The sequence below is a fragment of the Lingula anatina genome, chromosome 1, assembly GCF_051362555.1.
Source record: "Lingula anatina isolate TDL-2025a chromosome 1, LinAna3.0, whole genome shotgun sequence".
Lineage (NCBI taxonomy): Eukaryota > Metazoa > Brachiopoda > Lingulata > Lingulida > Lingulidae > Lingula > Lingula anatina.
In genome coordinates this window covers 54,476,255-54,529,884 of record NC_141767.1, presented here as the reverse complement: position 1 = coordinate 54,529,884, position 53,630 = coordinate 54,476,255, and the positions used below count along the sequence as shown (strand labels likewise).

At 34.4% G+C, this 53,630-nt stretch overlaps 4 protein-coding genes across 6 annotated transcripts; 2 read left to right on the top strand and 2 right to left on the bottom strand.

Moving 5' to 3' along the window:
• Positions 1-1,207: 1,207 nt before the first annotated feature.
• Positions 1,208-9,460, bottom strand: LOC106165161 (ribose-5-phosphate isomerase). Its single transcript, XM_013543299.3, has 8 exons — positions 9,258-9,460; positions 6,709-6,769; positions 5,887-5,942; positions 5,247-5,306; positions 4,876-5,009; positions 4,299-4,440; positions 4,012-4,114; positions 1,208-2,923 (listed from the first exon to the last, which is right to left on the bottom strand). Exons 1-8 carry the CDS (start codon positions 9,405-9,407, stop codon positions 2,790-2,792), a joined length of 840 nt encoding a protein of 279 aa, XP_013398753.2. The 5' UTR covers positions 9,408-9,460; the 3' UTR covers positions 1,208-2,789.
• Positions 9,461-9,688: 228 nt separating this feature from the next.
• On the top strand, positions 9,689-13,911 carry LOC106165323 (uncharacterized). 2 transcript variants are annotated; one of them, XM_013543528.2, is made up of 8 exons: positions 9,689-9,859; positions 10,132-10,308; positions 10,711-10,913; positions 11,231-11,303; positions 11,754-11,935; positions 12,436-12,584; positions 12,786-12,872; positions 13,174-13,911. In XM_013543528.2, exons 1-8 carry the CDS (start codon positions 9,814-9,816, stop codon positions 13,325-13,327), a joined length of 1,071 nt encoding a protein of 356 aa, XP_013398982.2. In that variant the 5' UTR covers positions 9,689-9,813; the 3' UTR covers positions 13,328-13,911. The 2 variants fall into 2 exon arrangements, with proteins under 2 accessions (XP_013398982.2, XP_086856244.1); XM_087000118.1 differs by lacking the exon at positions 9,689-9,859 and adding an exon at positions 9,886-10,043.
• LOC106165242 (huntingtin) lies at positions 13,801-44,872 on the bottom strand. Of its 2 annotated transcripts, XM_087000023.1 has the most exons (56): positions 44,719-44,872; positions 43,395-43,507; positions 42,942-43,152; positions 42,456-42,595; positions 42,050-42,188; positions 41,632-41,773; positions 41,219-41,400; positions 40,659-40,845; positions 39,547-40,221; positions 39,225-39,389; positions 38,470-38,672; positions 37,944-38,045; positions 37,591-37,691; positions 36,984-37,245; positions 36,572-36,732; positions 36,163-36,299; positions 35,768-35,903; positions 35,306-35,505; positions 34,674-34,978; positions 34,194-34,414; positions 33,804-33,879; positions 33,407-33,568; positions 33,046-33,101; positions 32,636-32,784; positions 32,215-32,348; positions 31,576-31,692; positions 30,975-31,097; positions 30,625-30,836; positions 30,284-30,426; positions 29,811-30,039; positions 26,246-26,348; positions 25,970-26,073; positions 25,565-25,611; positions 25,503-25,531; positions 25,119-25,295; positions 24,746-24,822; positions 24,341-24,470; positions 23,742-23,861; positions 23,167-23,574; positions 22,651-22,828; positions 22,289-22,372; positions 21,801-21,935; positions 21,376-21,552; positions 20,886-21,141; positions 20,591-20,659; positions 20,332-20,428; positions 19,757-19,993; positions 19,373-19,528; positions 19,006-19,193; positions 18,615-18,729; positions 18,140-18,285; positions 17,745-17,812; positions 17,235-17,373; positions 16,793-16,955; positions 16,121-16,281; positions 13,801-15,808 (listed from the first exon to the last, which is right to left on the bottom strand). In XM_087000023.1, the coding sequence occupies exons 2-56, from the start codon at positions 43,475-43,477 to the stop codon at positions 15,619-15,621; spliced, it is 8,907 nt and encodes a 2,968-aa protein (XP_086856149.1). In that variant the 5' UTR covers positions 43,478-43,507; positions 44,719-44,872; the 3' UTR covers positions 13,801-15,618. The 2 variants fall into 2 exon arrangements, with proteins under 2 accessions (XP_086856149.1, XP_013398873.2); XM_013543419.2 differs by having other exon boundaries at positions 25,503-25,611.
• Positions 44,873-44,884: 12 nt separating this feature from the next.
• On the top strand, positions 44,885-53,338 carry LOC106166686 (ubiquitin-like domain-containing CTD phosphatase 1). Its single transcript, XM_013545366.3, has 9 exons — positions 44,885-45,202; positions 45,784-45,875; positions 47,385-47,473; positions 47,806-47,921; positions 48,508-48,606; positions 49,581-49,717; positions 50,201-50,314; positions 50,864-50,991; positions 51,243-53,338. The coding sequence occupies exons 1-9, from the start codon at positions 45,046-45,048 to the stop codon at positions 51,268-51,270; spliced, it is 960 nt and encodes a 319-aa protein (XP_013400820.2). The 5' UTR covers positions 44,885-45,045; the 3' UTR covers positions 51,271-53,338.
• Positions 53,339-53,630: the final 292 nt, after the last annotated feature.

The following is a 53,630-nucleotide window of genomic DNA, read 5'->3' as shown; positions in this document are numbered from 1 at the left end:
CTGTAAGTTTGAGAACAGTAAGTGACATGGTTTTCCTTAAATGGTCATCATGGGAGCAGTGTCCAAAATAGGGGTTTCTTCAAATTTTGATGCAATATTACATAATGTTTAACAGCATAATGACCATCAATTTTTAATAATAAAATATTAGTATCATGGATATTCAGAAAATGTGACAAGCAAAGGTCTTCAGGCCCATGGAACTTCAAAGTCACACCTTGAAAATGCCAAAATGTAAACAAGACAGCACTGTCCTGAAATGTGTTTTTTTCCATTTTTAACAATTGTTTAACATATAACAAAATTAACAGTTTACTGCCATTTTTATATGATCAACTAAGAAAATTGATGACATGGGAAAAATATCAATAGAACAGTGTTTAATGTCCAATTTCCTCCATTCCGAGTTTCTGAACATAGTGAATGAATTAATCTGAAAAACTGCAATGATATGAGTTTTTTTCCATTTTTGAAACTATTATACAATACATGATAACAAGTTTACCATCATTTTTACATATTCAACTAACAATGTTGTAAAGTTGCAGGAAATGTCAAACAAACACATTTACATATCTTATTAGTTAAATAATGAGACTGTTAACATGCCTAAGAATTGAATCTGAGGAAATGTGAAAAAACAGCATAACTTATAAAATAATGGCCCCATTAAGCTGATTTTTGAACTTGACCTGCGTTTTAGTAAGATTGATTACTAATGTGAGTTTCATGACAACAGGCCTATCAGTTTTCCTTGAAATGTGTTAACAATGTTGCATATATGCTAAAAAGTGAAAAGACAGCATAACTACTAAAATAGTGGCCCGATCATGCGGATTTCCGAACTTGACCTGCGTTTTAGGAAGATTGATTACTCCTGTGAGTTTAATGACAACAGGCCTATCGGTTTTCCTTAAAATGTGTTAACAGGGTTGCATATATGCTGAAAAGTGAAAAAACAGCATAACTTCTACAATAATGGCCCGATCATGCTGATTTTCGAACTTGACCTGTGTTTTATGAATATTCATCAGCTCTGTAAATATAAAGCCAAAAAGTAAAACTGCCCTCCACTTATCGTGTTAACAAGGAAAGTGCACGGCGCCGGCATCGGCATCGGCATCGGCGACGGCATCGGCGACGACAGACGCAGGTGATGGCAATATGTACAGACACTTCTGTGTCTGTACATAAAAAAAGATAAACGTTTGAGGATAAATAATAACAGCTTTTTGTTCCCTTTTATTTGATTTTATCGTTATAACACGTACAGTTTCATGCATTGCTACTAGTGTATATGTTTTTAAATGTCTGCTCCCATACTTGACAGCACGTGCATGTCCATGTATATAAAGGGTATATTTACACAAATGGCACCATGTATATCACAAAATAATACTGGTGCTTGCCTACAAAACATATCTCCATACAGTCACATTTCCCTTGGATTCTTTGACTATATCTATCTATATACATGCCTCAGTCACAAAAAGAGATCATATATGTACATGTAATTACTCACTTGCAGTTAATAATCAAGAGCTAGGGTCCCATGGGGGAAGGGGTATAGTGATCACAGTTCATGGTGGAAAAAAAAATATGCCTTCCAAAACATACAAAAACAATTTTTTATAAAATATAAAATAAGATGGACTGCCATGCAAATACAAATTGAACAAGTGTTCTGCACAGCTAAAAACTGGCATTATAATAATACAAACAGTCTTTAGAAAAACATTTCTTTTATTTTGTAACAGACAACATGTAAAAGACGTCTATTTGATCAATTTGAACTTAGATTTATTTTTAAAGAAGAAATAATTTTTAGCCTTTTGTAGCAACAGGAAAGACCTCTTAATAAAAACAGGAAGACATATATTTAAAATATCATTGAATAAAAAAATGTCCATTCAAAAATTAGTTAAAGAAAATGAATTTAAAGCAATTGTGTCATGTATGAAAGCTTGATCTAACTTCCAGTATCTGGGAGCATTTCATCTTCAAGGTCCATTTATGACATCAGATTCTACAATAAAAAGACCTAAACCTAAAATTCAGGCAAGCTTTTGCTATGTATGTTTGATGATTAAGTTTTTAAAACATGATTTTAGCTTCTTTTCATAGCACAAATGGTATTACATGCAAAATTAAAGACTACCATTGTGCAAACAATTTGTATTTCGGTAAGTTAATTCTTCAGTTAACTCCTCTTCTCTACTACTTCTACACACACACAATTTTCACATACTCATTTACTTTTGTTGATTAAGTCTGCTGGTTTGAAATAGGTTATTAACATCAATATTGCAAAATACAATACCTCATGCATGATGTCAAACATAACATTATTCATATATTCAAGAAGAATGAGATTGAAGATACACACATTCATTAGAAAAATAGAACACGGGATATCTTCATTTATGTAGTACAACAATACTTCTACTCCTTTCATGAATGATCAATGTCTTCTGTACATTTTAGGATCCATTCCCAGACCCTATCATGCTAACTCTAAATCGATCTATCTCCAAGGGGATTCTTGCTAAATTGTAATCAACATGAGTGGCTTAGGTGTCTGTCATGCCTACTGAAGCTGCTAAGGGGCATTCATTTTCTTTTAGCAGCTTCAGTAGTCGTGCCAGACATCTACATGTAAGTCGCTAAATTAAGCTGAAAGCAATTTAGCGAGAAACCAATTGGAGATGGAGCGATCCTGTTAGATCAATCTAGGCATGGGAACTGAGTCTAAGATATTATTTGATAGTAATTGCAAATCCTCTTTTTTATTACTTTTCACTGTTCGTGATAAATCCATTTCCATTGGTAAGAGCCTCTGGTTCACGCACCTTGATGGTTCCATCTTGCATTCCAAAGTATGCTTTATTTGCCATGTTGATAAATAGCCCAGTTTCCACAATACCTATATATAAAATAGATACAAGATAGCATTATCACCACCAATTTTCAATTATTTTTTTAATGTAAAATGTTTACCGAAAAAAAATTAACTACCATACAGTGTAAATTCCATGGGAGTTTTAGGGCCCACACTGAAACAGCCAATGTGTAAAAAATGATAATTCACCAAAAATGCATTACTTCTAGAAAAAATAACTCAATCAAGCTAGTATTCTGTCTCAAGATGTATTTTAGTCCTATGAATTATTTCTATATAAGTTTGAGAAAAATAAGAAATATGACAGTGCACAAAATTGTTTTTATCAAATTTGATGCAAATATTACATTATGCTTGACAGCATAATCACCACCAATTTATAATTATTTTCTAAATGTGAATAGCATAAGGTTTCAGGCCCATGAGATTTCAAAAGTGAAAATGCCAAAATGTGAAAAATGCAATATTAAAATATGCATAACTTCAAGAAAAATAATCCAAAAAGGCTGGTTTTCCACCTTAAGTTGCACTTCACTCTTTAGCATAATTTTTGTAAGTTTGAAAATAAAGACTAACAATACAGGTGTTAGCAATACCTTAGGGCAGTGGGAAGATAGTGGCCATAGTTTAAATTTGATTATAACTGTTAAAAGTATAGTTTGAAGGCATTTCATAGCCTTCGGCAATTTCCATAAAGCTTCAGCATGTGTGACAGGTATCATATATTGTCAATAACACTATACATCAGATAGCAGGATTTTCTGGCCGCGTAGTAATGCTGCCAAACAGAATAAAGTGGATTCGATTCCCACTCAGTCCGGTTTTTTTCTTCTATTATTTTTTTTAATGATTATTGTTATAAATATATATCATTTACGGTTCAGTGATTGATGTGACGGCTATCAGCTAGTTGTTTATAATTATTCATTAATTTTATTTATGACAAGCAACAAATTATACAGATTCTATTCCAAAAAATATTTGAGAGGTGAAATCTGCCTGTAAGGGTTCAATTACACTTTACTAAGTTAGTCACACAGAATTTTGGTACTGTATCAATAACCATGTTAAAAAGTGCTTTAAAAGTCCATAATATCTGACAATAATATTACCTGGAATCATTAGCAATTCTGTGTTCACTTTTTTCCAGTCATGGTCTCCACTTTCAAATTTCCAGTCTATGATGAAATTGCCATTATCTGTTATCAAGGGCCCCTGAATTTGTATGAAAATAGAAATGTAGTTCTGGATGACTTATACAGTATGCACTTCTGAATTGAATTCATAAATAATGTTTGACTCTCAATATAATGAGAAAAATAACCTAAATATCTTAAAACCTCTTTAACTATGAAGAATTATAAACATTACAATTATAGTCCTTAACCTATGTACTTACAGCTTTAGCCTTGGCCATTCTAAGCTCTAGAGAACCTCCATACAGTGTTTTAATTTTCCTCATAATAGGCTTGTATGCCATAGGGATAACTTCAATAGGGATCCCTCTTGTATAGTGTTCTCCCAAGACTTGAGAATCTTTCCTAAGGGGTGAAAACAAAAGTTACCTTTAACATTTTTTAAAAATATTTTGTTCTATATTCTAGGTAAATAAAAAATGGAGTAAAACTAAAAATAAACCATCTGTTTGCATCTTGTCTAAAACAGAAGAATATATTCAATTACTGACCTCGGGTGAGGTTATCTTAGGGATATGTTTGATCTTTTGAAAAAAAAAAAGCTTTGGAGATTGCTTCATATGCCCAATTTAAAAAAATGCTATGAGCAGTGACTCAGTGTGTAGCTTACGGCTATAAGTACTTTATGTGACTATGTGCTCATCAGTGAGTGCCACAATTTGTAATCATGTAACAACACCCTATATTACATTTTATGTGACATGCAATTAAATACTGGTTATGAATTCACATACACATGTATAGACATGTATCATGAAATGGAAGATACAAGGCATTTACCTGAAGTCTGCAATGACAATAAACTTCTTTGAACATGATGCAATGATTTTTTCTTGTGTAAGGCATCCTCCTCCTCCTTTGATTAGATTAAATCTGGAATCTACTTCATCTGCCCCATCAAGAGCCACATCCAACTGGAAATAACACAAGACCAGTTACTTAATATATAATTCTCAAAAGCCGTCTGGTACAAATGTTTTATGGCACAATTCCATTACACTTATGAAGTAGATAATAGGTCAAATATTTAGTAATAAAATGAACTCAGGAAATAACTCTATTCATAGAAGATAGTTTTGATAATATGTTAGACATTATGAAATAAATTCAAATGAGACCATGCTGTAGAATCATCAAAAGACAAAACAAACCTCTGGATTTCTCTCCAAGTCACTGAGTGTCAGACCATTATCTAAAATTAACTGTCTGGCCTAAATTATAGAAAATACATCACATGAACATGTATTTATAAAACTAGATGTTAAACATGTGGGGAAAATACAACTTAAAACATATCTTTGACAAAAATGTAATGCAAAGTTTGTACGAACAACAAAAAGTTTTTATCATAATTTTCACAAGCCTACAAACCACAAAGGGGGGGGGGGGCAGGGAGAAGGGTATTAAGGCCCTTAAAGCTTTTGAAAAATTAAAAAATTGATGTTCCAATTGTTGCCAATGGTCATCATTGTTAGATTTTCACTTTGTACTCTCTGCATGGAGGCCTGGCAAAGTCTACTATTTATAATAACGATAAAAATGGATGACCCCTCATAATATTTGATAATCAACATTTTATAGCTTCACACCCTTTATTTAATATGCTTAATATGAAAAAAATATTATGAGAATTATCAAAAAAATTTTATAGTTACTATAATGGAAGAAGAGGAAGAAATTATTTGCTTGGTTCAAGAAAAGGTTGGTGTTGGTGGTGAGAGCAGGAGTTACCCTGTGTTGCATTTGGTATAAATTAAATGTAAATGGCCCAAAAAGAATAATAAGTGTTACCTGAAATGAGGTTGGAATGCAAACCAATTTCAGTTTTTCTTCTTTTACTTTCTGAGCTGTAAAAAACATTTGTCACAGTTAATCTTCATCTGTTGAGCACTATAAATAGCTACAAAGTAGTTGATTTAGCTTGTATGAGTCTATAATTTTAATGATTAATGGATGAAAAACAAGCATCTGACAAAGTTACAACTGGAACATTATGGACATACAGACAAGGCTAGAGAACATGTAGTAATATACTCAGCCATGGCTTCACATTAAATTAATGCACCATTATGCCTGTAGATCATGACTTGCAAGGAGGCTGACTAAAAAGGCAATTCATACATAAAAGGACTATTGTTAAAAAGATACAGTACTCTTTCTTTTCATTCTAAAATTCCCACAAAAATACCAAGTTCTACAAGGTTTTCAACTTAACTAAAATATATCAATCGACAAATTTTGTTTGAAACGAAGTTAAATGAAAAGCAGCCCACATGCTTAATCTACATAGCAACTATCAATATACTAGTGCTTGTTGCATTTTCTTATCATGTAGGTCATTCTTCTCAATAAGATAAAAATTCAGTACACTTTGTATATGGGCTTATTCACCTTTGCATTATAATTATTTTGAAGCATAGGATATTAAGCAAAAATTTTGTGAAGATTTCTGCACACTACAGTCAGAATGAATGCTTATTCAGCATAGCATTAGATGGGGTTTTCATTCTGTGATTGCTATGCTTATGGAGCCTTCTATGAAATTGAATTCACAACTTCCCAACTTGTTGTCATTTTTAAACGAAATGTCAATGAGTTTATAAAAAAATTTACCTATTCGTTCTGCTGCATATACTATTGTTGATCCTGAGCCTATTCCTATTATTTGGTTATCCTGAAAAATGGATGTTATCAAATTATAAAATTTAGATATACATATCTATTATAAACAAACCTGCATATCTTCATGTATATTATTCAAAATATTGACATAGAACTCACCCTTACTCTACCTGCTTCTAATTTTGAATAAACATAATTTCATGCAGTCTTCTTCAGTTGTATAAGCTACATGTTTAAAGAAAGGACATCAAATAACAACCATGAATCCAAACAAAAAAAATCTTTTTGTTAGTATTATGTGATTATTCAATTTCCAATATTGTGTACATAAATAACAGGAAGCCACAAAATAAACATAAAATGTCACAGTCATGTTCCTCTGTACAAAAGCAATCCTTTAAGGATTGGCCATGCACTTGATGCCACTATTCAGACCTATCCAAACATGACAATGGCCTTCCAGTCACCCTCATGGTTCTCCTGAAAGAATTGGTACTCCCAGACAGGCAGTTTGCATGTGCCCTAAAATGATTTGTCTTTATTGGATAAAATAGTTTGAAATGTGACAGAAGTATCTAAGACCCGTTCAGATTCAGATATTGTACCAGCTGGGTTAATCCAACTCTGTGGGAGTTTCTTGCTAAAGTGCAATCAATCTAATCGGCTTAATTGACTGTCACACCTCCTTGAGCAGCTAGGGGGTAATTAACTTCTGTGTGCGCTCAGTTGAATTACCCCTAAGCTGCTCGGAGATTGCATTTTTGCAAGAATCCCTGCAGTTGGATCGGCCCAGCTGGTATGATGTCTGAATTTGAATTTCCTAAGATTGCCTTAATACTACTAAAATAGGTAGTTCACAAAAGGTGCTACTGACTGTGATGACAGCTTTGCAAGTATTCCTTATTTAGTAATGCCTCATCACAGTGTAAAAAATGCATTAAATAAATTTTAGAAAAACTGACATTATTTATTTCTCTCAAAAGATACCTTTGCTATCCAATATTTGAGAGAAACACTCATGAGCCTTTAAAAAACCTCTGAACCAGATTTTATCGCAGATCTTGACGAATCTCAGGAACCATTAGAATTGAATTTAAAAAGCGGAATTCCATATTTCCATGGAAAAAGCTCATGTTTGGAGAAATCAGATTATGCCAGAGTATCATGTATACAAAACAGGATCCAGTTGAGAAAGAGGAGGAACTATATGATTCAAACATTTTTTCCACATTAAACACAATATATGTATAACACCCCATTTCCATAGATTAGATCAACCTACTTTAGATCGACCTAACTCCCTGGGGGTTCACGCTAAATAGCTGTCAGCCAGGCGGACACGAAAGTTAATTACCCCCTTACAGCTTGTAGTAGGCGGGACGGACATTTAAGTCGGATTATCTGAAAGTAATCTAGTGAGACTTCCCGCGGGGATAGAGCGATCTAAAATCTATGGGAATAGAGCCTAAGTAACAATACACTTACGAGCAAACATCTGGATTTGTTGTTTTACTATTGTCATAGGAATGAAGCACAACAGCCTGTTCAGTGTGGATAATTTGAATAATATTTTTAGGTCAGTTAGACAGTGAGATATACTTCAAAAGTGCTCCCTGCATGTTAAAGAGTTTCTGACACCACAAAAAGCAAGGTACTGATATGTGGACCAGACAAGCATGTGATGCATTAAACATACTAATATATTATCTGCCAACATGCCATCTTTACAATAATCACACAGTAAGTAATGCTGAATCACAACCTTGAGGAGAATTTTCTTTTTTAGGCTAGCATCCCAGATGCAAATATCTGTAGTATCTCAATGCCAAGTACCCTAAACATTCATAATTTTTCAGGAGTTCTTGATATAGATCACATGTGAAAAAATTGGCAATTGTACATCATGTATGTCCCAAAAGTTATGCTTATATAACTCTTTCTTGAAAATGAATGGCTTATGCTATAGAAAAGATAATAAGGTACATCTGAAGAAAATTTTGATATGTTTTAATGATACTCTGTAAGACCAATTCTTCATCTTCACACTTTCTGTAACTGAGCACAAATGGCGGGATTGATGGATGCCAGGATTTGGTAGGATTGATTAACAAGACCCAACATTGCGGTGAACAGATTTTCTCTTAAATTTCAAGAAATATGCAACTCGTAAGCTTAAGGTTAGATATGAGGAGAAAAATCAAAAGCTTATGAAAAAATGTTGTTTGAATTTTTTATCACCATCCTTTCATTGATATCTTTCAGGTTCATGTACAATAAAAATATATCTGCAAAACATTTATCAGAGTGCTACAAATGTATGCATGTACTGTACTCCCTGGTCATTTGAACAAGTAAACTTCTAGATGAGCCAGTCAGTGATCTGTACATGTACGTCCTAAGTTGTACAATGTACAAACCGTCAAAGATGTTCAGTCCAGTACTGTAATACGTAATAAGCAGGCACAGTACATGTACTACACGCAGTATAATGTCAATGTACATAGGCATTGTACATTGTATTAAATTTTGTGCTGTCTTACCTGTATGTTTTCGTCTACAGCTATGTAAGCTGCAGACTTCTTTCCAAGTTTAATACTGTCCATTTCGGTGCTAAAATATTTAAAAGAACACCCTTTTATATTATGTAGGGTTATAAGACTGCTTCCTCGTGTAAGAACTGCACGCCACATGAAATCGCATTTGTTTTGTTCAACTTCAATGCCCAACCTTCACCTTGACACACTTTGGGAGGTGTGACCATGACACATCACACTCGAAAGAGATACGAAAGCAAAATTACTACATATTTCCATCCTTTTAAGTGAAATGATACAGTTATATAAGATTTAATAAAGCATCATACATCATTTACAACATGTTTTTAAATAAAATAACTGATAATATATTTCAGTGAATGTTTATATGATTAAAATAATTATATCTTAAACTAATACGATGGGGTACGTCATTGAAAGTTTGAGCTAATCTTAGCCAATCACAAGTGTTCATTTGCGTATGTAGTACGCATTTACATATCTGTCGGTAAACAATCTTTTCGTTTGTGGACATCTCAAAGCTCACCATGACGAAATAGAAATGTTGGAACCAGATTTTGGATCCCTGATGGAGGGAGAGCCGGGATGTGAGTATCCAATTACTGGCACGTTCAAGAAATACTGGTACATGTAATTATGCCTGAGTACTATTACTAATGCAATGGTATTTGACCACATAACCATCGTCATCATGTAAAACGAGATGTACAGTAACTCCTTGCTTACAGTGAACCCTCCCTCATGATAGCACAGAAAACCGATGAAAATTAGGTAGGCTAAAACTGTATTAAGACAGTTTCAAAATTAGCCCTGTAGCATTACTTTGGGATGGCTATTGACTGCACAACACTTTTTTCAGTGATGCCCCATGGGACATGGAATTTAGTGCCTTCTCCCTCCCGTTTTCTTCATGGTATATCTCATGTGGGCAACAGTGTTTCCTCCTGGTTAGAGAGCGGAAGACAACTGACATCACGTGCACAAGAACTTGTAGCACCAGGAATATTAGCATCAGAACCTATGCAGAACACTTTAGGTATCAGTGTCATAAAAGCATTTCTTTACCTAGCACACATGAAAAGCTATGAATTTGGTTTTAAATTAAAAATCTTAATCATAATCATAGTTAATATTGATGATCATTTGATAGTCCAAAAAATTCTGTGAAAATATTAGAAAACATCTTTACACCTTTAATCTAAGTTAATATTGAAATCATTTGATAATCCAAACAATTTTCTGAAAATATTTGAAAATCTTTACACCTTTAATCTTACCAATGACATGACATGCAAACGATTTTTATCAATAAATACATAAAGCAGTACTGTTTTTGAATAATAACTTTTTTTTTTATTTGATGAAGATTTTAATTATCAACCATTTGTTACTCCTTATATTACAGTTCAAGTAATGCATTAATTATTATTATTTCAAGGCGTTCCTTATTTTCCGAGTGCTGGTAACGAGTTGGCCAGGCCAGATGAAGGGGGTCTCCATAATGTTCCCCATCCTGGTGTGCTAGAGAATATAGCCACAGCATTCCAGAGACAAGAGGTGATCAACAGGGTGCATTCACAACTGGGCACTGTCAACTACCTTGTCAATGTTGCAAACTACATGAAGCACAAACATGTAGAGGTAATTTAAATTTCTAGAAATGGAAAATAATTTTTTTGTTTTGTTTTTATATTTATATGATGTACAGCTTCTGAATTTAATGTATATGAGAAAATTGAATTGTGTTACACATAATTGACTTTTCTAAACTGAAACACATTCTTGCTTTGCACTGCCAAACATGACTAGATCTACATTGGATGCTTCTATCACACTAACTTGGTATGATCACAATCAATCTTCAGTATCAATACATGTGTCAAAAGTGTTTGAACCTAACACTCACCAGTACACCCAGTATCTTTCCTAAGTGTGCTGTAAGTTTTTCTTCTTTGCAGCAAGCAGTGGTGGAAGGTCATAGGCAGTTACATAGGTTATGTGATAATGTTCAGAGACAGGCAGTTGTCATTGGTGAGTAAAAATTATTTATTTATTTATTTATTTATTAGTATTTCAGCATTATCAAATTATATTACTTACTCCTTCTACTTGCCCTACCATTTCATTGAAACGTTATACGAATATGATATATAGAAATGAAATGAAAGAAAAATAATAAAATAGATAAAAACAAGATGAAGATGGGATCTGTTAAAAAGTTGCTCTCAGACATCTCTTAGTCAGTCTGTTATCCAAAGTTATCACAGATAATTTGATTAGTGGAGCTAGGGCCATGTAATTTGGAAGTCTCTCATGGGACTATTTTCAAGATTACTCTGGTCACAAGTTTGACATTGATCAAAACACGGAAAAAGTTTCGTGGCAAACCTTGATGGATGCATTAACTTTTATGCTGTTTGTGCCATATAATATAAGTATCTTTTTTGGCAAAGCTAATTATTATTACCTACTTGTTTGCAGATGATTTGAATAATTCTGTGCAAAGTTTGAGTGTGGAAGTTGATCTTCAGAGGCAAGTATCTGACAGATTGTCTACTTCCCTGGATGCCCAGCAAGCTCTGTTGGATGCCAGTATCTTAGAAAACAGGGAAGCAATAGAGAAACAAAACAGTGTCCTTGCAAAACAGCAAGAAATGGTCAACGTAAGTGAACACAAACTATGATACCTTGTGAACAAATGGAACATAAATGCATTTGTCTGTAAAAGGAAACAAATTACTCTTTACAACACTTAAAAAGGCATGATTTGGGGAATATATAAAGATTTTTAAATCTAAAAAGAACAGTGCATTAATGGCCTTTGAATTTTATAATATATTTATGCATACTTTAGTTATTTTTCTCAATTACTGTGTATGTAATTAGCATATAAGCCACAAGACAGTCAGACTGGTAATAGTAGACATTTTAACGAGTCCAGTAAAATTCTTTTGGTCTTGACATGATGAATTTTAGGAACATAGTAAAATGCTCATATTGTAAATATGTAGATTTTTTTCAGATGGTTTATAAAAGACTGAAATTAAAATATAATAATTTGTTATATTCTATTTGTTAAATTTAATATTTACCAGACAGTGTTAAGTGGGGCAGTATTAATTTATTACAGCTAATGTAGTATTCACTATGACTGTCATTTCAGAATTTGTTACAACAGAGACTGCGTCATGATTTTTATGTGGATAGCGTGCTGGTTGGGTTTTGTGCATATGTTTGCAATACATTTCTAGTGAAGTTCCCTCTCAAAATTGCTTTAACAGTGATTCCTGTTAACAGAAGAACGAAAAAGTGGTAAGGTCTTTTGTTACAAAATGGTACTCATGAATATTTTGTCTGTTATAAGAAAAAAATAAAATAGTAGTTAAAAGTATTTTACTGCTGTAAATTATTCTGTAACCTTAGCCTCATTTCTACATCTTCATTTCGATTTGTTAAGTTTGTTACTTCAGTCATAGCTAGCTATTTTCAGAGAGAATCATATCTTTTTTACAGGCTTGATGGTTTCACAAGACTAATGCTGGTGCTTTCATTGATCAAAATTCTTAAAACTTGGAGTATTAAATGTGGACTTCACAATAGGTACATAATGATATCCAAATACATATGAGAAAATTTTACATGAATTTTTAATTTTAAAAAATAATAAAATAAAATAATAATAAACATATCACAAATAGCCAGTAAATCATTCCATCTGTATTGTGTCCCATGTGGAGTTTTATTAGTGCTTATTGAAGGTATTTTTAACAATGTATAAATAGTTTAGCATCAATAAACACTAAGATGATTGCAAATATATATACTGTGTCTTCACAAATGTTATCCAGTTGTAAAAATAGTAAAGTATTTTTTGAGTGATTATTGTTTTTAATTTTTGCAGTGTTGGAGGTCTGACACCGTACATGAGGAAAGCACTCCAGCTGTTAGCGAGTAGTCTTCAAAACCATAGAGAGGGACTTGTTGCTAGATTTAAAAGGAAAACAAATTCTCCTAATAAAAGACCTGCCACTTCTACAACTTTGGATTTGTGCTGATCTTTTTTTTTTTTTTTTCAAACTCGTGAGGCAAAATGAAAGTAATGCAGTTACAGACAATTTAAATGTTCATAGGTCAGCAGTTATCAAATTATGTCACGCAGCCACACCGTAAAGTCGGGCAGTGCTATGCAAGTATCTATATAGTAATAAGTCCCTGAATCATACACTGCCACCCTAGTAACATTTGGCAGTATTGTTGAAAGTGAAAATTTTGATACAAAGACAATTAAAAGATTTCAAGAGGGCTTCTTAAAAGTGATGCAACATCCAAGTGGGTACTGTACAGGTTCACTATACAGGACAGTATTGTTGTGCTCACATCAGGGAACCAAACATTTTCAAAAGTATTTTTGCAATGTAGCTGAGGGTAATCTAAATATTTGTGCCGCAGAATTATTTATCCAAAATAACACATATCCCAGATAACAGGCAGTGCTTTCTGCACATTTGTTACAATAATTTTGATAATGTTACACATTGTAATTTTTTATTTCACATTAAAGTTTTATAACAGTTAACAATACAATTGACATTATTCCATTTTCCAATTATAAATAATAAAAATAATATTTACTTTGAAATTTCTGCTTTGTATTTTGAATTTTTCATTTAATACTTTTAGAATCAACTATTAATTCTCTGTATCTATACTCCCTATGAAGAGTAGAAATAAATGAAATGAAGCAAGGAGAAAAATGAGATAAAAATTCTTTACAAACAGGCCAGGGTTGAACATATAATTTTAACTGCAAGCTGGGGAGTAGCACCAACTATCATGCTTTGAAATTTGCCAGTTAATGTATCAACACTAAACTTCCCCCAAAAGGTCTGTCAATTAAGTCCCAAAACTATTCCAAAGTAACGGTCCTTTAGATTGCACATTTAACACTTTTATAAAGTATATAAACCATGCATGTTACTGCCCATCCGTGCAATCAAAGAGAATCAATGCTGTCCTCCAGAGATCAAGCACATCATTAGGCAAAACAAGGCAGTGTTTCACATTCACATGTTTATATTAGTTACAGGAAACTTATCCCATTTAGAATTTATAAACATAATATAAATTGAGCTTATTTAGTTCTTTTCAATTCATTTCCAATTTTCCTGCTTTTAACTGTTGGTGTTTAAATATACTGAGAAAAAACCATTTGATGGAGAGAAAAACTATCATGATACATTAAACATTCCATACCTATTAAGTATATTTTGGCCTGTGCGTCTTCACAATGTTTATCCTTCAAGCTCAAAAGAATCACCTAATAATATATGTTAAATTTAACAAGGAAATCTTGTTTAAAAATAGTAACATACTGCAAACAACCAGCAAAATGAAATATAATGCATATCTGACAACAGCAATTTCTACAGTATATGCTGGCATTTGTTATGCATGCAACTGACAATAGCTGCCCTTTTATAAGTCACAACAACTATTTATAGATTTGAGACCTTACTGACATCTGTAACAGCATACTGGGCAGCAGTGGCACACTGTAGAGCACTTTTCCCACACACATTAACAAAAAATCACCCTTTCCTGTTAAAACAGGTGCGGTCCATTTAATACAGTTAAAGAGCCTGCAGCCATAACAGACTCCACACAGCTTCCACAACAAGGTATAATGGGCAATGTTACATAAACCATATTACTATACAGAAATACTCCTTGGTTAATACTTCATCCAGAATGAAAGTAAACCATACACATTGCTATGATAGAAATGCTTTGATATATGTATTTTTCGTTCTTGAATATGCAAACACCATATGTTTTCACTACTACATCTTTAACATTTCTATGATTAAAGCTTGACAGTGTACAATTACCAATGACATTTTATTTTTGAACACACTTTCTCTAATAGGGCTGCAGTGCTGCCAATATAAAGAACCTTCCAAGGCAGTACAATATCTAATACCAGCTATGGTAAAAGTTGAACCATTAAATTGAAACTTATTTCACCTACCACATAATGCAAGTTTGAAAAGATCTGCTAATTGTTTAATGCAAGATCTTATACCTTCTCTTGATATATATATAACCTAATAAATAGTTTTATGGTATTCAGCACGTCCCGAATGAATAAGACTTTTAAGATATGTTGTACAACAATTATACTATTTCCTTTTTTTTTCCACAGAACAGTCCAGCAACAAACTGGGTCGACATAAATCCTCTCTGTCAAAACTCAGAAATAACTTCGCATTACAAAGTGCACTGAGATTAACTAAGGAATGACATGATATAGGTCTAAGAATATGCATTTTTAAGGGCCTCAATCTGTTCAGTGTGTCCAGCTGGCCACCAAGTCAGCATAAGGAGACCCTGTCTGCCCTACTGCTTGGAAAGTGGACTGGAATGCTCTCCGCTGTCCTTCCTCTGACAACTGGTCATAGAAGTCCAGTGCTGCAGTATGGAACAACTGGCAGTCTGCCTCCTCCAGCTTACCCATTCTACTCTCAACATGACGGAAACTTTAACATGTTAAGGAAAATTGGTGATAAATTTGCTGATAAATTATTTTTTACTATTTGTATATCTACTGCAAAATCTGAGGTTTTTGTACGTAAGTCAAAGTTTGGCAAGTCACAAATAACTTAATAATGTTTGATCACATTAATATGTAGGACTTGGAGAACATTCATTTTAACTATAACAACTTGATGCAATTCTTTGTAATAGTTGTTCATGCATTACATTATAAGTAAAACTAAATTTAAAAAAAAATTAATAAATTTACAATAAATTAACAAAACTGTTTATTTTTTACACAATGACAAGGATACAGTGCCCGAAGCCATTGGTTGGTGGAGGCACTGATGAAGAAGCAGGTCAGACTCCAGATTGCCATAGCAATGGGGGTGCGCTGTGTGAAGTTGGACAAAGACAGCATCACCCAATCCTGTACAAGACTTTGCTGTTTCTTTTTATGTAGGGCTGCAAACACCTGAACACAAATAGGAAGGAAGAAATTATAATAATAATACACAATGTATAAATTACAATATTCTCTTGTTTAATAATGAGAAAAACACCTTTTTTTCTTACTGATCAGGAGATAGTAAGTTTTAGATGTAACTGATACAACTGATCTTGGGGGAATATATGAGGCTGGTATCTACACATATCAGAAAAGTTGCCAACTGTATCTTAAAAGTTGAAAACTTTTAAGCATTTGGGCAGTTTTGCATCTTTTGACAATTCTAAAAGAAAGTTTTCAACTTTGTCAGCTAAACTGTCGACAATCATCCAGTGTTGTCAATATGCTAGTTCTCAAAATGGGAAGGTGTATTGTTCATATGTTCCTAGCTATAGAAAAATGCCCCTAAAAAATGAAATACAAAAGAAAAATACACTCACACATGCATTTGCTGTTCCTAGAGTGATCTTCTGGAAATGGCAGTCTCAATAAAGGAGAAACTATGAGAGAAGAATATTCGAGTTCCTGCATTACCTACCTCAAATACCACTCTTGCCATAAGCTGTGGGTGAGGCTGCTGACTAGACAGAAATTCTCCTATTACTTTATTCATGATGTCTTGAGGAGGGAAGAAGTCGGTCAAGAAAGATGGAAGGATCTGTGTCAGGACTTGTGCTTCAAATGGGAATCCTTTCCTTATCCTAAAATAGTTTGAAGGTATCCCATAAATCTTTAAAACACTTTTGTCTTATAGGGCATTGATCTATTATTTAGCTCATGCAGTTCCCAATGGTGCACAGGAAAACTTGGGCCATATTTAGCATGTACGAAATTGATAAGTCAACATATTTAAAGCCTTTATTAAATCAAAATCATAGAAAAATCAACACCATTATTCCATTTCTTAAGCATACAACAATCGACACAAAAATAGGACTTTATTGCTGTATGCTTAAGAGTTATAACAGCAGCAAAAATACCTGTCAAACAGCACAGTCACTCTCTCCATGGCAACAATCAAAGACTCCGGATCTTGTGGAACAGGAACCTCTGCAGGCAGCTCGATGAAAAATGTTGTCTCACTGTGAACTGAAGGTGTGTACTGGTCTCCTTGTTTGCCTAGAAAATTAACATTTCTTGTTATGAAAACTTTTGGGAGCTATAGCAAAAACAACAGACAATGGAAACAAATACAGTGAATGCAGCTGTTCAGGAGAGGATAAAATTAAGGTAAACGTAGCTATAAATTGTGACACTAAAATAAAATACACATTTTAGCAGAGGCAGATGATAGCCATCTTCTGGGTCTTCCAGACAGTCAGAATATTTCAAGTTTTCATTGTCGGGTATCTATTTTTTTCTCTCAGAAGATGATCAAAAATGGAAGATGGATCAACAAAGATAACTTGGAAGACTGTCAGAAAATTTCTCTGGATCTACCCATTTTAGGAGTAAAAACAACCAAATGCAATGTTTCATAATTTTCGTACCTGCATACATACAAGTCAACATGAGGCCCAGTGCTGCCAGTGCTCTCTGCGGACTGGGAAGACATAACCTTAAAACAAAAAAGAAAACAAATCTCATGAAATTTTAATTACCCATTAGTGACACTGAGTGAAAGAAACACCAAGTTCAGGAATGAAAATCACATTCATTTCCTGATACAGGACAAAAAAAGTTGACAAATTTACCTAACAACTTGCTCATAATAAAATAACCAAATGACCATTGGTAATCAACTATAGCTGGTGATTAAAAATTTTAATACATGGGAATATAAAGAACAAACTTCTAAATTTTTAAAATCCTCTAATGTACTTGTTTCAATTCAGTGTCCTTTCCACTGCCGATTAGTTATACAGTATGCCTAGTCTTCCCTTACCTGTCAACTGCCAGTTTGATAAGTGACTCTGTGTCCTGCCCGCTGATAACATTTGCCAACACCAGTCTCTCTAGACCACGGAGGATAACCAAATAGACGGCAAATGGACACACATCTTCACCAGAAGTGGCCAGAGATACTGCAACCTGGACACAATTGTTTATATCGTATCATAATAATGTATGTTTCCTATTTTTAATACAATTGTAATCAGACCTGATCTATTGGAAATTTGTTGAGACAATTACAAATTCACTTTCACCATTCTCTCGATAATCAATACAATAAACTTGATATTTAATCATATCTAAACATCTTTCATAATGAAACACTGAGCACCGTCATTCTCAGTCTCCTCTTTATTACAATTCAATGAAACCAGAAGATATTAAAACTGTACCAAACATTAAAATAAAACTAGACTCAGAAACATAGTAAGTTATCAAGTTTAGTTTTGGTAAGATAGATACACCACCTGTAGCACCCTGGATGCAAACTCTGTATCTTTGATCTCTTCCTGGAAATTTTCAATTAAAAAGAAAGCTGTGGACCACATCACAAGAAGATGCTGCTGACAGTGGACTGTCATCCTGGAATCCAAAGTTTATAGTGGATCAACTGTACATGACCTTATCTTACCTCAAGACTGAATTCTGTTAGTGTGCACTGAACACATTGGTCATAAATTAAATAAAATGATAAGAAATAAATTTCTGAGAGTCAGATTTTAATAATCAACCAATGCCTTAAAATTGATGAAATATCAGCAACTTGGCTATAAAGAACTTACACATTCATAACAACTGTAAATGAAAAATTATCTTCTGAGTTGCAACTATTGGCCTTATTCAAATGTTGGTACTCACAATCCAATAATCTCCATTTGTTTGACCAAGTACTCCATGATATCAGGAATGATGCCTCGGCTCAGGTCATTGATGCCAGTCTCCAGAATGTACAGGCAGCCATGAAGGGCTGCTATACGCGATGGAATGTGGGGACTTTTCAAAGTGGACTCCACAACTTTCTCAACTTTCTCTGCCTCCTGACCAGTCTGGTGAGAAACAATAAAGACAATACAATATATCAAAAAATGTGCTAATGCCTTTTCTACCTTTGTTACTTCAGCTTAGATAAATGCTGTGGAAGGACATTTTTACAACTTGATAAGAAATGAGAGAGGTGCACAGGATGCCAAATGCCCTATTAATATCTCAAACAATGGGATCTTACCACCCCTGTGATGGCTGCAGCCTTACATATCCCCACCACCAGGTACTGCACTGTCACTTCATCTTCCTGGGGGTGGCACTTAAACACATCCATCAGGGTGTCCAGCATCCACTCAAACTGCTGTCTTTCAGTGAACAGGTCAGATATAGCAACAACCTGATAAAATCACAGAAAAAATGTTTGCATTAATAATTGTGTGGTATAAATAATTTTTTCATTTAAAAACTTTCATAATCTCAATAATATTTTCCTTTTTAATCCTATGACCTTTCAAATTAACAAAAAAAAGTATCGTGATTAAGCTTTCCCAAATACAGCAAAATAATTGTTTCAGCAGTTTTGGGTTTCAGGATTCTTCTCAATTCCATGCAGCTGCATACTTACTGACTTCACGGTCTGGTTTATCAACATAAGAGGTGTTCTAGGGGTCACTCCAGGAGTTAGCCACTGTCCATACAAGTCCACAAGGAATTGAACACAGGAATGGAGGTCAAGACCACTATGGCTGGAGGAACGTCCTCTGGTTGTCATGGCAACAGACAGTTCCTGGTCATCTTCACTACTACCAGATTCACTAAAGTTCAGCATCCCAACAACAGACCAGATGGATTCAATGCAAAACTGCAAATGAAAAATGCAATAAAATCAATAAGAATTTTAAATGCACATTTCTTTCTCTTTCTCATCCACAAACACACAGATTTCCCCCTCGGCAAGTATCCTAAATACTTTATTTCAAAAATGTTTGTGCTAAGTCCTGTAGCATTTTGCACTTATGAACAATAATAAGAAGTAAACAAAAAACCCTTTCATTCATAAACATTACAGCTCTGGGGATATGAAGTCCAATTAAGTCTGAAGAGTTAAATGTTAGCATCACATTCAGAAGTCTAACAAGAGACCCAAACATCTCTATCAATAGATCCTAGGAACTGTATTTTATATTCCCACCATATTACCTGCCCCATAGTAAATGCTTCAAGTCCCAATTCTCTCTCCAGGTTACAACCAAAGAGATCTCTTTCCTGACCAGATAAGGAAGTATGACCTCTGAACCTGAAAACAAAGTTTACAGCAGTCTTAAGCAATGATTGCCTACTTCAAAGACACAAGAATGTTTACTTTCATGAAATCCTAAATCAAAAAGAAACAGGTAAATAAGGGAAAAACTCACTTGGTTTAATAGATATAGGCACACTTCAACTGAGAGCAACTTACTTTAGTAAGCACAGATGGCGGAGATCCCTCTCAATAATCGATCGCAGCAGCAGCAACCTCTTACCACACCTTAATTTAGTTAAAAAGCAGTTACGTAACATACAAATCTAGATAATATTTTTAAAATATACACATCATTAATGATAAAAACAAACTAGGACTTAGTGAAATTCCCACTTTTTTCAGACATTGCCTCAAAGAAATCTCACTAGTTTCAATGTGGCAGTAACTAGTTCTAAATTTAGTACATAAGACGATGGAGACCCAAGTAGGTGGTGTATAGAAGCAAAAATACCTTGTATGCATAAATGCCAATGGTTTGTCTCTAGGCTGGTTTTCATGAACTCCATTGCAAGGATTGCCAGGGTCTGGAGTGAGAGTAGATTGCAGTAGGAGAGCAGTAATACACCGCACAGCTAACACAATGCATTGGGTTCTATCCACCTCTTCCTCTGGAGACACTGGATGCTGCTCTTCCTCCAGTAAAGCTGGGTTCAGTACACCTAGTAAACACATCCATGTCTCCTCAAACTGCTGCCGACTTGTCCAGCCTAAAAAGTATAGGAAATATGTTTTATAAATATGAATACATTAAAAATATAGACTGCATGAGATAAATTGTTGTGATCTGACCGCATGCTTGTATATAACTATTATTCTGATGTATAATGAAGTTTTTAAAAACATTACATGACAAAGCTTAAAGCAACAAACCAAATCCTCTTTATTTCAAATTAGCACCCTTGTAAACATTACAATGTATGCATCAAAGAGGCATAACTTACCAACAACATTCACCCTGAAGATGAACTCTCTCAGGACATCTTTTTCCTGCAAGAAGTCTAGAGGCAGTGGAGGAAGCTTGGTCTTGGTCTCTCCACCAGGGGCAGGCATCCAGCCTAGTTTCCACACCAGAGGGGGTGTGCGAGCATAACTATTGACCAGAGGCAGCCTGGCTAAACCTGCACATGGAATATCATAAATCAAAAATCTATCATAAATCAAAAATCTTCACAAGTATAGGAAATATGTTTTTTAAATACATTAGCTTGATCTCCATAGCAGAACAAAAGCAAAGTCTGGACCAATTTTCTTACTTAATATCATAAAATCCATAATTCTAAATACTGAAAGCACCTCAAATTTTACATAAGTATTTAGAACTTTTTTTTCTAAAATATTAACCAATCTGACAGATGTGAATACATACTGACAACAATGTTCCTTAACAAACCAGACACATAAGGTGACAGCTGTCCCTGTGCATGGCGAGGCCGGAGATGTGTGCGAAGACAGTGGAGAAGCTCAGATATCTGATCACATGAACGGATAATGTGGTGGAAACCTGATATGAAGAAATAATTTAGGAGTTTACAGAATGATAGACATGAGAACAGCATTTTGTATTGTCTGCAATATAAGAATCTTATCCAGCTGTTCAGAGTATTTTGCATTCGTTCTACTTTAATCTATCTTAAAACATTAAGAACCACATGGAGTATAAAATCACTTAACTGTAGAACTATAAATTTATCTGATGGTAGGAAAAAAAGTACAAAAAATTATACTTATCTCTTCCTTCTTTAAACATACATTCTTCTGGTTGAATGCAACATAAGACCTTATGTGCAAGTGGTTAAAAATATAAATATTCATTGCAAATGTGCAAAAAGTGAAGGAAATACATCACTTAATTACCATTGTATCTGTGTCTAGGAGTAGAGTCCTCTGTATTTTCATGGTTGGGGAGGGTGGCAAGCTGCTCTCCAGGGATAACTACCACTATAATACAATAGATATAACCAGTAACAGTAAAGCAGACATCCCTATTGTCATATTAAAATTGACAGTTTCGAAAACTCAGCTTATAATACAATTTAAAATCTTTACAAGTTTAAACGTTGCAGGCTAGATCCTATATTCAAGAATGAAATTTTAAAAAAAGAACATATAAACACACTAAAGTCATCAAGCAAACAGTCAAACGTCTTAAAATGCCAACAATAGTTTTTTTCAAAAGTTCTTTCCCACTCTTTTCAATCTTCTCACTTCCTACTCACTTGAGACAAGCAGCTGATGCACTGCTCTGACTACAGAACACACCCAGGTCACATGCTCTGTGGAACCAATCACAGTGAAGCTTTGTTGATTCTGCAGAACTGCACAGAAACACCGCAAGGAAGTTTCCAGGTGTCCAGAGGCTGGGATCTGGTCTTGATTAAGAAGCCAATGAACGATCTGTCAGGGGAAAGTCAAAGAAATTGATTATACCCTAATGATATATGCAATACCGAAAATTCAAATTAAAGAATAGAACTTTGGGGTCTTTATCAGCTATAACAGGTACAGAGGGGCATGGAAATTCAAAATACATATAATCATTTTTGTAAGCAGTGCTGGGACATTTGTGTAGTGAGGTCTTGAGAAATAAATTATTGCAATTATGAAAAGGAACATTCTATTCATCAATGAAAGGCAAAACAATGTATGCAGAGATAAATTCTAGAAATGAAAATTCACAGATAATGATAAAGAGTGTTAAAAGAGCAACAGCTCAAAACAACAATATCATTTACCTCCATGTTAAGAACAGCAAACCTGGCCACATCTCTCACTGACTCTTCAGGAATCTGAGGTTTCCATGGCAGCAATCTCAAGGTTTTTATGTACTCCACCAGAGCTGCAGTCAGATGATTGACATTCTCTAGCCACGCAGTGTCTGTGAAAAAGTCCTCCATTTTCTCTAGGAAGCTGTCCTCTTGCGATGTTTGCTTCTCACTGTAGGATAATACTTGGTGTGGGACAGGTAACATGTTGATGATGTTATTTATATGCCTGAGGAGAGTTAATTGTGATGCCTGCAATACTGGGTGCAGAGAATCGCTGTCTTCTGTGCTCTCAGTTAGCTGGAGATTTTTCATGTTTTGCAAAGTGTTCTTTCTTCCAATAGATATGCACTGCTCAAGAATCCCCAAATGGAAATCCTGTATAGAAAGTTAACTCAAGTATTCATCAAAAATTCATTTGTAAAAAAAAATCCTAGCTCACTTCAATTGCCATTTTGCATGATAAATTATAAGAGTAACTATTTAAGGGAGCTGCCAATTCATTTCTCTGAACCAACCTTTCATTTTCAGTAAGAAATTCCTACCTTAGTCATCATCACAGTTAAAATATCAGAGTAGTCCAGATGCTGCAAGAAAGACGCACAGTTTTCTGTCCTGGCATCTACACTGAAGCACTCAGCTTTAACCATCTGTAGATAGTTCTCCTAAAATTATCATGAAAAGACAACCATGAGGAGGAGCAAAAGATTATAAGTAAGAAGTAATCTTTTTTTCTCAGTTCAAGTTATTTTCACATTTTTAATAGCTGTACTAAGTCAAAGCCCATATTTTTCTTGGCCTGATTTGGATAGAGCAGTGAAGGGGTGAGATGTGAAGAATGCAGAGACCTTGGTAAGAGACATCCTGGTTGTAAGTTAAGGAAGTTAATGTTACACAATCCAGTTTTGTAAGTATGCCTACCTTGGTAAAGGAGACATTCTTGTTGTAACTTAAGGAAGTTAATGTTACACAATCCAGTTTTGTAAGTATGCCTACCTTGGCAAAGGAGACATTCTTGTTGTAACTTAAGGGAGTTAATGTTACACAAGCCAGTTTTGTAAGTATGCCTACCTTGGTGAGAGACATCCTGGTTGTAGGTTATGGAAGTTAATGTAACATAATCTAGTGTTGTAAGTATGCCTACCTTGGTAAGAGACATCCTGGTTGTTGTTCCACTCTGCAGAGGATGTGAGAGCTGGAGTTCTGGTGGAGGTGACTGGTGAGGTGACAACACTGAACGCAGCTTCATCAACAGGGATGACAGCCGTCCATGCCTGATAAACAACATTTAGTTTCAAATTTATGTATACCATCATCTGACTTCACAACAAAAGCCTGACTGAGTAGTTACAACCGTATAATAACGTCAGAGAATAACCACTCTGAGATTGATTATAAAGGAATTTGAAATTTTCAGTTATGATGAGTCTCCCTCAATTGTTCCCTTTGAAATCTGGCTGTTTGGTGAAGTCAGTCAGACTACACTAGGCTTAAGATATGGTCTAGAATAAGTCACAACCCTTAAAATGCCTTGAAAGTGGTCACCTACCTTCTAGTCAGCCCAGCAGTTTGCATGAACTGGAGCAGTTTGTCCAGGTCTTCCAATGGTAGTTGGTTACTACACTCCTGGAAAAAGACAACAATGTTAACTACACCATCTTAAAATTCAGTTTAAGTTTTCATCAGTGTAATTTTCAAAATTGGAATCTTGAACAGAAGACCCAAACTTAAATTTTTATATAAAGGCAACCTTCAAAGATTCATATATGCCTATAATATTTTCAATATAATTTATAGAAAAAACAATTTCCATCACCAATCAAATACATAATAATCAAAAGGAAAAATAAAACGAGTCTATCTCCTCATATCCTGATTTATCCCTATTGTCTTTAATCTAAAAGATAGGACTACACATTTACCTGCACACTGTCTGCCAGTAAGAGCTCCACTCTTCTACAAGCCAAGGCGTCACACATCCTGGCACCAGCCACATGATATGTGTGCAGGAACTTGTCTATGAGAAGGGTAAGCAGGGCTCCACTTTGACTTAGGTGAATAGCTTCTAAACATTGGAGAGTCTTCTTTACTACACTAGGCTGTAAAAATAATCATGTAATAACAGACTTTAAGTTAATAATCTAAGTCTATTATATTCATCTTATAATTTTTACAAACATTTTGAATTAAAAATGAGGAATCATCACGGTCTGTTACCAAAAGTATATCATTAATAGTTATAATATCTACACATAAATTTCATAGTATAAAGTAAGTTTAGTCTATGTAATAACAGAAATCATTACCTTTGCCAAATTGTCGCATCTTGAGTGTACAATTGCCAAATTGTCGCATCTTGAGTGCATCTTGGCCTGTACAAATAACCCACTGGCTGCAGAGTTTCTGTGAACTGCACTGGATTTGAAAATGAAAAAAACTTGAGGCACTGCAAACATGGTTAAACATAATACCAACAAACCACAACATACAACAGCTGTGAAAGAACACTGAAGTTAGAATTTGGGCAATAAGATACTGTTGTGGAGATGTGGATAGTGTCCATGAGCATAGTCAGGTCTTTGAGAGTCAGAAATGGAGCAGATTTTGGATAACAAATGGTGGTAAGAGAAAAAAAGAGATATATTTATAGTTTTGACCCTTGAAATTTCTAGACTTGTGAATGCCCTCATTGATTAAAATAATTTTGTCTAGATTTGTTTCAGTTTGGACAATCAGTTTCTTCACACCTTACCAATAAAAAATCAAGTATTACCTGATAAAATCCTGCACTGGTGGCTCATGTGAAAGCTCTATCAAGTCACTCACATGGTTTATTATCACCCATGTCATATGTTCTGCATCATTCAGGTTTTCACACTAAAAATGATGAATATTAGTACAGAATTGAAATTGGTTTTTCATAATCATTAACTGATCACCATTAAAATGCCTTTTAACTAAGTTAAAATAATATTGCACTTGACAAATTAAAATAATCTTTCAACTGAGATAATCTGAAAGCTAATTCAAAAGAACTTAAAATGCTTACCACATAATCACAGAATAACACTAGTCCACCCCTTCTCACTATCTCCATATTGCTGCACCTGGACACAGACAGAAAGTTTTCTGGGATATTGGAATAATGTCTTCTGAAAAATGTTAATAGGATTTTTGACTTCAAATAGTTTAAAAGCTCACTGATGCTCTACAATGATAGAATTTTATTGTTCTCATGATTTTAAATTTCATCTTATCCTGAATTTTGTTGACATATACTCCAAACCTAGGTAAGCTTTGACTTTGAAAATGTAAGGCATTTTAGGACAATACATCTCTCTTCAACTTAGTTGTTCTATAGGGCAGAGGGATAAATTATTTAAGTTTCAATACTGTAAAAGCAACAATAAAACTAGAGGATCAGAGAGGCGATACCGCCTCCGAATATTGTACCACCAGCTGGAGCAAGCGCATTCGTATAGACCCCCACATACACAAAATAAGGGACATAGCCACCAGTTTTGTGCTTGACAAGCTGTAAAAATGCAATCAACAAGAATTTTTAAACTATTGCAAAAAATATATATGGTACAATCAAATTTAAGTTCTTCGTAAGGTAGGTCAAGGGTCAATTTCAAGGTCACAGTAAATTGCCAGTATATGACTTCCTATTCAAGTTCAAGAGTAACTATGGACCTATCTCTGTCAAGTTTGAAGTTAAAAGAGAAAGAAATTAGCAGAGTTCAGTTCATGATAAAAAGTAGGTCAAAGGTCAATTTCAAGGTCACATTTAGATTGCCAGTATATGACTTTCTATTCAAGTTCAATAGTAACTATGGACCTATCTCTGCCAGTTTTGGAGATAAAAGGGAAGCAAAATTTGCAAAGTTCAGTTTATGGTGAAAAGTAGGACAAAGGTCAATTTTAATGTCACATTTATAATGCCAGTATATGACTTCCTATTCAAGTTCAATAGTAACTACGGACCTATCTCAGCCAGTTTTGGAGATAAAAGGAAAGCAAAATTTGCAAAATTCAGTTTATGGTGTAAAGTAGGTCAAAGGTCAATTTTAAGGTCACATTTAGATTGCCAGTATATGACTTCCTTTTCAAGTTCAATAGTAACTATGGACCTATCTCTGCCAGTTTTGGAGATAAAAGGAAAGCAAAATTTGCAAAATTTAGTTCATGGTGAAATGTAGGTCAAAGGTCAATTTCAAGGTCACATTTAGATTGCCAGTATATGACTTCCTATTCAAGTTCAATAGTAACTATGGACCTATCTCTGCCAGTTTTGGAGATAAAAGGGAAGCAAAATTTGCAAAGTTCAGTTTATGGTGAAAAGTAGGTCAAAGGTCAATTTTGAGGTCACATTTAGATTGCCAGTATATGACTTCCTATTCAAGTTCAATAGTAACTATGGACCTATCTCTGCCAGTTTTGGAGATAAAAGGGAAGCAAATTTTGCAAAGTTCAGTTTATGGTGAAAAGTAGGTCAAAGGTCAATTTTAAGGTCACATTTAGATTGCCAGTATATGACTTCCTATTCAAGTTCAATAGTAACTATGGACCTATCTCTGCCAGTTTTGGAGATAAAAGGAAAGCAAAATTTGCAAAGTTCAGTTCATGGTGAAAAGTAGGTCAAAGGTCAATTTCAAGGTCACATTTAGATTGCCAGTATATGACTTCCTATTCAAGTTCAATAGTAACTATGGACCTATCTCTGCCAGTTTTGGAGATAAAAGGGAAGCAAAATTTGCAAAATTTAGTTCATGGTGAAAAGTAGGTCAAAGGTCAATTTCAAGGTCACATTTAGATTGCCAGTATATGACTTCCTATTCAAGTTCAATAGTAACTATGGACCTATCTCTGCCAGTTTTGGAGATAAAAGGGAAGCAAAATTTGCAAAGTTCAGTTTATGGTGAAAAGTAGGTCAAAGGTCAATTTTGAGGTCACATTTAGATTGCCAGTATATGACTTCCTATTCAAGTTCAATAGTAACTATGGACCTATCTCTGCCAGTTTTGGAGATAAAAGGGAAGCAAATTTTGCAAAGTTCAGTTTATGGTGAAAAGTAGGTCAAAGGTCAATTTTAAGGTCACATTTAGATTGCCAGTATATGACTTCCTATTCAAGTTCAATAGTAACTATGGACCTATCTCTGCCAGTTTTGGAGATAAAAGGGAAGAAAAATTTGCAAAGTTCAGTTCATGGTGAAAAGTAGGTCAAAGGTCACTTTCAAGGTCATAGTAAGATTGCCAGTATATGACTTCCTATTCAACTTCAATAGTAACTATGGACCTATCTCTGCCAGTTTTGGAGATAAAAGGGAAGAAAAATTTGCAAAGTTCAGTTCATGGTGAAAAGTAGGTCAAAGGTCACTTTCAAGGTCATAGTAAGATTGCCAGTATATGACTTCCTATTCAACTTCAATAGTAACTATGGACCTATCTCTGCCAGTTTTGGAGATATAAGGGACTAAATGTTATAATTTTGGAGTTACCATAATGTGCCTTAAATTTCGTACAGAAAAAATTAATTAAAATAAAGAAAATGTCATTTTGGTCAAAATTCTTGAAATAGGAGGTGCTCTGAAGTTTCAGAAGTTCAAATTTGATGAAATAATGTCATTTTTGAACACAAGTTGTCTGCTTTGCCAAGCCTTATGTTTTATTTTTCCAGAGTTCAAAATTTATTATCCATTACCGTACTGCACATTTTGCTTTTACCACCAATATGTACTTTTTGATACAGCGTAACTCGAAAACCGTATGGAATACAAAAAAACCGAGACCACCTCCAGTGTTGGGCTTTACATGCTCTACAAAATGCAAAAAAGAATGGGTCTCTAGCATTAACGGTTCCCGAATTAGAGACAGTTTTCAGTCTGGTATCTTATGGCCGCTACTCCCGTGAAAATGCACCGATTGACCCCAAATTCATGGAGATGAAAGATGACCTGAAGGGTAACACCTTCCAATAATATTATTGGTTAAGTCTGTGTGGTGTCTGAATAACAGGGCAAAAAAAATTTTTTTCGTAAAAAATTTAATTTTTTTGAAAATTTTGGCCCATTTGACCTTGAAGTAAAGGTCACAGGTCAAATCCAAGGGTATATTTGAAATCTACACATATGACTTTTGGAAAGCCGTCTATAGAAATTATTCCCATAACTCCTTCCGTAGGGTAGATAATTAGCATTTAATTTTGCCATTTTTAGACAAGGGTGCATTGCAATGAGTGCCACACCCAGACCCCAATACCGACAAAGCCCAAATTTTACGTGGAACGAGTTGAGATTATAGGTGACCTAAATCCATGAGATGGGTACGGGGGCCCTTACTGTCTAGGAGGAGAAGCGGTAACGGTAGCCGTCCGGCGGAGCCGGCGGAGCCGGCGGAGCCAACGGAGCCGGCGGAGCCGGCGGAACGATCCGGACGGGACCGAAACCATGTGTACCGCCAGCGCTAACGCTGGTGGTACAATAAAAAAGTTCATTGATTGAAAAAGAGTTTGCAAAATGGTCAAATATGATTTCAGAAAACAAACAACGCCATCAAGAAAAAAGCTCCATGTGGTTAATACAGACTCATAACACACACTAGAAAACTTACGCTGGACTAGACAGCACATATTTCCTGGGTGTCTGCATGATGTCACTCCACCAGTGCTGTTCCTCATAGTTCAGTAAGATCAACACATTACTCCACTGCAGGGTCAGGGTAGGATGTATACTGGACATCTCCTTGAATGCCTTGTTCAGCTCCTGGACACTGTAGAAGTAATCAGGAACCTGCTGCTTGATCAGGGACATAGCAGATGTCGCAACCTTTCTGAACTGACCTGAAATTATTAGCCACAATATCCAGGTTAAAAATGAAATAAACATTAAACTTTATGAAGGGCATAGTATTTCAATAAGACCTTTCAAGCATGTATTATTTAACAGTTAGAACAACCACAGTAATATGTTCCCCAGTCAAATCGTTTCTAAAATTACTTCTAACCATTTACAATGAATGAAATTTAAAAGAATGTCACAGATGTTAAGTAAACCATTAATATGTACAAACAACTTAACGTGTACCTGACTGGAACATGTGAGTGACATAGAGCAGAAAGTGGGCTAGTTGTTGACACAGATACAAGCTGGTGCTGTTACTGTCCACCAGTGTGGTACAGCTGCAGGCCACCTGCTGACCAACCACACCAACCACCTGCAACAGAAACCTGGAAAGAGAAAACACATAATGCTTTTTACTACATTGTGGTTTTTACAGCATTAAAACTTCAAGTTTCATACCAATGCAACACCTTAGTGATATTGATACATCAGCTATACAGTAGACAATACATCTTTCATTAAGATTTACATCAAACCACTATTCCAGGGACTTCTTAACTAAGAATCAATATCTTTTCAGTCACCTAGCAAATGTTTCTTCTGGGGTCATCCCATCCTGCTGTCTTGCAGCCTTATTTTCCCACTGCCCACAGGTGGCCGTGTCAGTGTAGATGTTGATCCTCAGACTGAGTTCCTGCAGTCTAGACAACACCACATCTTCCTTGGACTGGGAAATAAGAACACGCAGCACAGACAGAACCAGGCACAGCCACTTGGACAGGCTACTGGAACAACTCTGCAACCAGATAGCATGGGAAGACAATGAGAACTAGTCAAATACCACAGCACATTAAATCATTTCAGTAAATACTATCCATGTAACATATATATTAATTATGAGCAGTTTTTCTTTGTGCATTATCCCAGTACTGACCACATCATAGGGAGGTGCAAACAGAGACCGAAGCAGGATGTCCACTGGTCTGAAGACACTGGGAGCAACAGAGTCAAACAGTCTGTGGAGAACATCCAAGGCTGGCTGGCTGTCTAGGTTGATCTGAGACAATTAATCATAAATGTTAACATTCTGGGTTGGCTAAGTGTAAGTTAACACTATGAAGCATGCAACTTAATTTAGATTTTGGACTTGAATACTTTAAAAATGAAATCAAATTTTACATACATCTACCTTTGTTCAAAAGGTGATCATAAAAGAGACAATAGAAATCAATCTGCAAATAAAATAGTATGAGAAGAAATGATCTGATACCTTTTGGTACAAAAAAAAAATTATTATTGAATTTATTTGGTGAACAAAAGAGGGGGTTTCCACTTATTATTTTACCAGAGGGCAATATGGTGGTGAAAGAATCATGTGAAATGTTCCAAACAGACTGTTTAGCTTAATAAATTTACTCATAATTTTTTTAACAAAAACATATTAAATCATCTTTGTCTCATACTTCCAAATGATGTACAAGAACATTCTAGTCTTAATAAAACTATGTTTTTGAGTAAAAGACTAATCTCCATACCTGCTGTTTAGCAAGTAATGGTAGCACCATATCTGTGACTTGTCTGGACAAGCGTTTCCATTTCTCTTCATTCTCTTTATGACACTGATGAAGTACAACTATCAACAGTTCAAGCACCTGAAAACACATCAACAACAAATGGAATCAAAGTACGAAGTAAGGGAAAGAAAATGTTTTCAAAAGCATTTCATCAAACAACAAAACATAGTCTCAATTTTCAGACACTGGTGCCATTGCTGCATTAGTACACAAATGTGACCTTTCCACCCTGGTAAAATCTGTCAGAAGATGGCTACAACTCTGCAACTGAAAACTAAAAGCTTTAACTAAAAACTAATAACTTATGTAAAATTAACATTTTCATTATCACTGACATATTGTGTCTGTAATTGAATTGAATAAAACGTGTGGTTCATTTGAAGGAATCTACTTCTTGTACTCAATTCACCCACTTCCTGTTGGAACCACAGTATGTATTGTAATTGTAATAACCATCACTTATAAAACTAGTTCATTTATAAATACTTTCAATATTTTCACACTGCATTATTAATATACGTAAAATAACAATTCAACAAGAAAAAACATATCAATATAAAAGGTATCTAGTTCCCCATTCAGTTCTTCCCCACCCCTTACCTGATAGTAGTGGATAAGCCTTAACAACATGGACACAACCACCTCTCTCTGTGTGTCAACATCTTTACTAGTGTCTGCTTTGTTTGTTCTTAACACAAATAAGTCATACACTATGGGCTGAAGGGCTGGAATAGCTGGAAGTACAACAATGTGGGTGCTTCATACACATATAATTAACATTTGTCATGTAACTTTATCTGCTGCCTTTCTGTTAGCTACTAAGCTTTAAAAACAAAAACATCTTTTCTGTAATAATGGTCTCCATTTAAAAAACTGACTCTATGGTTTTTAAAGAAACATTTCGGCATACTTGTGTCAATGTGGCAAGGAGTCTCATCATTTCCTTCACATTATAAATATTGCTGATTCTATTTCTTTTTGACATCTGCAATGTCCATGTGGTACATTGTCTTATTCTTACCGTGAGTGACTGGTGGCTGACCACTGGCCATTATCCCATCACATAGCTGGATGATCTTAGGCATGCCAATGATGGTCTTGGAGTGGTAACGCTCATAAGACAGGAGCACCAGGAAGTTGAAGATGTGAGGGATAAGAAGCTCAGAGCCACTAATATCAATATAACAATCTTAATGTGAATATGAGGAATTAAATAAATGTAATAATTGAAAAATTGTGTCTTAGAAGTTATAGCAGAGAAATTTGTGCCAAATGTATTTGCGCTCTCCTATTTAATAAACCAATATTTATTTAAATAAAAACATAGAATGCATATGCAGTGACTTCTTAGAGTGCATTTCAATCCATATGTTCAACTCCTAAATGCAAGAAAATCTGACATAAAAAAAGCTGTTTCTGAACATCTCTTACCTGATCTGCCCTTCTTCAACATATTCAAACTGTTTTATGACAAATCCAATAAAAATCTGCATTGAAAAAAAAAACAGAGCTGAAGCTTCATGCAAATGTATGCTACCGACAAAACACTGAAAGTCATTTACAAGATCTGTAATAAATCAAAATCAATAATACTAATCTTTAAAAAAATGAAAATTCTCTATCCTAATGTTTTATCAAATTAATATTCAACAACCTGTTAACAATTTTGACACACACACGCACGCACGCATGCACACGCACACGCACACACACACACACACACACAAAGAGATTCACCCTAAAAAACAAGATAATTTTTCCACAGAATTTGATAATATTTGAGGGCACCAACCTGGTCAGAGTCCAGCAGGCAGTAGTTGACCCTAAGCTGGACCAGTTGAGCCAGCAGATCAAGCACCTGCTGCTGTAGTCCCAGGGAGGTGGTCACTGTGTACTGCTTCAGAGACTTAATCACCAGGGCCTCAAACAGACGGATGTAGGCTGCTATGGCATTCTGCAAATATTCATGTGTGCTTAGCTCTAAGCTCTAATAATTTTTCAAATATTGGGATATTTTGATGCTGAGAAATATGCACTCCTTTTTCAGTAAAACTTTCTGCATTACAGTAAATATACCAAAATATCAAATTTAAATAAATGTTCATAATGTTATGATATGAATCTAAAATTTGTTACTGTGATGAAGAGACATAAAAATTATTAGTACCCAATATATTAGTTTAACATACCTTGTCTGTCTTGCTTCCAGGTTTTAAAATGGCAGGAATTTTTCTCTCTGATCTCTTCTTCAGCCAACCCAATAAGCTGTAAAAAAAATAAAATAAAATGCAACAGATGAAATTGTACCACAATGACTTCGATTCCACACACATTTTGAATTGGTGGATTTCCATTTCCATCACATAAATATTCCCTTTATTCACCGAATAGCAACACAATTTCCGTTATATGTGAATTTCAATTTATCTATCAATGGCTGAATAAACTCTTATTACATCTTAGCTAGTTAGTATAATTTAACAAAACCAACAGGTAAAATACATCAGACAAGTTTACATTCAAACAAAACAAGAAATAATGCTCGATTTCATAAGAAGATTGGCAGAGGTCCAACCAACCTGGAGCTGTCCTCCTCCTCAGCTTTGGGTGCAGTCTTGAAGGCAGTGGCAGCCAGTGACTGTGTGAAGTGTGTGTATGGTGTGGTGAGACAGCTGTGGTACAGGCCAGGCTGCATGCCACCAGCCAGGCGGGACATCCTACTAGGCTTGTGTCCCAGGCTGTTGGCATACCCACTGTCCCACTGGCTGGACAAGTTAGTACCAAACAGGGACTTCAACAGCTTCAAAGACAAAGGCATGGTGCACTGTTTCAAAATGTATCTGCTAATATGAAAGTTCAACAATTTAGATGTATTTTAATTTTGTAGCAGCCTAAAGCTTAGCAATACTGAATTCTTATTTTCTTGAATGGTCAGAATAAACCGACAAAAATCTACTATCATCTACTAGAAACAATACAAACCTTTCCCATATATGTATAAAACTGAAATTTATAATTCTTGATAAAACAGATACACAATACACAATTTTTCCTTTTACCTGCTGTACACATAAAACTGTGGACTTGGCCTCCAGTCCAAATGTAGTCTTCAGAAATCCCAGCAACTCATCTGTATATTTTCCAACCTCCTGAAGAGTAGCAATCTCCAACAACTGAGATAGCACGTCTAGGGTTGTCTTTAACAGGGAGCAAAATTTATCTGTACTTCCCAGATCTAGTGTGGACTGATAGTTAGAGTGAGCTCCTTTCAGAACTTCGTAGAATTTCACATACTGAGGAAGGTTATAGAATACCCCTATGCCTTCCTTTTTGCTCTTTTCTTTGTCACCATCCTTTTCTTTCTCTGTGGAAAAATATAACTGACAGTAAGAGTCAATATTCCCAGTGGTATACCCAATATAGATTTATACCAAAAAGAGGATTTTCCATAATTTAAATTTTACCTTAATAAAGCAGCATACAATTTTTCTTGTGTTGAACAATACATAAATCAAATATCTTTCCAGCTCATGATTTTTAGTTCTTAAAATATCACGATTTTCAATATTCATTATATGTAGCTGATGACATAAAATATATATATATATGTATAAACAATAATAAGAATAATATATACAAATTAGTAATGACACATGTGGTTCACATTCCTCTCCTAGTATACTTGTCATACCTTTGCCTGGAGTCTTTTGTGAGCTCTTGGTGTCAGAAGCTGCCACTGGGTTCCCTGGGGTAAGCAAGTCATCTTTCAACTTGCTCTTTCTTTTCATGGGACTTAGGGAAGGTGCATTCGGGAGAGAAGGTAAAGTAGGACGTGTCTGTGGGGGCCCTGGAACCTGGCCATCAATGATGTGGGTAAAGATATTCAGTAACCTATAAAAAGATCAAAATTAAAACTTCACATAAACACTTAACACTGGGCAAAAATGTATAAAGAAAAAATGGTCCATATCAAAAACTTTAACCAAATTAATTTCATTTAGTCATCATCAATATAAGGTAAATAAAAACTTCCAACTTTTATTATTAATAACTACATTTTTTTATTTAAAACAAATACAAATATTGTGTCTAAAATTATATCTAAAAAGTTACTTTTAAATTAGCAATTAGAAATTATAAGTGTCCTCATCACCTGGCAACATGAGCTAGTAACTGTTCCACCAGAGGGAGCAGCTGTCTGTCCTGCAGAGCTGACCATCTAGTGTCGTCTGCTGTAGCATTTGTGGGTGACCCTTTCTGCTCATTTTTCAGGCATTTGAAAGAGGCCCCTGAAAATCAACAAATATCAGTATTATATACACTAGCAATTAAAGTATTGGTAATGCAGAATAACAAGCAACATATAAGCAGAAGGCAGTTATAATTATTTCTATGAAATAATCTAATAAGATTAATTTGCATGCCACTTTATATCTACTATGTCAGAAGCATTAAGAGAGCTTTTGTGAAACCAAATATACATTCTTTAAATTCACAAATACGTGATAAATGCAATGACTACTTCTCTTCAATTACATTCATTATTACCTGCAAAGAGGTTTCCTGCCAGCTGCAAGGCATCTTGATGAGCAGCAATGTCCAGTGCTGCCACAGATGAGGTCAGTAATGAGAGTACAATGGACAGTGGTCCACAGCCAGAGCTGGTCAGCTCATCTACTGAAATACTACAGTATAAAGAAATTTACTTGTTGTTACCAAATTACAACATTACCATGTATTTACAATATCTAGTACCTATGTAAGAAGATATCAAAACCTAATTTTTCCCTTAAGAACTTTTATTTTTCCTTTGACATAAATTTCAACAGAAAGTGTTTGACTGTAAACCTCTAAATACACAGACAAATTAAGCTAACAGCAAAGGGTTACAACATCAAAACTAAATCCCTGGGGTCCTTCATCACAAGGATAAAGAAATCGATGTAAAACCATTTACCTGGAAGTACTAGATGGTCTACTGCTGGCAGATCTTTTATGAGGTTTCCCACCATAATCTTTAGCATTGTGTGAGGTACTATATGTACACCCCCACCCATCAGCATACTGGGTTACCCTGTAAGCCTCTGACAGTTCACACAGAGCATGGCAGCACCCATACTAAAATGATAATTTTTTTTAATGCAAATAATTTCTTGTCTAAATTTGTCCAAGGTGAAATTTGTGTTACTCTTCTTCTCAGAGCTGGTTACATTTGTTTCACTCATTCTATATAACCAAGTTGAAAAAACATTTAAAGGTACACAGAGTGAAATATTTTGAGCCTGACTAGATAACGTCATAGTGATCAACAGAAAAAAACTTGCTTCCTTCTACTAATAATAATCAGAAAAATTATTTCATCAACTCACTGTTAAATATTTTGAAGATGACTTTGTCAAGACCCTGGTGAGTAATGCCAAAACTCTAGATAAACTTCCTTCTGTGGCTTCACTGTATCCTCTATATGGATTGAAATGGTAAGGTTCCACTAGTCCATGCAGTAAAGGCTGGGGATCCTGAGACCACTCATGTAAAACAGGATCCAAGAAAGCATCAGTGAACTCCTTGGATTTGGCAATTACTGGGTCTTGTTGGGGGTGATCCACAGGGAAGAATAAATTGGGAACTAATCTAAAGGAAATATTGTAAGTCATCATTCAAAGGACATTTATTATTTTTTATTTGCTTAACATCACTGTGATCTTGAACCTGGATAATGTTTCAGAAACTTAGAGCAAATGTCCACTCTGAACTTCAAGTGAATAGGACTCGGGTTTTTTTTTTCTTTTAATATCTAATTTAACTGCATCTTGTTAATGAATTGACATCTTTTACCTTTCACTTGCAATGTATGCCTCATGTTCCTTAACATATGCTGTTGTTATAACTCTAATTACTTAGTACTAGATATTCTTGTTATCTCTCTAACAGTTCTCATTTTAAATTCATTAGATAACAGTTCAAAATGCAACTAACTTGACAAGTGCTGTAGCAGCAGCAGTCCTCACTCTTGTGTCTTCATCTGCCAGCAGATATAATACCACATCTTCCAGGACACGCTGCTGGAGGTTCAGACTCTGAAACATGCAATGCCATTCATATTACATAGAATTCTATGGTCTATACCAAATCTTACTGTCCACTCTTTTTTGGGGGGGGAGGGGGGACATCTAGCCATTGTAATCAGTAATCACACTCTTTCAGTCCAGCGCAAATGAAGAAATTCACATTTCACTATCTCTTTTCCACAGAAAAAAACAACAAAACCTTTAATTAATCCTAAAAGGTATCTTTTTATTGAATAAGAGTACATTCCTCACTCAACTTACTCCAATAAAATGATGTCCATCTTTGCCAACCTCCATACATGTATTCTCTAAGAAAGAAACTACTTTGAAGTCAATCTCTGAGAGAAGATCCAACAACTCAACCTGGAGAAGACACAAGAGGATGGTGAGAAATGCACTTAGGTTTGCTAGAATCATACAAACAATGTTTGTAATATGCAATTATTTGACATCAAAACCACTCCTTTTTCTTGAAGTAAAAATCTTTAGCAATAAACATTCAATCCAAATAAAATAAGTAACATTTCTAAAAACAGTGTTTTTTTTTTAGTTTGCAAAATACAAGAATACATAAGAGGAAAAAAAATCTAATACTGCACTAAGGAAATACTAACACAACAATCTGTAATAGTAATCAGTACCACCCATCTTTAACTGGAAAATGTGTGGCACCATCGGATCATTGCTTTATTATGTTCTAAGTCCAGGATTAGATTCAAAATTTCCTCTTATGAGATATCACTCTACTGGATGAATCAGAACATTCACTCCATCATGTATATATTACCTTTACCAGCCAATAGGGATTTGACTTTAATTGTAGTACTTTGATCAAAGTCTTGAGGCCCAGCTCACAGTCAATGCTGTTTAGCACACTACTCAGGCATAGCTTGGTAGCCATTATGGCCAGTCTTGCTGCAACTGCAGAGTCATCCTCAAGGATCACAATCAATGTGTTCAACAGGCCTGACAAGGTGACAAAATCTGGGCCTGGAAATTCAAATAACATTTTACCTGACAATCATGATTGCTTTTTTCAAATTGTTTATTAGCTGTTTTTACTAAGATTGAAAGCCAATGTCTATTATTTAACAAACACTTAAAATTAAAAAAGATTATATCACTTTATTTAGTGTAAAAACATCTTTGTTCATCTTGCAGACATCAACTTAGGCTTTATCCAGTCAATCTTTATTCTAAAATACTGCTAAAAAAGATCTGTTAACAACGATATATATATATATATATATGTGTGGCTATTCAATTACAGTTCAAGGCATGGGGAGGAGCGGGGGGGGGGGGGGGGGGGAATCAAAGAAAAAAAAAAACACTCCATGAAAGAAGTTTCATGTTTCAAATTCCGATGTGAATTTTTACTAACCAGTCAAGTTACAGTGGCGATCAATCCAAAACTTACCATGTTTTAATACAAAACCATTTTTCAATACAGTATAAAGCTGGCTAAAGTCACTAAGAAGTCCCTTATTGAGTACTTTCCAACAAAATGATCCCCAATATCCCACAAAGATCTGTTTTACTAACCTTGCTCTTCTGTCTGATACTGTTTCACTACTACATCGAACCTGCCTCCTGCTTGCTTTAACACTGCCTGTATAAAACTTCCTATCAGCACAGCAGTGGTGCCCTTAAGTTGGTGATCATGATGATTGGCATAAAGTAAAATGTCATGTAAATTTTGGCTGCTTTCTAGAAAAGATAAATAAGCAGTCTTTAATTCACAACTATCCAGTGTATTGAATGTGTAAAAGAATAATTGCCAAGTTCAGCAACAAATTGTTTAAAAACATCTATTCCATAGAACATGTAAAAGATAACTTATTTAGAAATACTTAATTATTCTTACCATCATTTACATGAAGTTTAAGAAAGAGAATCCTAGGGTAGGCTGCCAAAACATTGCTCAAACATGCTAAGGCCTGTGCTTTTATACTAACTCTCACCACCCTGTCTGGGAATATCATCTCAGGGTAACCAGTCAACAAAAATTTACTGCACAGCAATCTAGCACAATAGGTAATGGGAGCTTCATCTAAACTAATGAAGTCACCAATGTTCCCAGTTTTAACAGGACAAGAATTCTGTTGTTGTGTTGTAACTTGCTGAGGCTCATCTTCATCAATGTCAACATTGGCATTCAGCCTATCCTCAGTGGATGATCTCTCCAGGTTAGGCTTATGTGAAGGACTAGGTCTGATTTCTAATAAAGTGTCCATACTGCTGCTCTGTGAGCTAGCTGGATCTTCTGCTATGTTGCCAATGTCAAGGTTTGAATATGCTTCATCAACAGTACCATCCACTTCTTCTTCATCCTCATCAAGTTGAACATCCACAATAGCTTCCTCGCCTGTGCCCTGTGCCTCCCCTTCTGCCGTAACATCGCGCGAGGTCAGTTCATCTTCTGCCAGGTCAGCCATGATAGGCTCAGAACTGTGTCCTGACAAAGCAGTGCTGGATTCAGAACCCTCAGATTCTTCATCTAAATTAGTGTCTTCTTGTGCAGAAGATACTGCCAAATCAACTAAAATTTAAATGGGAAAGTTTTTAAAATCCTTTAAAACTTTATGTCTAATGATTGAAGTATGCAGTTTTCTTCTACTAGTCTCCAAGAAAAATAAAAGTTTATTACAAATAACTATACATATCATCATACTTCTGGAAAACAGTTTTAAATTCTCAGTCACATCACATCAACACATTAGGTGAATGTGAAAGCTACATGTGAAACAAAAAAATGCATGAGTCAATATAAAAAGACAGTGGTCTCAAAAACATATGTATAACTTATTTTGGGGTTTGAGCTCCATACCCAGTAAAGTGATAGTAGGAAAGAACTAATAAATTGTCAGTAACACCAAAAACAAATTATTTGACTGTGCCAATATATCTTGCCAATAATCTTATTCAGGTTTTTGCCCCTGACAAAAAGGTTGCAAGTATGAGCTCAGAAGTACTAACGTTCAGATGATGGTCTCCCCAACTGCTCATCCTGGTAGATGGTTGATTGTGTTATTGTGCCAGGTGTGACAAGTATGTGTAGTAACTGTGGTGGAGGGAAGCGCAGCATCTGGTGCAATGTCTCCAGTGCAGCAGTGTTCACATTGTGGTCAGGATGGTCAGTGTAGAACAACAGCAGCTCATAGATCTGAAATGGAACACAGAGAATCAATGTCTAATGACTCATTTAGAATAAGTGTTTATCAATCTATGAAAGAAAACTATCTTACAACTTACAGATCTAGAAAAATCTTTTTTATTGTTCATTTCGGACTCTACTTTTAATAAAAGCCACTAATTGATCTTACAATTTTTTTCACTGCTTATAAACTACCATTCACAAAACTTACAAAAACAGACTACAAATTCAATGAATTGGCATGCATACAATCTATACTTTTTACATCCAATCTGACTCAAAGTTTCATAGTTCAAAGAAAATTGTTGACAAATTTTCCCTCATTGCAAATAAAACCTACAGCTATGTCTCACATATATAAAAAAACCATATATATATATACCTGCAATATTTGATGTGTACTTATTTGTGCATCATCTTCCTTTTTAGTCTTTCCAAAGCTTCCCTTGAGACTAAGGTCTCTGTCTGCCTGTCTGCCTAAATGTGGCAGGAGATGCCTCAAGCCCAGTAACACACCTAAGATAGCATGTGTGGGAGCATCAGCACACACTGGAACCAGCTGACCTAAAATGACACCCAGACTCAATCATTGTCTTCACTGTGCATTATTTGATGCTTAATGCTTTTATGAAGCATTACATTCTAACAATGAATAGCGTACAAATACAAGGAGTACAACGATCATAAGTTTCTTATGACAGTCTGGATGTGTGCATTATCGTAAAAAGTTTATTTGAATCTTCAATAATTCCATACCTGTTTACCCCAATCCTTTTTTTCTTAATCTACACTAACCTATAAGCATGCCCAACATCCATGCAATGAAATGTGTTGGTTTCCGTCCATGCTGACAGATCAGGGTGACTGCATTGGCAGCGGTGCGTCTTGTGGGGGCTGAACTGGATTTGAGGTTGGGAATGAAGGCTTTTGCTAGGCTCTGTAGGAAATCAGAATGAAAAAAAAATGTCACATGAGAACTGTACTTCAGCTAGTGCTATAAAACAAAATGCTCATGCAAAACAACAAATAAATGTGTGACTTTCAATCTAAATTAATATTATTTGCCACTAGATATTTCTGGAAGAAACTAATATACAGACATTAATGCCACTTTTATTAATTTTACAACTGAGGTGAACAACAATATATTCTTTATTTACAACAAAATATAATATGAACATTAAGAGAGATTCCACTGATATATAAGACATACTTTTGTTTCAACATCATTACAGAAAACCATCAAAACAGGAGCCATTTTCTGCATGGCTACATTCAAAGTTTCCTGAACTGCTTCCTCGGGCCTCTTACATATCCTACTTATGCATGGCAACAAGTTTACCACATAGGGTCTGTAACAAACAAATAATAAAAAGAAAAAATATATATAAATATATAAATATATGTAATCAGAATTTCCTCTGTGATTAAGACGATTTTCTCAACAATTAAGTAAAATTTTAGAATAATTTTTATATCCACAGTTTAGAAGGTACCAAACAAAATTGCTTCAAAGTGTCTCACAGTGTAAGAAAGTCCACTACCTTAACAAATGCTTTCTACTATCATTTGTGTGGTCAAGCATTGAGGAGCTAAACAGTAAGTTTTGAAAAGCTTACCTGCATTTCTGTGGGCGGATGAGAGGGCACAACTCAGCAAATCTCCACAGTGCAGCTCTCAAACTACGAGATGATCCATTCTTTTTTATTTCTTTATATAATTCAACTTGCAGCCGACCTAAGTTTGTGTCTATTAAGTTCTGAAATGTCATTACCAAATATATGAATAGTATAAAAGACCTTTGTTTCTGCACAAGAGTCCAATATATCATGTAAGGCTTCCAACTGAAACAATTATAAAATGTGTTGTAGCTGTTATCATAAAAGATCACTTAATAGCTACAAAACTGCAAATTTCATGCTATCATAATTTACAATAACCATCAGGTGATAGGTGTTACAAATGCTACACATACAATATTAAATATTTTAAATATTCAATTTATCTTTATACATATTTGGTTAATTTCAACAAGAGTCCATAAACTGTAAAAAGAACATTGTCTTTAAAAAAGAAATATGTTAGTTAAACCCCAATCAACCCACCTTTATAGTTCTGTTTAAGCAGTCATCAGCAACCATTCTTACATCAGACTCTGCATCATCACAGAAAAGTAAGAATGATTCTATTGCAATGCCCAAGAACTTGGGGAACTCTGCCAAAGTGCGCAAACTTGTGGAACAAATGGTTTCAGCCACCACATTACAACTGGTTATTTTATCTTTTTTGCTGACAGGCAATTGCTCCTTGGATTTTCTGTGTGACATTTAGAAAAAATGCATTAAAGCAACATTGGTTTAGCTCGCAAAAAAAAGTCAAAATTTTCCCTTTTTTTTATTGTTTTGATAAACAATTCCAAAACACATACATATATATCTCTGATACATCAAGTGAATACACAAAGCAATAAAAAATGAGAAAATGAGATTTTTCAACCAAAGGAAAATGCAACTGTCGATTTCATTACTTAGTTCAGTGATAACTTCAATCAAACATACTTAGCGGCATCTTCTTTGGTCACTTCTGGCTGAAAAACCCTCAAGGTCTCTAAGGCCTTAACAAGTTTTTCTAAACTGGCCATAGTTTACTTTTCAAAAAAGTATCTTTGAACCTATAAGAGATAATAGATTCTATTAATGAACTCAAAAGTATATCATAATTTCAATGGCACTATAAAATGTCTAATGAAGACATTCCAGTTTACTAGAAATAACTATCTGTATAAATTACAGACTGTTAGAGCAACAACAAGCTTCTAAATTTATGTATACAGTAAGCATATTTATGCTACAGCTATCATCAAAGAATTAAGTAGCTATAAAGGTGCCAATTGAAAGCATAACTATAGAATGAACCTTTGTTTTATTTAAGAAGTAAAACTCTCATACTTAAAAATATAAATAATAATAAATTCTATAATTTGGCAATTACAAACAAAGGAAATTTAACACCAAAATCTTCCATGGCTCTGAACCAATCATTTGTTATTTCCCACTAATAACGAAAAAGAGAAAAGACATTAGTAAAACCATAAGACTCATAAAATACTTGTTTATAGTTTCATATTTTATACATTATCATTTTTTATACATGTAGTACAGAGTACACCATAATACATGGAAAGATATTTCACTGTGGGATTTCATGGTTGCCCATATCTTGAAACCGCAATGTGGTAGAAGTATCATAATATCACACTATTAAACAGCACCAAAACCATAAAACCATGAGCAAGAGAGTGAGAGTTTAATCAGAATTGTTATCTTTCAGTCATTTCATGTTTTATTGGAAATGTGGGCCTCAAAGTCAAACATCAATACGTGCTGTGGAGCATGTGATAAAAATACAAAACCTCTGTACACAATTCTCACACTTGACAACTATGCCTTGTGTCTTAATTTTAATAGTAAAACTGACATTTATACGATGACACGCGGAGGATTATAAAAGGAAAACTAAAATGTGTTGAGTATCACAGACAACCTATATCATATCATGTACTCATACCAGGCAAAGTCTTGTCCTTAAGTTAAGGCTCAACTTTAACACACCTTCAAACGATACAGGTACTTTCAGGTTGTTTTAAAATAACACCTACTGGTCTACAGCTTTGTAAAATATAATGCCATGACTGGGGACTATTTATAAATAAAGCAAATGGTTTTAATTCAATAACTATCGTACTAGGACAAAAAACTTTGATTGCCTGGGGGAGGGTCACGTGCGGCTCATCGTGCAAAGCAAAAAGAGAAAAAACACAGTTTTTAATGAGTGCGACTTTGAAACTTTTCTTCCATAAACTTCCACAATAAATATACTTACAACGATAGTGCATTCTATTGCAATACAGCTTTTTTATGTTCTCTTCCTTTCCGATGAACGATCGTCCCCTCCATGTTAGGTCTCGCGAGAAAATACGTAACTTATGCATGCTGAAGTGGAATACGTATTATTGTTTAGTCTCGAGATATTTATTTTTATTTTTATCGACAATTTTTCAGCTACAGCCCTCTTTGATTGAATTATGTTACATTAAAGAAACATACTTTTGTTGGTTGAAAGATAGACGGCAACAGGGCGTCATGAAATTTGTACAATCCTTATCAAATACATGTCAACCAACTCCGTGTCTTTGACCGAAATCTCAAAATGACAGCAAAGGAGTTGACAGTGAAATGGAGTGGGCAAGAATATAAAATAACAGACTTAGACGACAGTGATACTGTTGCTGATTTGAAAAATGCTATTAGCAAAGCTACTGGTGTACTACCAGAGAGACAGAAACTATTGGGTCTCAAGTATAAGGGTAAATTCATTTTGTCAATATACACATACATGTACATCAACACAGTCACTAGCAACAAAATTCATGCGTTAGCACTCCTATTGACGATTCTGATATGTACAGACAGTACATATCAGAATCGTCAATAGGAGTGCTAACGCATGAATTTTCGTGCTACACAGTCACAAGTAACTTTGTAATTTTTATCACTTGTGTGCTGTAAACTACCATGCATCTTCACAATACATGTCCATCATTTATATAAATTTGAAAAATCAGTGCAGTTTCTCTCTCTCTCTCTCTCTCTCTCTCTCTCTCTCTCTCTCTCTCTCTCTCTCTCTCTCTCTCTCTGAAATGAAGTTATGGGTCATGTACTTCAAAAGAATTAATTCAAAAGAGTCAATTTGTGCATTGTCACATATTTACTAGAATTTTGGTGTTCAGGTTCAGATGTGTGGGATTTACTTTACTTATTCATTAATTTTGATAAATAGCATGCTTTTAATTATTATCTAGATACACGTATTGACCAGTATCATTTCCATTTTATTTCAGCTATTTTGCCATAGTTGTTGTTTGTACAAATTATTTTGCTATTGCAGGTAGTGTGCCAGGCAATGATGTACAATTGTCCTCCCTGAAGTTAAAACCAAACACAAAAATTATGATGATGGGCACAAGGGAAGAATCTCTGGTAATGTACATTTGTATTCAATGCAAACTGTAAACAAGATATTGTAATAGTGGCACATAATACTGACAAGATAAAGAAAACTAAGTCCTTTATCTACAGCATTTAAATTTATCTACTGTGTTGCAGGTTTGAGATGACAATTAAATAAAGTACTCTGTGTGATTCCATCCTCTTTTTTATTTATTTAATAAGAGGCTTGTGTGTACCACCTCAGAAAATAAATAACATTACTATATAAATAAGAATGTTTGTGCAGTTATAAGTCTATAAGTTTTCACAATCAAGAGAACAGAGTGAAAAAATTACATAAGCATCATGTACCAGTAAATGTAATGTTATATCAGTGCTGCAGTTTGAAGATTGTGGGGATCAGTGTGGATCTGCCCTTGATAATGCAGCAGATGCGGTACCTGAACATCTAACACAACGCAAGGCATATATGGCTAATAATGAATGAGACACTAAGTTAACCATTGTTTCAGTGTCTTGTTTACCACATTTTTACATAGTATTTCAAGAATATGAGAGATGCTCATAAAGCCAGGACCCAGTGTCTCTCTGTAATAAAGGCCATATGAGATCTTATTTTGGCGATTGACATGCAAAGTGGATTTCACATTTTATTTTATTTATATTTATTTGAAATGGGCATTAGTGTAGACAATCCAGATTGATTTATCCCTCCCCCTTCTCTCTCTCTCCTTTGAATGATTAGAATTGATTTAATTAAACCTTGGGCCCATTTAGCAAACCTATACAATGGGTCTAAGGTGAAATATTTCAGGACATGTATTCAGGTATATTATATATTAATATAAATTCAGGACATAAACATGGATGATGCATATTCTTAATTTATCTATAAATACTTACAACACTATGCTAATAGTTGTCAGTGTTAAACCGCATTGTAACCATCTTTCCAGACAGGTAGTTCTTCAAGGTTTAATTGTTTCAGAAGGCCAGCTTTTGCTGCCCTTGTCCTTTGCTGTCCATAGTTTCTGCATACATATATCAGTATTTTGACTACAGGTCATTCGGCCATGGCTTCTTTGGTTATATTTACATAAGTTTGATAGTACCACAATAGTGCATATACATTTGAAGGTCCTTGTGTATATTCTCAGGGACTTTTGAGAATAGGGGCTATCTATAGGCCTTTGACTTTGTCACATGTACTAACTACAAGTACTAAGTAAAGGTAATCTTAAACTTAAAATCAGAAGTTTAGATATTCAGGATTTTACCCATTTAGATTGAATGGATTTTGATGGAATTCACTTGGAGGCAACCATGGTCTTAATCAATGGAAGATAGAATCATCATGCATATACAAATGGATTTTACAGTGTTGGTTATACATGTACTAATAGAACAAAATGTAAACATCATCTCTTCAGTTGCTTTTTACTTCACAGATGATATACTGAGGATGGAATTCATTGCAAATTTGTATTGAGTATTTTGTTTTCTAAGTATTTTGTTTTCAGTATGTTTTAAACATTCCAGGTGGATGTTTTGGAACCTCCTGAAGACATACCAAATGTGGTCAATGACTTTGATGTAGGAGAAGAAGAGGAAATTGAAGTCAAAGACAGGTAGATATAATCTTGATATTTGCAGTCCAGAGAAGTTGTAGATACCTTAATAAAATTGTTGTAGAAAGACAATACTCTTTCAGTATTTCTTTGGATCACATGCTTTTACTTTCATTATATATGGGATAGACTTCATCATGTACCATTAGAGTAAAATTAGAGTAAAATTTTTTAAAAAATGTGCCATGGACATGCTGAATTTTGCATTAATATTTAGTATTTATCTTGAAAGAGTATTTGAACACAGTAATTTCTTTTCTTTTTCACTTGTGTACAGTATTGCCACATAGATTTATTAAGACAATTTGATACAGTGCATATACATTTGATAGGGAAGAATACCTGAACAAGGTTGAGAAGCGTATTAAATCTTACAAAGTTGAGGTCATAAATGAACCAAGAGAAGGGAAAAAGTTGCTGGTGCTGGATGTGGACTACACACTTTTTGGTATGGCATTTAATATCAAAATTTTGTTTAGTATGGTTTTAAGCAACATCTCAAATATAATAAATTCTCTTCATAAATCAAGGTAAATCCATAAAAGATTAGTAAATGGAAAGAGAGAATGAAAAAGTGTTAAATCACAGTAGATTGAGAAAGGGGCTTTCAAACAGTATTTTCAGTGGGATTTCTCAGCAGTATTTATAATTGATATTGATAAGCTGAAGCTACAGTTTGTGAGAACATTTTTTGCGTGTGTGAAAATTGTTCCACTTATTTATGTTTGAGTGTTGAATTTTATAAGTCTTAGAGTAAAGTTTTATCTGCAGAGCATTCTTGGCATCATATAGTTACATAGGCCCTGAGACTGCATAAGAGTTTATTTCCAAAATGTGTTTAATGACTGTGCAGTTGGTCCTAAATGTGTTATATTTTAACTGTTGGTGCATACTGCAGAGTTTCATGCACCTCAGTTGGATATCAATAAGAATATGTAGATTCTAGTGTAATTATGCCAATCTTTTAAAAAATTTTGTAGTTGTTTTCACATTTTTAATGATTTTTTTCAGTAATAACATTGTTTATTTTTCAGACCATAGATCTGTTGGGGAAACGGGCCGAGATCTCATGAGACCATTCCTTCATGAATTTTTAGCCTCTGCATATGAGGATTATGATATTGTAATATGGTGTAGGTTTATTTTATTTCACTGAGAAGAATGATTAACTATTCTTATTTCTGTACTTATGGTGGTTCAGTGCATTAGGATATAATCCTTTTTTTTTTTTGCAGAGATAATGCAAACATTGTCATGTTATGAGATAATGGTGTCAAATCAAAACTACATTAGGGTGAATTTATTAATTCGAGCTGACAGCATAAGAGCAGTTTTTTGTGGTGAAAATTGTGTTTTTTTTTTTATTTCAAACAGATCTCCCTCACCTGAGCAGCTTTTGACACGATTTTAACACTTAATAACAATAATAAATCCTACAATTTGGTGCCAAGGATTTTTTTTTTTTTTTTTTTTGAAAGGATTTTGTCTGATTTATCAGTAAAGAAGCAAAATATTTCCTTATTTTGATGGAACATCATAATTAGGGGCTCATATCTCATAAGCAAAAAATTTCAAAAGAAAACTATCATCATTGATTGTGCTTCACACCCTTGTTGTCACCAATGCAAATTTTCATGATAATTTCACTCTTTGTTACGATGCAAACTGATCAGTATCTTTCAATTTACAAAGTTAAATCGACACTAAATGGAGGTGGAAGAAGCAGAAGTTTGTGAGGTGGTGAATAAAAAAACAAAAAAAAACGGGACTTTTTTCTCTAAAAGTGTTTAGTTTTATGTAGAGAAGTAATTTACGTGAAAGAAACTATTTAGGCTATTTTATTTTAATGTATTGAACCACTTAATTCCATTCATCAGTGTCAGTGTTGAATGTGTTAATACTTTTTTCTTTTAAACACATAATAAAAATACGCAATTATATTTTAAAGTTTGTATGGAGACTGATAATTATTTCCTTGTCCTGTTGGTTTGATGTGAATTACTCCATCTTTCCCAGAGTCAGTGTTTTGCTGGAAATATTTTTTGTACATCTTTAGTTTTTTTGAAAGCATAGGGAAGTGGAAAAATGTTCTTTCATTTCCTTTCAGCTGCCACAAGTATGAAATGGATTGAGGCTAAAATGCAGGAGCTTGGGTGCAAATCCAATCCTAATTATAAGATTTGTTTTATGTTAGACAGTACTGCCATGATTACAGTTCATACACCAAAATATGGGGTAATAGATGTAAGTCAGATATACAAATTAGTACTAAAACTATTTTATTGTTAGCCATCCAAAATTTAATTATTTAATTATGTTGAATATTTTCCTCTAAATTTACCAGACGTTATTAAGATGAATATTATTAAAAGAAGTGCAATTACATGAATCCAGAAATTATTAAATTTTAGGGTGCATTCCCATAGATTTTAGATCAATAAACCCCGTGGGGAATCTCACTAGATTACTGTCAGATAATCCGGCCCATCCCGCCTACTGGGGTCTTAGTGTGTGTGTGTGTGTGTGTGTGTGTGTGTGTGTGTGTGTGATTAATTGACACCAACAAAGAGAACTTAAATTGATTTTTTTTAATTTGTTAGTTTCTTGGCAGTATGAAAGATATTTTTTATGTGAAGTTAGTCTCCATTTGAGTCCCTGTGACAATTCTTGTGAATTACCTTAATGAGAGAATTAAAAAAAGCTGTATCACTACTACATCAATTACAGGTGAAACCACTAGGTGTGATATGGGGAAAGTATCCTCAGTGGAGTGTGAAAAATACAATCATGATGGATGATATACGCAGAAACTTTATAATGAATCCTCAGTCTGGCCTGAAGGTAAGTTAGCTAACAGTACAAACCTAGATGCTAGCTAGTCTCAGAGCAAGTCACACATGCAATAATTACCATTGCATTCACAAGCCTTAGATTTGGGAGCACAAGTTCACAAATTAACGACTCGAGCCACAAATTAGGTATAATGTAAAATTAGTAACCATGAGCATAGTGTTAAATCACACAAAATTTGTCCATTTTCTTTCCCTGTCTCTGGCTGTTTACAAATGGGTTCCTTCTTTTTTAATATGGCAGCAATGGGCTCTTGACAATTTCCAGCTTTGAAGGAACGTACAAAATGGGTAGACAGGTGGATTATTAGTTTGTGGGTCCTATCACCGTGCTTGTGGCTACTAATTTTACCTGGTTGGAGTCATCAATTTGGGCATTTGTGCTCACAAATCTGAAGCTCGAGTTTGCAAACACATTAACCATTTAAAGCCTGAGTCAGTGTAGTTCTCTTATACGATGTGTCATGTGACTGTGGAGCTAAACAATGAAAAGTATAATGCGCAGAAGTGTTATTAAATTTTTCCTATTTTTTCTTTGTAGATAAGGCCTTTCAAACAAGCATTTGTCAACAGGGAAACAGACAAAGAATTACTGAGGTTGTCAAAGTATCTAAAAGATATTGCACAGTTAGACAGTTTTGAAGTTTTAAATCACAGACACTGGGAAAAGTAAGATTCTTCACATAATCATATAATATTACTTTGACCTCGTTATTACCAATTTTGGCACATATTTTAACATGTATACATGATTAACACAGCTGCCTTGTTAGTACTGTAGCATAGGACCCTTGTATTATTTTTTCTAATGTAAAGTTTTAGTGTGGTATTTTAAAGTGTAATGCATAAATCAATTAATAATGCCCTCAATTAAAAACATTTTCACATAAAAATAATTCTCATTTTCACTGAATTTCTAGGTACAAGCCACCAAAATACAGCAGCTGAAGCACACCAGCCATCCTCCCTGTGTCATGCCTTTGAAAATTGGATGTTCCACAAACCACTGGATAATCCAGACTTCAAGATCTCAACTGTCATGATCATGCAGTTATTTTTTAAGAAATTAACCCAGCAATTCTAGATAAACTAATTCTATACATTTAGAAAGCTGTATGATTGGCTACCCAGATAAGGCAGTGAAATTTATACTCCTGTCAGTTATGTTTAACACACAACATGTTAGAAAATACAAAAAGTTGCCAAGCCCAAAAGGAGCTTCTTTTTGCTATTTCACAAGGAGCACATTTTACAGTGTCTGATTGTTATTCCTGTGAACTAAAAGAAAAATAACATGTTTAGAACAATGCATTTCTTTTTTGGCATATGTGCATTTGAAATCAAAGTTTAAAATACCTCTTTCAAGTTATTGCAGGTTTAAATGCATGTTACACTAATGGGCTTGATTTGGTCTTAAAGTGCTATTTAAGATCACAAATAGTCTTACATGATCTTAAACCATGAGTAAGACCATTTTTGGACTAACAGCCAATCAAGTTGTCTCCCCTTACACATTCTCCTATTGTGAGCAGTTGTCCTCTACTATTGTGAGGGGAGGTATCCCCCATGGTGAGGAGAGGAAACTACCTGGCCACTTAAGTAGATTTTAGATCATTTTTTAATTTAAAAGCAGATTCAGTCCATTTTAAGACTACTGCTGTAATGATTAAGATCGTGTAAGTTCATTTGTGATCTTAAATTGCAATCCAAAGACCAAATCCAGTACACTAATGTAAATTAATGTTTCAATTGAAAAAAAAATTCCACATGGCTTCTTCTCATGGATGCAAAAAAATTAGTCAAATTAAAAAAATGTTTGCTTGGTAGGGAACTTGTAATCTAAATGGTTTATTTATTTATTTATTTATTATTTATTTATTTATTTATTATTCTTGGTTCCTGCTGGTAGCTAGTATATCCAATGCAAATGAGATATTGAAATAAAATGTTTGTTGATTGCTCATGAAATAATAATAGCATTAAGTTACATCTAATCACTGTATTAATATTAAAATCTCAGACACAAAAAGGGAAAAACTTTTTAGAAAATACAAGGCTCATTTTCCATCTGATTCTTGTTTATTACTTTAAATGATTCCAAATGATTTGCAAAACAATATATTTTTTTTCTTCAGATGTTGAGATGCCAAGTCTGCAAAACAAATAAAATCTGCAAAAACATGCAAAGAAAAATGGCATGATGATCGATTCAAATAAACCAATCCCATTTTCGAAATTGAACCGTTTTCTCCATCAGATGATATTAGCAAATTCAAGCCAATCAGAGCTCCCATTTTCAAGTGTTTTCAATAAAAAGAAGTATTGTTCCCAGTCTTTTTGGTGAACAGTTTTTGATATTTATTTTGCTTTTGAGATCTTCATACATTCATTTACAGGTCAACTGCTAGGCTATTACCAGATGAAAGGAGTTTTAACTGCCACATTGCACAGATTTTTATTTTTTTTTTTTTTAGAAATTTTCATTTTTTCACTTTGGCATGTTTAATGTGTTATCACTAACACACACATACATTATCTTGATGTCCATGTTGCCTATGAAACTTTATTAAAATTTGGTGGTGATTATGCCATTACGTAAACATCATGTAATTTTGCATCAAATTTGACCAAAACTATATCGTGTGCAAGCATCATTATTGTTTGTGTCTATACATTTGGCAGCTTTTTTGCCGTGATTATAACTTCAACTATCTAGATCTCCTATTTGACAAGAATGTCTTACTTGTGATAATTTCCCTTTTGTAGAAATACTCTTCAATTCAAATTGTTACTGTTTTAACAGATAAATATATATCAGGATGATGTCTTCCCAGTTTCCCTTCAGATGTTTTTTTCCTTAGTTAATAATAAGAAATTATATTTTCAAATTTAACTTTTCCTTCCTTCAAAGCAAGGAAGCTAAAGTAGATGGTGCAATCACTAAATAATTAGCTGTGATTATATCAAAACAGATAATGCTGAACTTTATTAAAAAGGTTACCCCAAAACATACTATGTGTGTCATTTACACATGCATGAAATCATGTTTTCAAATTTGAAAAGTATTTAAGCTAACTTTAAAAATAATAAACCATACAGATCAAAATATTTTAAGAGAAAAATACATTGAGCTTTACATAACAGTCAGGGTTCATACAGCCCTGCACCTTGAATCCAGTTTGTGGCATTGAAAAGTACTTGAAAGTGCTTATTATCCTTGAAAAGGACTTTACTCCATTTTTAACCATGAAAAAGTACTCATATTTGTTCAAGAAATTTGTTAAAGAAATTTTCAAACTTTTTGGGGA

Excerpts from the sequence above, each read along its gene's own strand:
- LOC106166686 (XM_013545366.3), top strand. The coding sequence starts at position 45,046 with ATGACAGCAAAGGAGTTGACAGTGAAATGGAGTGGGCAAGAATATAAA. Across the intron at positions 45,203-45,783 it reads ATTGGGTCTCAAGTATAAGG|GTAGTGTGCCAGGCAATGAT; the intron begins GTAAATTCATTT and ends TTGCTATTGCAG. Across the intron at positions 47,474-47,805 it reads GAAATTGAAGTCAAAGACAG|GGAAGAATACCTGAACAAGG; the intron begins GTAGATATAATC and ends TACATTTGATAG.
- LOC106165242 (XM_013543419.2), bottom strand. The coding sequence starts at position 43,477 with ATGGCCAGTTTAGAAAAACTTGTTAAGGCCTTAGAGACCTTGAGGGTT. Across the intron at positions 37,246-37,590 it reads GCTGCTACAGCACTTGTCAA|ATTAGTTCCCAATTTATTCT; the intron begins GTTAGTTGCATT and ends TATTTCCTTTAG. Across the intron at positions 35,904-36,162 it reads GGCAGGAAACCTCTTTGCAG|GGGCCTCTTTCAAATGCCTG; the intron begins GTAATAATGAAT and ends GTTGATTTTCAG.
- LOC106165161 (XM_013543299.3), bottom strand. The coding sequence starts at position 9,407 with ATGTGGCGTGCAGTTCTTACACGAGGAAGCAGTCTTATAACCCTACAT. Across the intron at positions 6,770-9,257 it reads CTGTAGACGAAAACATACAG|GATAACCAAATAATAGGAAT; the intron begins GTAAGACAGCAC and ends TCCATTTTTCAG. Across the intron at positions 4,115-4,298 it reads GAATGGCCAAGGCTAAAGCT|GGGCCCTTGATAACAGATAA; the intron begins GTAAGTACATAG and ends ATACAAATTCAG.
- LOC106165323 (XM_013543528.2), top strand. The coding sequence starts at position 9,814 with ATGTTGGAACCAGATTTTGGATCCCTGATGGAGGGAGAGCCGGGAT. Across the intron at positions 10,914-11,230 it reads TGAAGCACAAACATGTAGAG|CAAGCAGTGGTGGAAGGTCA; the intron begins GTAATTTAAATT and ends TCTTCTTTGCAG. Across the intron at positions 12,873-13,173 it reads AAATGTGGACTTCACAATAG|TGTTGGAGGTCTGACACCGT; the intron begins GTACATAATGAT and ends TAATTTTTGCAG.